Source organism: Cherax quadricarinatus, chromosome 41 (assembly GCF_038502225.1).
Source record: "Cherax quadricarinatus isolate ZL_2023a chromosome 41, ASM3850222v1, whole genome shotgun sequence".
Classification (NCBI taxonomy): Eukaryota; Metazoa; Arthropoda; class Malacostraca; order Decapoda; family Parastacidae; genus Cherax; species Cherax quadricarinatus.
The window spans coordinates 612,390-677,465 of NC_091332.1; the positions used below are offsets into that span (position 1 = coordinate 612,390).

The following is a 65,076-nucleotide window of genomic DNA, read 5'->3' on the forward strand; positions in this document are numbered from 1 at the left end:
ATACATGCAGATTTTAGAAATTAATATGCTAATATACAAACCCAATATGTTTAAGTTTCATACTTGTCTAATATGGGCAAAACAGTAAATAATGTTTAAATTCTAATAAATAAAAAATACGAGTTAGGAATAGTATATGCAAGTTTTGGAGAAACAAGTTCATTCATACCTTAATGTTTTTAGTAGCCTCAAAGCCATCTAGCTGATTCAAAAGCTCCAACATTGTTCGTTGTACTTCAGAATCTCCACCACTACCCGACTCAATACGAGAAGATCCAATAGAGTCTATTTCATCCATAAATATAATGGATGGGGCATGCTCACGGGCCATCACAAACAATTCTCTAACCATTCTTGAGCCTTCACCAATAAACTTTTGAACCAGCTCTGAGCCTGAGACACGGATGAATGTACAGTCTGTGTGATGGGCTACTGCACGAGCTAGCAAAGTTTTACCTGAAAGGTTTGATTCAGCATTACTGATAATAGTACTGAAACTTGCAGAAAAGCTAAGTTTTACAGGTGTGTAGATAAGGCTACTTATTAATAAGCTCTCCAGGCACTATATGACCCCTATGGGATTAGCACTCCCCATGAATGCAGTACTAATAATAATTCTCCATGGGGTAATGGAGAAAAATCCCTTCTCCCTAAGCCACAAGTGTCATAAGAGGTAACTAAAATGCCAAGAGCAAGACCCCTTCTGTATAAATTACTAAATGTAGATAGAAGAAAAACTTTATTAGTGTTTCTTTTTTTCGGGTCACCCTGCCTTGCTGAGACAGCTGGATTTGAGTCCTGGAGGTGGGAAGTACAATGCCTGCACTTGAAAGGAGGGGTCTGGGATATTGACTGTTTGGAGCAACATCTAAACTGTTGTATCTGGGCACTTCTGCAAAGACTGATTATGTGTGAATGATGATGAAAGTGTTTCTTTTCTGGGGTCACCCTGCCTTGGTGGCAGATGGCCAACATGTTGAAAATAATAATAATCAAGCCTTCTTAGTTGGCATAGAATAACTTACACAGATAATTAAAATAAACCATTTAATTTCTCTTATATAGGCTATGCAAATTTAAAATAAGGTAGATATTCTACAACTTAACAGCCACCATTTTTTGCTCAGAATTTCCAAGATCATTCCAAGTTTAAAAAATATTTTTCAAATTTATTTGGGAGAATTCTAAAAAAAGAGCTATCTCTGCTTTCCTCAAAATTAATAATACCATACTATGAATGAAATGATGTACAGTGATACTGTGTATTTTTTTTATCATGTGTGTGTGAATGAACCCATTATTCTTGTAAACCAATTATTACTACTGTAGCTTTCTTAGGTGACAAAACTTTGCAACCACAATTCCTGGATCCATTATGTGCCACCACAACAAGTAAGAAGGAGGTGAAAGTGTATAAACTAAGGGAGGAGGAAGTTCGGGCGAGATATAAGCGACTATTGGCAGAAAGGTGGGCTAGTGCAAAGATGAGTAGTGGGGGGGTTGAAGAGGGTTGGAATAGTTTTAAAAATGCAGTATTAGAATGTGGGGCAGAAGTTTGTGGTTATAGGAGGGTGGGGGCAGGAGGAAAGAGGAGTGATTGGTGGAATAATGAAGTAAAGGGTGTGATAAAAGAGAAAAAGGAAGCTTATGAGAGGTTTTTACAAAGCAGAAGTGTTATAAGAAGAGCAGAGTATATGGAGAGTAAAAGAAAGGTGAAGAGAGTGGTGAGAGAGTGCAAAAAGAGAGCAGATGATAGAGTGGGAGAGGCAATGTCAAGAAATTTTAATGAAAATAAGAAAAAATTTTAGAGTGAGTTAAACAAGTTAAGAAAGCCTAGGGAAAGTATGGATTTTTCAGTTAAAAACAGAGTAGGGGAGTTAGTAGATGGGGAGATGGAGGTACAGTGGACCCCCGGTTAACGATATTTTTTCATTCCAGAAGTATGTTCAGGTGCCAGTACTGACCGAATTTGTTCCCATAAGGAATATTGAGAAGTAGATTAGTCCATTTCAGACCCCCAAACATACACGTACAAACGCACTTACATAAATACACTTACATAATTGATCGCATTGGGAGGTGATCGTTATGCGGGGGTCCACTGTATTAGGTAGATGGCGAGAATATTTTGAGGAACTTTTAAATGTTAAGGAAGAAAGAGAGGCAGCAATTTCATGCACTGGTCAGGGAGGTATACCATCTTTTAGGAGTGAAGAAGAGCAGAATGTAAGTGTGGGGGAGGTATGTGAGGCATTACGTAAAATGAAAGGGGGTAAAGCAGCTGGAACTGATGGGATCATGACAGAAATGTTAAAAGCAGGGGGGGATATAGTGTTGGAGTGGTTGGTACTTTTGTTTAATAAATGTATGAAAGAGGGGAAGGTACCTAGGGATTGGCAGAGAGCATGTATAGTCCCTTTATATAAAGGGAAAGGGAACAAAAGAGACTGTAAAAATTATAGAGGAATAAGTTTACCGAGTATACCAGGAAAAGTGTACGGTAGGGTTATAATTGAAAGACTTAGAAGTAAGACAGAATGTAGGATTGCGGATGAGCAAGGAGGTTTCAGAGTGGGTAGGGGATGTGTAGATCAAGTGTTTACATTGAAGCATATATGTGAACAGTATTTAGATAAAGGTAGGGAAGTTTTTATTGCATTTATGGATTTAGAAAAGGCATATGATAGAGTGGATAGAGGAGCAATGTGGCAGATGTTGCAAGTATATGGAATAGGTGGTAAGTTACTAAATGCTGTAAAGAGTTTTTATGAGGATAGTGAGGCTCAGGTTAGGGTGTGTAGAAGAGAGGGAGACTACGTCCCGGTAAAAGTAGGTCTTAGACAGGGATGTGTAATGTCACCATGGTTGTTTAATATATTTATAGATGGGGTTGTAAAGGAAGTAAATGCTAGGGTGTTCGGGAGAGGGGTGGGATTAAATTTTGGGGAATCAAATTCAAAATGGGAATTGACACAGTTACTTTTTGCTGATGATACTGTGCTTATGGGAGATTCTAAAGAAAAATTGCCAAGGTTAGTGGATGAGTTTGGGAATGTGTGTAAAGGTAGAAAGTTGAAAGTGAACATAGAAAAGAGTAAGGTGATGAGGGTATCAAATGATTTAGATAAAGAAAAATTGGATATCAAATTGGGGAGGAGGAGTATGGAAGAAGTGAATGTTTTCAGATACTTGGGAGTTGACGTGTCGGCGGATGGATTTATGAAGGATGAGGTTAATCATAGAATTGATGAGGGAAAAAAAGGCGAGTGGTGCGTTGAGGTATATGTGGAGTCAAAAAACGTTATCTATGGAGGCAAAGAAGGGAATGTATGAAAGTATAGTAGTACCAACACTCTTATATGGGTGTGAAGCTTGGGTGGTAAATGCAGCAGCGAGGAGACGGTTGGAGGCAGTGGAGATGTCCTGTTTAAGGGCAATGTGTGGTGTAAATATTATGCAGAAAATTCGGAGTGTGGAAATTAGGAAAAGGTGTGGAGTTAATAAAAGTATTAGTCAGAGGGCAGAAGAGGGGTTGTTGAGGTGGTTTGGTCATTTAGAGAGAATGGATCAAAGTAGAATGACAAGGAAAGCATATAAATCTATAGGGGAAGGAAGGCGGGGTAGGGGTCGTCCTCGAAAGGGTTGGAGAGAGGGGGTAAAGGAGGTTTTGTGGGCAAGGGGCTTGGACTTCCAGCAAGTGTGCATGAGCGTGTTAGATAGGAGTGAATGGAGACGAATGGTACTTGGGACCTGACGATCTGTTGGTGTGAGCAGGGTAATATTTAGTGAAGGGATTCAGGGAAACCGGTTATTTTCATATAGTCGGACTCGAGTCCTGGAAATGGGAAGTACAATGCCTGCACTTTAAAGGGGGGGTTTGGGATATTGGTAGTTTGGAGGGATATGTTGTGTATCTTTATATGTGTATGCTTCTAAACTGTTGTATTCTGAGCACCTCTGCAAAAACAGTGATAATGTGTGAGTGTGGTGAATGTGTTGAATGATGATGAAAGTATTTTCTTTTCGGGATTTTCTTTCTTTTTTGGGTCACCCTGCCTCGGTGGGAGACGGCCGACTTGTTGAAAAAAAAAAAAAAAAACTATACTTTCCACCTCCTGGATTCAAGTCCAGCTAACCGGTTTCTCCTGAATCTCCTCACAAAACGTTACTTTGTTCACCCTCCAACAGCTCGTCAAGTCCCAAAAACCATTTGCTTCAACTCACTCCTATCTAACACCCTTTCACACACACCTGCTGGATGTCCAAGCCCTTCACACACAAAACCTCTTTTACCCAACCTTTCCTAAGGCAACCCCTACCTTGCCTTCCCTCCACTACAGATTTATACAACCTCAAAGACATCTTATTTTGCTCAGTCCTTTCTGAATGTCCAAACCACCTCAACAACCCCTCTTCAGCCCTCTCGATAATACTTTTAGTAACTCCTCACCTCCTAATCTCCAAGCTATGAATTCTCTGCATAATATTTACACCACATACTGCCCTCAGACAATTTCCACTGACTACAGCATCCTTCTCCTCACAACAACATTCACAACCCATGCTTCACACCTATATAAGTTTTAGTACCACAAAACTCACACACATTCCTCTTTTTGCCTCTATGGATAACATTCTTTGTCTGCACAGATACCTCAATGCACCACCCACCTTTTTTTCCTTCATCATTTTTATGGTTAACTTTGTCTTTCATATACATACCCATCTGCTAACAAGCCCACTCCCAAATGTCTGAACACATTCACTTCCTCCATACTCCCGCCTCCCAATATGATATCCAATCTGTCATTACCTAACTCGTTTGTTACCCTCATCACCTTGCTCTTTCTTGTTTACTTTTAATTTCATTTCTTTACATACCTTCCTACAGTGTCATTAGCAAAAAGCAACTGCGACAACTCCCATTTTGCATTCAATTCCACATATTTTAATCCCCCACCTCTCTCTAACACCCTAGCATTTACCGTATTTTGCAGCATCGAAGATGCTATTTTTTAAAAAATGAGTAAAAAATTTACCCAGCATCTTGGAGGCCAAAAGTAACATTGCTCATAGGCCTCAACCTAAGCCTAAAAAAAGTGTTTTGATGCTAGACAGCAATCTAAGCTCCTGTATATGACCCAATAATGAATCATGTAAAATATTTTGTATACCTGGAGTTTACCTGGAGAGAGTTCCGGGGTCAACGCCCTGCGCCGGTCTGTGACCAGGCCTCCTGGTGGATCAGAGCCTGATCAACCAGGCTGTTTCTGCTGGCTGCACGCAAACCAACATACGAGCCACAGCCCGGCTGGTCAGGAACCGACTTTAGGTGCTTGTCCAGTGCCAGCTTGAAGACTGCCAGGGTCTGGCAGTCTAAGACAGGCTAAGGTAAATCAGGCAATGGAGTCGGATGGTCTATGGATACTATGAGTAGCCTAATTCACCTGTTTACCATCAAGCCACCCAGTAATAATATTTTACTCACCTCAAATGATCCTGATATTAATTAACCCTTTCGGGTTCTGTGCCTATAGTACTATGGCTTTGAGCTCATGGTCTGTGTCACAGTACTAAAAGATAAGCTTAGCTCACTCAGAAAAGCTGTGAGCAGTAAATTTTGACCTAGATATGAGAGGATGGGTCTGTTTGGAGAGTGTGCACCATATAAAAATCCTGCCCCACACAGTCCACGAGAGAAAATACAAAACTATGACCATGTGTATGGTTTAAAATAGTGAATTTGCAGTGTGAATGGTTTTGAGGTTTTTATTCTCAGTTTCTTGGTATTATTTGATAGAACAGAAGATCTATTACAAAAATAGATATGATTGTGATTGCTTTCAGGACTGGAAGTAGCTTGAAATTAAGCTCAAAATAACAGAAATATTAGATTTTTATTAATATTCCAGACGACACTAATCATGTCACTCATCATTTATGAAGAATAACTATAGTTTTACATACAGAAGAAACAAATAAATATAGTAAGCCCCTAATGATAGATAAATGAACATTGCATCACTTTTAACGTTAGTGAAGACTCTTGTTGGCGTATGAGGCAACGAGGAGGAGAGGAGGAGGGAGAGGTTATTGTTTGGAGAAAGATCCCATACAGGAATTCAGGTATCAAGGCCTATCCAGGGTTACTTCCATGCCTTGTCTTTTGCAGCACTGGATAAAACTAGAGTCACTGGACCCCCCTATCTTTAAAAAAATCTGTCTAGAGGTCTGCTTCTAGCATCTTTAAGATATACCTAAGATAGGACAAGGCACTGTCATTGAACATATTGCAGGCCACGGTTTGCTAGCATTGAGTGATGTTTCTCCATGAACTTTGCAACTCGACCACTTTGCACCGTCCATCAATCATTGGAAGAGGCTGCATTCTCCTCTCTTTCTTCCTCTCATCGAAGCAATCTCTTCCAGCTGCAGTGTATTTTGCTGTGTTCAGTTGAAGGTCTTGCAGGCTCTTCAGTGGTGAGCTCTTCCTGTGGTCATCCGCAACTCTTCCACATCCTGGCCACTCACATTGAATTCAACCCCATGGACTTCCCCAAAGACTAATAGATTCCACAACAGGCATAGGGTTATCAGGTCAACCTCAAACAACTGAAAATCACGAATGCATGGGATGCTTTAATATTAGGCACTCGATTCTAGGAAATGATTGGCTGAGTACCATGTGTGGGTGGGCGAGTTTAGTGCGGACTATTTCCAACTGTCTGGCTTGGCGAATGTAAGCGGGGACAAAATTTTGAAGAAAATGTTTTCAAAAACCGAATCATTACAAAAACTAGGGCCTAAACCAAGGTTCCATAACAGTCAACTATTGTGGGCCCATTCTAGGGGAAGAACCTATAATGGATCCCAATGGAAATAAAGCCATATTGCTCTTTGATATACCTTTAATGGGTTTCAGAATTTCCTACTCCTGCAGCCTGGCCTGGGACATACAAGCTTCAGATTCAGATTATATATGGGGCTTCAGTCCACGTATATAATTTGAATCTACAATAGTTTTATTAGTAAACTATGTAAATTTAACCTAGGATACCCCAATAAAGTTTTGTTATCCTAGGTTAAATTGAAAAAGATTAAATTTATTTTCATTGGGTCCCTCGTATTATAGTTACATAGTTTTATTTTTATAAAGGTATAAATAGTTGATGTCTTAGAATCCTGCATGATATAACAAGTCAATCAATACACAAGACTAAACACCCAATCAAAAAATCAGTGTAGATATATTGCAATACAAAATCACTATGCTCTGTTCTGCTTGCTTCATTCATTGGCACTATTTTGGCTCCGTTCTTAGAATTGTTGTATACCAAGACTTGCTTTGACATTAACATTAACCCATTTCCAGCCCTGTATTGCTGTGCAACAATGTTCTAAGCCTATCGATCTACTGTAGGCATTGCAAAAAGTGTTCACCTCCTCAGTAGTGAATAACAAAAAAAAGGCCTATTACATGACTGGGCAGTACACAAATAACCACGCATAAAGAGGAAACTACGGCAGCGTTTGATCCGATTTGGACCACAGTGTGTAAGTAAGTAAGTAAATGCGTAAGTAAGTAAATAAGTTTATTCAGTATACACAAATACAGTTACATAGAATTATCATACATAGCAACATATGTGTAGAACCTGGGGATAACCCAAAAAGTCAGACAGAGTGACTTATTTCCATTGGGGTCCTTTTACCTTATTATTATAATTATAAAGGTTATAATATTTCTATTATTCTACAATGAAGATAACATCTTATTATCATACTAAAAGACTATCTGCTATCAGGTCATTAAGACTATCTACAATCTGAGGGTCATTACAAGAATAAGTAAAATTTACACGTATATTTAGCTAAAATAGAAATCATTCCCCTCCTTTCTGTAGCTACATTCATCAGACACCTTTGGCACTCTTCTTGAACTGGTTCACGCTATGACTGGCTTTGACGTATGCGGGTAGTCTGTTCCATTCCTTTATTGCTGTACAATAAAAGGTGTTTGAAGCCTGGCCACTGACTGTAGGTACTCTAAAGTTGTGCTCTCTCCCCTAGTACTATGATTGCTGGTTTCTAACCTTGACAAAATTGACAGCAAGATATTCTGGACATTGTTTGTGTTAATTTATAAACATTTGGCTTCAGTTCTTTGCTCTGTCTAGCATTCCAGCATATCCAACTGCTGCCAATTCTTCTGGCCTACATGTTCTCTTGGTCCCAGCCCCAGAGGATGAATCTTCACGATTTTTGTTCTGGGTGATTTGGTCTATCTTTCCAGTTTTTGTCAAGGCAGTACCAAGAAGAACAAGCGTAATCCATATGGCATTGTATAAGGGCTAGACACTTAGAGGTCCTCTGAGCCTCAGTAGGTAGAAACTGTGTATCTATACAGGAACTTCAGTTTGGCATTACGCTTTCTTTACTACACTGTTCAAGTCAGACCCGAAACGTCATCATAAGCTTCTCTCTTTTATCCTTGTGGAGTTATTTGTGTATTCCTCAGTAGTGTGCTTTGGTTTTTAACTTTCACAAAGGTACAACGACCAAGACATACTGGACACTGCTATTAGAAATTTGTATACTGGTTGAGTTTCAGTTCCTTAGTCTGTACAGACCACTAAAATTAAGTGTTCACAGTGTCCACATTTAAGGTTAAAGAATCTTTATCCAAAAACATGAAATATGATGAAGCGTAGAAGATGCATGAGTGCAAAGTTGATGGTCTAGGCACAATTTATGCATTGCTTGAATTTTGCTAATTTTGAGTCTTATTTTAAGCCAATTCCAATGCTCTGACCATTTAAATTCCTACCTTTATTTCAATTGTATGTCTTTAAAGTTTCCACTCATCTGGGATCAAATTTAGTGTATGTCAATGTGGGCTGAGGCTGCTACCAACAGCACAAGCATATGCTCTCATAACATGCATATTACATAGAACACATAGACTACATATAGACTACATATGCTTCTATATTGATAATTCTATGTGACTTTGCTCTTCTGTATACTGAATAAACTTACTTACAGCTTCAGCTTTCTATGCTACTGTATTCTCTGTACTATGTAATGGTTCTCAGGTGCAATAAGTGGAACTAAATTTATCTGATACAAGTACACATAAGTACAATTATCATATGAGTGTAGAATTACCTAAGATAACTTAAAAAATGTATACTTTCAATAAACTTACTTACCTAGCTGGATAACCAAATGTCAGTGACATTTCCACATGATGATAATGCCTGAATGGCTTCCTCAGGTTATTAACGTCAAGATTATGGCTTCAAATAAAGTCTTCATATTTTTAATGTATTATATGTATAATTTAATCAGAGGAAAGCACTAAACCTACTGGGGTCATAAGCGCCTGGTATTCTAGTTCCCTCCAAGGAAGGAGAGGTTAAGTCCATTATGGATCCGACCCTCCACTGCATCAAGCCCTTGCTTGGGGTGACAATATTCACAGAGAGGGTGCCAAACTTATTCATCTTTAATAAAAGACTATAATAAATAGGACTTGCGCTCTGACCAGTTCCATATGTTATACTCACAAACTCAAGCCTTCTAAATATCACTGCCCCATTCTGAGCATACAGAGTATACATTTGTTATAATAAGAACAATATCTGCACAAAAATACAATAAATATTAGTAGAGTGAACAATTGTTTTACCTTCTCAACAGTGCCAGTATGACCTGTGTACTTCTGGAATATCGACTTTGAATTATCTACATACAAAACTCAAATAATAAACATTTTCATTTTGTATTTCTAACATATGCAGCTACTTTCTCTAGTATAAATCTGAATAAATGAATTCTTGAAGTTAAAATATGCAAGACCAGATAATCATGTCGATGGTTGGTACATCATTTTTTTAATTAAGAACTCTCAAGAGGTATAAGAAGCTGTAATATAATAAGTAAGTTTATCGAAGTACAAATAAATGCAGTTAAATTGATTTATCATACATAGCAGCATATGTGTAGAAGAACCTGGACCTAAAAAGAGTCAGACATAAGTGACTTATTTTACTTAGAGTCATTTATGCCTTCTTAATGTACTATGAAGGAGATAATGTCACTTATTATTTATACAATAAAGGAGATATACTAGGAATAAGGTAAAATGGATTATTTACATTTTAGACCAGTGCTAGCTAAAAAAAAATCATTCTCCTCCTTTCTGTCATGACATTCATCAGGTACCTGCAGGCTCTGTTCTTGGACTGGTCCATGCTGTGACTGAAGCTTTGGCCTTGTGCAGGCAATCTGTTCTGTCCTTTATTGCAACTGAAGTGACACAATTTCTTGAACTTGGTTGACATCAATAACACTGTATAGAAGCTCCTTGTAATGCAGAGCATTTCTGGGAAATTAGGTTTTGTCCCAGGATGCGACCCACACCAGTCGGCTAACACCCAGGTACATTTACTGAAGGTGCACAGGGCAGCCGTTGCCTTAGGAAATGCATCCTAATGTTTCCAGCCGTACCGGAGATCGACCCAGACCTTGGTATGGGCTGAGTGCTAGCAGTCAGGCTACAGGGCATAGGTTCAATTATCATACATAGAGTAAATTATAGGATAACCCTAGATAACCACCTTTCTCATGTGCTGGCGCTGCTGCTACTTCCTTGATCTTCCAGTCCCTGTGATGCAGCTAGCCACATGAAATCATTAGTGACTTATAAGAATGATGTAGGAGGATGGATTTTCCGTTGTTGGATTACCTGCTACCTGTCAATAGAAAGTCTGTGGGACAAATGGTATAAAATACAAACATATTGAAATATAAACACATATGCAGTATAATGTGATCCTTTATTGACAACGTTTCACCCACTGATGTGTTTTTCAAATCACGGATCTACCTGGGGTTGGAAAATGCAGGAGTATTTATAGTGATGTTCAGAATGTTGAAGTCAGGTGGAGAATGCTGCATCTGATGATCTAATGGAGTGGGGTTATAGTCTTGGGTAGCTAGGCATATAGGTATTGGACAAGTTGCCAATAAAGTTGGTAGATTACCGACAATAATATGTAAAAAGTAAAAGGACACAAGTGCAACTAATGTGACATTGTGTAGTAACATTTCGCTCCAGGAGCTTTATCAAGCCATTACGAATGGCTTGATGAGAAAGCTCCCCTGAAAAATAAACTGTGCTAATAAATGTTCATAATGTACACTATCATTCCTTTACTACGATGAACAAGTGTGACAGACCTTCTGCAGTGTTCCCATATTAGAAGTAAAAGGACACAAGTGCAACTAATGTTGACATTTATTGTGTCCTTTTACTTTACATAATGTCGATAATTCCATAACTTTATTACAGTGTTCTATGTTCTTATGTGGGATAAGCGATGAAGAAGTTTCTTGGCAATGGATTTCAGCTATGTTATAGAAGCCATTGTTCTGGATTTGAAATTGTTGAAAGTTATAGAGAGATAAGCGATGATTCAGGATTCTTCTGTATTGAGTGTGTTGTCTTCTGTGGCTATAAGTCTTGAGTTTCTGTAGTTAATTAGATAGTTTGTGTGAAATGCGATGTTGTACACAGGCATTCCTTGTATCATCAGTCCTGCTTGCATGTTAGTGTTCTATGAAATACGTGTTTGCAGGTCTCTTGATGTTCCTTACATATAATTTGTTGCAGTCATTACAAGGGATTATATGCCCCTGCAGAGGATAGAGGCTTGTCCTGTCTACTACTGGTGATGTAAATTGAGACACTTATACAGCAGTAGGAATCTTTATTGAAGAAACGTTTCGCCACACGGTAGAAGCTTCATCCAGTCAATACAAAGTAGGAAATGGGTAAGGAGTAGAAGTGTAGAATCAATCAGTCCCTCAACCTGGATTCAGTGTGTTCAGTCCATCACTCTTGTAATGGGAGTGCAACGCCAAGACCAGAGGTGGCTTATATACTGCAGTGAGATGAGTTGAAACAGGAGGAGGCAGGATCTTAAGTAGGACCTGCCACTAATGTAAGTAGGTCATCGTCCAAGGTTGGGCAAGCGTTGAAGTCTTTTGTACAGATTCCATGATGTTGCAGTGTCTGACAGATGCCAGATGAATGGTTTTGAAAACCGACAAGTTGAAAAGAGAGGTGAGACACTTATGCAACACATAGGAATCTTTATTGAGAGAAACGTTTCGCCACACAGTAGCTTCATCAATCCAATACAAAGTAGAAATGGGTAAGGAGGAGAGTAGAAGTATGGGGTAATCAGTCCCTCCAGCCTGGATTCGATGTGTTCAGTCCATCTGCTACTTGTAGTAAGTGCAGCATAGGGCCAGAGGTGGCTTATGCTGTGAGATGAGTTGAAGCAGGAGAGGCAGGATCTGCGTGGGACCCTGCCACTATTAACAAGTAGGTCATCGTCCCAAGGTTTGGGCAAGCGTTGGAGAATCTTTGTACCAAGATTCCATGATGTTGCAGTGTCTGACAGATGTGATGAATGGTTTTGAAAACCGACAAGTTGAAGGAGTGGAACACTTATGCAACACATAGGAATCTTTATTGAAGAAACGTTTCGCCACACGGTAGCTTCATCGGTCAATACAAAGTAGAAATGGGTAAGGAGAGTAGAAGTATGAGGTAATCGGTCCCTCAACACAGATTCGATGTGTTCAGTCCATCAACTCTTGTAATGAAAGTGAAGCATGAGGCCAGAGGTGGCTTATATACTGCCGTGAGATGAGTTGGAAGCAGGAGGCGGGATCTTAGTGGGATTCTACCACACTAATGTAAATGAGTCATCGTCCAAGGTTTGGGCAAGCGTTGATCTTTGTGCCAAGATTCCATGGTGTTGCAGTGTCTGACCAGATGTGATGATGGTTTGAAAACCAAACAAGTTGAAGAATTGAGACACTTATGCAACACATAGGAATCTTTATTGAAGAAACGTTTCGCCACACAGTGCTTCATGTTAATACAAAGTAGGGAAATGGGTAAGGAGAGTAAGTATGAGGTAATCAGTCCCTCAACCTGGGTTGATGTGTTCGGTCATCCTCTTGTAGTAAGTGCAGCATAGGGCCAGAGGTGGCTTATATACTCTTGGTGAGATGAGTTGAAGCAGGAGGCGGGATCTTGAGTGGGACCTGCCACACTAGTAAGTAGGTCATCGTCCAAGGTTGGGCAAGCGTTGAAGTCTTTTGTACCAAGATTCCATGATGTTGCAGTGTCTGACAGATGCTTGATGAATGGTTTTTTGAAAACCGACAAGTTGAAGGAATTGAACCTTGCCTACAACGCGAGAATCTTTGTGGAAGAAACGTTTCGCCACACGATGCTTCATGATCAATACAAAGTAAAAATGGGTAAGAGTAGAAGTATGGGTAATCAGTCCCTCAGCCTGGATTCGATGTGTTCAGTCCATCACTCTTAGTAATGAAGTGCAGCATGGGGCCAGAGGTGGCTTATATGCTGCGGTGAGATGAGTTGAGCAGGAGGAGGCGGGATCTTAGTAGGACTGCCGCACTAATGTAAATGGGTCATCGTCCAAAGGTTTGGGCAAGCGTTGAAGTCTTTGTACCAAGATTCATGATGTTGCAGTGTGTCCACGACCAGATGTGATGAATGGTTTTGTGAAAACCACGACAAGTTGAAAGAATTGGAACACTTATACAACACATGGGAATCTTTATTGAAGAAACGTTTCGCCACACAGTAGCCTACATCGATCAATACAAAGTAAAAATGGGTAAGGAAGTAGAAAGTATGAGGTAATCAGTCCCTCCAACCTGGATTCGATGTGTTCAGTCCATCACTCTTGTAGTAGGGTGTGCAGGGCCAGAGAGGTGGCTTATATGCTGCAGTGAGATGAGTTCAGGCGGGAGGAGGCGGATCTGAGGCTGGGACCTGCCACTAATGTAAATGGGTCATCGTCAAAGGTTTTGGGCAAGCGTTGGAAATCTTTGTACCAAGATTCCATGATGTTGCAGTGTCTGACAGATGTGATGAATGAACTTTTGGCTCGTTTCGTTTGAATTGAGGTTTTATGCAACACATGAGATCTTTATTGAAGAAAACGTTTCGCCACACGGTGGCTTCATCGGTCAATGCAAAGTAAATGGGCAAAAGGAGGTAGAGAGTATGAGGTAATCAGTCCCTCAGCCTGGATTCGATGTGTTCAGTCCATCACTCTTGTAGTAAGTGCAGCATAGGGCCAGAGAGGTGAGCATATGCAGTGAGATGGTTGAAGCAGGAGGCAGGATCTGGTGCTGCACTTACTGCAAAGTGATGAATTTGTTTACATCAGATCAGGTTGAGACTGAACCTCATACTTCTACTCTCCTTACCTTTCTACTTTGTAGCTGGACTGATGAAGCCACTGTGTGCATTTCTTCAATAAAGATTCCCATGTGTTGCATAAGTGTCTCAATTCTTCAACTTGTCGGTTTTCAAACCATTCATCACATCTGTCTCGAACACTGCCTTACCATGGAATCTTGGTACAAAGACTTCAGCACTTGCCCAAACCTTTGGACGATGACCTACTTACATTAGTGGCAGGTCCACAGATCCCGCCTCCTCCTGCTTCAACTCATCTCACACACAGCTCTCTCAACCACCTCTCTAACCCTGCTCTGCACCTACAAGAGTGATGGACGAACACATCGAGGCTCGAAGGGAAGACAGTTGCTCTCACTTACCATTCTACTTTGATTGATAGTAATGTTGAAACATTTCTTCAATAAATTCCCATGTGTTGCATAGTGTGTCAGTCTTCAACTGGCCTCGATTTTCAAAACCATTCATCACATCTGTCGAACACTACAGCATGTGAGTGCTGTGCAAACGCGCTTTGCCCAAACCCGGACGACTGCCACGACCAGTGGCAGGTCTGCCTCCCTTGCTCACTCCTGCTTCCTTTCATCTGCCACGACAACACTAAACCGCACTGCTCCTGACTATGCTGCACTTACTACAGAGTGAGGCTGAACATCGGGCAGGTGAACTGTTACACTAAGCCTTCTGCATTTCTACTTGATGAACTGATGAAACCGCAGTGGCAGGCTGTTTCAACAATAAAAGATTCCATGTGTTTGCATGTCTCAGTCTTCAGCTGATCGGGCGCAAGCCATTCATCACGTCATCGGTTTTCTAGCATCGTAAGAATATTGGCGCAGGCTTCGGCGCCCAAGCACGGACGATGACTGCACATTAGTGGCAGATCCTCGCTCCTCTGCACCGCAGCTGCAAACGCACTGTATTTGCTCTTGCTACCCACGGAAGTGATGAACTGAGCATCAGGTGAGAACTGATACCTCGCCTTCTGCTGTCGCCCGCATTCTACTTGTATTGAACTGATGAAAGCTTCGCACAGTAATGGCGAAAACGTTTATTTCAATAAGGTACATGTGTTGCATAAGTGTCTCCAGCTGCTCAGCTTGTCGGTTTTCAAGCATTCATCATCTGTCAGACACTGCAACATCATGGAGATCTTTGTTTGAAACTCAACGCGCCCAAGCTGCGGACGATGACTGCTACATTGAGTGGCAGGTCACAGAATCATCATACTAGCTGGCTCATCTGCCACGTATAAACACACTCTCCCCTGACCTGTCTTGCACTTGCAGGAAGTGAACTGAACACATCGGAGAAATCAGGTGAGAGGCTAGTCACATATGCTGCTCTCACTTACCATTCTACATATTGAACTGATGAAAGCCACTGACAATGACAGCTGTTCTTCAATAAAGGCCATGTGTTGCATGAAGTGTCTCAGTCTTCCAACTTATCGACCTCAAACCATTCGCGTCTATCGGTACCGGCGTGCGGATCTTGGTACCAGACCAGCGCCCCCAAACACGGACGATGACCTGCCCGATGGCGAGGTCACCCAGGCCTCGCGCTCCTCTGCTCGGCTTCGTCTCGCCGCGATAAGCCTCTCTGACTGTCTTCACGCCTACGAAGTGATGGACTGGTACATCGAATCCGGGTTGACTGATGCAACCGCTCTGCTGCTCACTTACCCCATTCTGCTGTATTGGACTGATGAAAGCGCTGTAATGACGAACAATTTCTTCAATAGACCGCATGTTCTGCCAATGCAAATTCTTCAACGTCGATTTCAAAACCATTCATCACTACTGATGATGTCCTTGGTGAATTAGTAGTTTGTGGAGGTGATGCTTGGAATGATGTTTTGTAGATGTTGACATGTTTGGCAATGGAGTTAATTAGGAAGGACTATGTATCTCTTCTCGGCAGCGTCTTCTCTGGAGTGTGTTGGGTAAGACACATATGCAACAGTTAGGTATCTTTATTTCGAAACGTTTCGCGCCTACACAGTAAGGCTTCTTCAATCGAGTACAGAAAAAGTTGATAGAAGCGAAGATGCTTGAAGACCCGATGTAATCCAGTCCATCACCCTTAAAGTATTCAAATCTTCTGCTTCTATCAACTTTTGTACTCGACTGAAGAAGCCTGCTGTGGAGGCGAAACGTTTCAAAATAAAGATGCCTAACTGTTGCATATGTGTCTTACCCAACAATCTGTCGGTATTTTATGCCATTTTAATGTTCATTCTGTCAGACCCTGCAACAGGGTATCTTGGTACAGACCATCTGCTTCGACGACCTCTACTAGTGAGAACGGCTGGGTTTGAGAGGGACCTGCCTCCCAAAGCAACCACACGTCTCACTCCTGGCACTATATAAAAGCTCCATCCTGTCACTTCAACTTCATATTGTTTCAGACAACGGAACAATGCTCTTCTCAGACTGAGGACTGACCACCTCAGACTTTAGAGGTGATGGACTGATTACATGTCTTCAGAGTATCTTCTGCTTCTATCAACTTTTCTGTACTCGACTGAAGAGAGCCTACTGTGTAGGCAGAAACGTTTCGTGAGTACTAGCTGTTGCATATGTGTCTTACCCAACAATCTGTCGGTATTTTTATACCATTTTTAATGTTCATTCTGTCAGACACTTAACACAAGAGGTATCTTGGTACGAACCATCTCTTCACGACGACCTCTACTAGTGAGAACTGGCTGAGTTTGAGGGACCTGCCCTCCCAAAGCAACCTACGTCTACCTCCTGGCACTATAAAGCTCCATCCTGTCACTTCAACTTCCTTATTGTTTCCAGACAACGGAACAATGCTCTTCTCCAGACTGAGGCCCAGCCACCTCAAAACTTTAAGGGTGATGGACTGATTACATCGTCTTCAAGTATCTTCTGCTTCTATCAACTTTTCTGTACTCGACTGAAGAAACCTGCTGTGTAGGCAGAAACGTTCAGAAATAAAATGCCTAACTGTTGCATATATGTCTTACCTAACAATCTGTCAGTATTTTATACCATTTTAATGTTCATTCTGTCAGACACTGCAACACAAGGGTATCTTGGTACAGACCATCTACTTCGACAGCCTCTACTGGTAAGAGCAGCTGGGTTTGAGAAGGACCTGCCCTCCCAAATCAACCTACGTCTCACCTCTGTAACTCTCTGGCCGATTCTGTCACTTCAACTTCATATTGTTTCAGACAACGGAACAATGCTCTTCTCAGACTGAGGACTGGCCACCTCAAAACTTTAAGGGTGATGGACTGATTACATCGTCTTCAAGTATCTTCTACTTCTATCAACTTTTGTATACTCATTGAAGAGAGCCTACTGTGTAGGCGAAACGTTTCAGAAATAAAGATACCTAACTGTTGCATATGTGTCTTGCAACAATCTGTCGGTATTTTATACCATTTTAATGTTCATTCTGTCAGACACTGCAACACAAGGATATCTTGGTGCAGACCATCTACTTCGACGGCCTCTACTGAGTAGGAACGGCTGGAGTTTGAGAGGGACCTGCCCTCCCAAGCGGCCTACGTCTCCTCACGGCGCCTATATAAAGCTCCATCCTGTCCACTTCAACTTGGTCGGATCACTGTCGCTCCGATCTGATCCGATCATACAGTTGCTCTACCACACCCGCAAAAGCCTCTTTTCGACCCTGTCAGTGGCAAATTATATTCTACAAACGTGATATCAACACTGCAATGCTGTCGAATCGTGTGAAAATCAAGCCTGTGAATGGTGCAATAAATGACTCCTCGAAGTTGGCTTTGGCTACCGTCGTTAGGACCTGCCTGCAGGTCAAATTTACGGCAATCCTCTCTGAAAGACTCCTTCATTGTCGTCTGCACAGATGACTTTACGGAAGCACTAAAACTAATGGACGACTCTTCAATCAGGACCCTACCGACACAACAATTCACTCTATCCCCCGTCTCATTCTTGAAGTCAGAAGAACGTTCGGTCTTTGGCGAAAAGACTTGACAATATCGTCACCTCTCTCTACTGAAGCACTGAGGTATCTATTGAGGAACAAAACACACGTGGGCACTCGGTAGACAGCATCTCAAAGATCCCCAACGCCACATCAATGCTAAAGATTACATTCTAAGACATCTCCATGGCTGCCCAAGCTCTCTGACGGTCTGGCCATCTCATATTACCACATTCCACCCAAATTCATATAGAACAAGAACGTTTCTGCCATCTCCCACTGCTGGACCTGCTACTCCTATAATCACACCACCAAGGACTGCCCCATCAAGAATAGAAGTTTTGTTCAAAATGTGGGAATGATGGACACGATTTCAGATCCTGCCATTACTACTAGCACCAACATGTCTTAACTGCAGGGTAATCATCATACCCTTGCAGCAAGTCTCCCACTCAGGAAAGAAATCATAATGGAAGAAAACTAAGTTCTGAGAAAAACCTCAATTCACCGACATATGCTGCAATAGCAAACCCACAAACCGGCGCCATCAAGACTCTACGCTAATCTACAGGCACCATCGCCCAGCAACTCCACACTCTCTCCTCCCCCCGACAGTGCTCCTTCCAAGGTGCTGTACTGCATGGTGTATGCACACCGCCTGACACAGCAAACCCCCCGGCACTTTCAACACCACCTATTAACGAACTATTCCGTCTGAACAACATGCCTGCCTTCAGTTTCCGGAATCCACACCTTCAGAAGACATCCTCAGATCCTTCAACGTCCACACAGAACTTTACTGCACCTACAGACCTGTCTCACTGCCCAAGCAACACTCACTGCAACTATAACCACTTCCACCGCGGCAACGTTGATCAGTTCTCAACCACCTCCACCTCTCCCAGCATACTGTTCTGTATTACCTCCACAGCTGCTCTGTCAGACTTCAGTCACCTGCTACCTGTTGGGTCTCTGACAGATCCACTCCAGAAGAGGAAGATAACGGCTTGACTCAAGCTAAACCCTCATGGGAAAACCTTACCTTTTACACTTCTCCTTCAAATGCAGCACCATGACCTGTACTGAACTCTACCAAGCCTCAGTGCTGGAACAGTCAAGTATGCATGAATCACCACTTCACTTCACACTCCACCCCAAGTTCTTGAGTTCATCAAGCCTCCATTCACCTTCAGCAACAGACTCATTACCACCTATCTAGAAGCAGCTTCAAAAAGTTTGAAAATGGCTCCATTGCCCCCCAACCTGCCTCTCCGTTACTCCTACTCCCATATATGTTCTACCCTCTGATGTGACCTACAGCCTGCTGCCAACTGCTCAGTCAAGACTTCAACTACAACAAGTTCAATGCAACAGTCCCTGCTATTCCTGTTCTCAAGTCTGTCCCACGATCGCCTCAGCTGCTGGTTAAGCCCTGGCTCTATTTCTCTTACTAAGAACACTCCTCTCCAGAGCTATTCTTCATCTGTCCCGTCTTCCCCGCTCATCCCATTGGGATCTTACCTAAACTTGTTTGCTTTGCTACTTCAACTTCATATTGTTTCAGACAACGGAACAATGCTCTTCTCCAGACTGAGGGACTGACCACCTCAAAACTTTAAGGGTGATGGACTGATTACATCGTCTTCAAGTATCTTCTGCTTCTATCAACTTTTCTGTACTCGACTGAAGAAGCCTACTGTGTAGAACATAAGAACGAAGGAACACTGCAGAAGGCCTACTGGCCCATGCGAGGCAGGTCCAAGTCTCCTACCGGCTTAAGCCAATGCACCCAACCTAGTCAGGTCAGGTCACATTGACTTAAGGGAGGAACACGGCAACCGACCTGGTAGCACAAGCTATCAGGTCTAACTCACACCCACCCACATCCACTCATGTATTTATCCAACCTATTTTTAAAGCTACACAACGTTCTGGCCTCTATAACGGTACTTGGGAGTTTGTTCCACTCATCCACAACTCTATTACCAAACCAGTACTTTCCTATATCCTTCCTGAATCTGAATTTTTCCAACTTAAAACCATTGCTGCGAGTCCTGTCTAGGCTAGATATTTTCAGCACACTATTTACATCCCCTTTATTTATTCCTGTCTTCCATTTATACACCTCAATCATATCCCCCCTAATTCTACGTCTTTCTAGAGAGTGCAGTTTCAGGGCCCTTAGTCTATCCTCATAGGGAAGGTTTCTGATACATGGGATCAACTTTGTCATCCTCCTTTGTACATTTTCCAGAGAATTTATATCCATTCTGTAATACGGTGACCAAAACTGTGCAGCATAATCTAAATGAGGCCTAACCAAGGATGTATAGAGTTGAAGAACAACCTGAGGACTCCTATTATTTATGCTTCTTGATATGAAGCCAAGGATTCTATTAGCTTTATTGCGAACACTTATGCACTGTTGTCTTGGTTTCAGATTACTGCTAACCAGAACTCCTAAATCTTTTTCGCAATCCGTAATATTAAGATCTACATTATTTAGTTTATATGTGGCATGGTTATTGTCCTGTCCAACATTTAGAACTTTGCATTTGTCTATATTAAACTGCATCTGCCACTTCTCCGACCACTGCATCAGTCTATTCAAATCTTCCTGGAGTGCTCGAATGTCCTCGTCAGAATGAATTCGACGGCCTATTTTGGTGTCATCGGCAAACTTGCCGATGTCGCTCTTTATGCCCTCATCTATGTCGTTTATGTAGATTGTGAACAGCAGGGGGCCCAACACTGACCCCTGTGGAACACCGCTCGTGACACTTCCCCACTCTGATTTCTCCCCATTTATGCAAACTCTCTGCTGCCTATTTGTCAACCATGCCTCTATCCAGGAAAAAATTTCTCCTCCTATTCCATGTGCTTTAATTTTCCTCAATAGTCTCTGATGTGGGACCCTGTCAAAAGCCTTACTGAAGTCCATATACACAATATCATATTCATTACCATGATCTACCTCCTCAAATACCTTAGTGAAAAAAGTTAATAAATTCGTAAGGCAGGAACGCCCCTTTGTAAAACCATGCTGAGATTCGTTGATTAATTTATGTTTTTCAAGGTGGCTACGAACTGCCTCGGCAATTATTGATTCCATAAATTTTCCCACTATGGAGGTTAGGCTTATTGGTCTATAGTTCGATGCTAAGGACCTGTCACCTGTTTTGAAAATAGGTATCACATTTGCCATTTTCCACTTATCTGGCACCATGCCAGTTTGTAGTGATATGTTGAAAAGATTAGCCAAAGGGGTGCTAAGCTCCTCTTTACATTCCTTTAGAACCCTTGCATACAGTTCATCAGGGCCTGGGGATTTGTTAGGTTTTAATTTATCTATTTGCCTAAGGACCATGTCACTTGTGACCCTAATAGTGCACAGTTTATTATCGTCCTGTTCTACATAATTTATCATTACTGGAATATCGCTGGTATCCTCCTGTGTAAAAACTGAGAGGAAGTATGTGTTAAAAATTCTACACATTTCCTTATCACTGTCAGTGAGCTGACCCGAGGAACTTTTGAGTGGGCCTATCTTGTCCCTGATCTTACTTCTGTATACCTGAAAGAATCCTTTTGGGTTAGTCTTCGATTCTCTTGCAACTTTAACCTCATAATCTCTTTTTGCTTTTCTAATTCCCTTTTTTATTTCTCTCTTTAACTGAATATATCGATTTCTCAATTGCCCCTCTCCTCTTTTGATTTGCCTATATATGCCTCTCTTTTGACCAATCAGATATTTTAATCTATTGTTCATCCATTTAGGATCATTTTTGTTTGATCTGATTTCCCTATTTGGAACATAATTTGACTGAGCAGCTAGAACTATGCCCTGGAAAGCATCATATCGGCAACCATCACCACCTACCTGACCCTTAGTCAGGTCATTCCAGTTCAGCCCACCTAAGTAATTTTTCAGTAGGCGAAACGTTTCGAAATAAAGATACCTAACTGTTGCATATGTGTCTTACCCAACAATCTGTCGGTATTTTATACCATTTTAATGTTCATTCTCTGGGTGTGTTGATGTTTAATGCCCGCCGTCTGCAGTCTCTGATGAAGTGACGAAGATAGTGGAGTTTAGAAAATACTTGTTCAATTATAGTGCATTCTTCCTCAAGGAACTCGTTGCTGCTTTACGTGTTTCTCTTTCGAAAATAACCTCTTTCAGCAGACTTTTGGACTACCCATGGGTTCGCCACTCAGTGCGGTCCTGGCGAACCTATACATGGAACATCTAGAAGCCGAACGTTTCTCCACCATTATTCCTTCGTCTGTCACCTGGCTCCGTTATGTTGACGACATTCTCCTCATAACTCCTAAACGCTTCAACGTTCAAGCTCTCCAAGACAAGCTCAACCAGGTCGAGCCTTCAATCCAGTTCACACTTGAAGAAGAAGTCGACAACACTCTTCCTTTCCTTGATGTTCTGCTCTGCAAAGCTGACCACGAACTTCGTTTTAAAGTCTATCGAAAACCCACCAACCAAAACGATCTTCTCCACTTCTACTCTCACCACGACACCAAAACCAAACGTGGTGTAATTATAGGCTTCTTCCTGCGTGCACTCAGAATCTGCAGCAACGAGTTCCTTGAGGAAGAATGCACTATAATTGAACAAGTATTTTCTAAACTCCACTATCCTCGTCACTTCATCAGAGACTGCAGACGGCGGGCATTAAACATCTTCAACACACCCAGAGAAGACACTGCCGAGAAGAGATACATAGTCCTTCCCACCAACTCCATTGCCAAACATGTTTCCAACATCTTTGCCAAAACATCATTCCAAGTATCTACCTCCACAACCACGACCATCAAGGCCATCACCAGTAGTAGAAAGGACAAGCCTCCATCCTCTGCAGGGGTATACATAATCCCTTGTAATGACTGCAACAAATTATATGTGGGCGAAACATCAAGAGACCTGCAAACACGTATTTCAGAACACCAATATGCAAGCAGGACTGACGATACAAGGAATGCCTGTGTACAACATCGCAATTCACACAACCATCTAATTAACTACAGAAACTCAAGACTTATAGCCACAGAAGACAACACTCAATACAGAAGAATCCTGGAATCATCGCTTATCTCTATAACCAACAATTTCAACCAGAACAATGGCTTCTATAACATAGCTGAACCACTCGCCAAGAAACTTCTTCATCGCTATCCCACATAAGAACATAGAACACTGCAGAAGGTCTACTCACAACTTGTCCAATACCCATGCCTAGCTACCCAAGACTCTATAACCCCACCCGGTAGATCATCAGATGCAGCATTCTCCACCTGACCTCAACATTCTGAACATGTTGAAGATTGAGACACTTATGCAGCATATGGGAATCTTTATTCAGGAAACGTTTCGCCACACAGTGGCTTCATCAGTCCAATACAAAGAGGAAGGCGTAAGGAGAGGAGGAGAATGAGGTAATCAGTCCCTCAACCTGGAGTCGATGTGTTGGACTGATGAAGCCACTGTGTGGCGAAACGTTTCCTGAATAAAGATTCCCATATGCTGCATAAGTGTCTCAATCTTCAACATGTCGGTTTTTCAAACCATTCATCACAACTGTCAGACACTGCAGCATCATGGGATCTTGTTACAAAGAATTCTTCAACACTTGTTCAACCTTTGGACGAAGACCTACTTCGACTAGTGGATGGTACCACTATGACCCCGCCTCCACCTGCTTCACGTCACCTCACTACAGTATATAAGCCACGTCTACGGCCCTATGCTGTACATTCTACAAGATTGATGGACTGAACACATCGACTCCAGGTTGAGGGACTGATTACCTCATTCTCCTCCTCTCCTTACGCCTTCCTCTTTGTATTGGACTGATGAAGCCACTGTGTGGCGAAACGTTTCCTGAATAAAGATTCCCATATGCTGCATAAGTGTCTCAATCTTCAACATGTCGGTTTTTCAAACCATTCATCACATTCTGAACATGACTATAAATACTCCCGTACCTTCCAACCCCAGGTAGATCCGTGTGTGACTTGAAAAAGCCCACTGTGTGGGTGAAACGTTGTCAATAAAGGATCACATTATACTGCATATGTGTTTATATTTCCAGAAAGTCTGTGTTGTTCCCGGGACATAGAAGTACAGTAACTCAAGATTTTGAATTAGGAACCCCACAGTATTCTCATTAATGCCTAACTAAATCCTATGCCTAGCTAGCCTAATCATTACATGATTAGTTTTCCTGATGATATAATGATTTATACCACCGCCTTCTCCAATACTGATTCCTGTCGGGACAGAGTTAATTATCTCGGCTGAGAAAACGAAGATAATAATAATAATAATAATAATAATAATAATAATAATAATAATAATAATAATAATAATAATAATAATAATAATATCTTTATTTCCTACAAGTACATGTACAAGGTATACAGACCTTAGCTGACATCAATGACATATTGCTATATAGAAAGCCGCTTGTTATGCAAAGCATTTCGGGGAAAAATAGGTCAGTTTTGTCCCAGGATGCGACCCACACCAGTCCACTAACTCCCAGGTACCCATTTTACTGATGGGTGAACATAGATAACCGGTGTAAAGAAACACGCCCAATGTTTCTACCCTCGCTGGGAATCGAACCGAGACCCTTGCTGTGTGATACAAGAGTTTTAGCCACCAGGCCACGGGACACCGTTGATACATAACAGGTGCCCTTCCCGACAGAGGCGTAGTCCGCAGGATCCAATTGTATGATGGGTCTCGGCTAGAATATGTAGCTAGACACAGGTACATCTAGGTCCCACTACTTGTAATAAGACTGACAATAAAAAAGAGAGGCTGATAGCCCTTACAACTGTTGCAAGTTTTCATTCCAGTTACGGAGCTAATGTTAAAATTGTGAAAATGATCACTGGTTGACTACAATGCACTCCTACTTGCTCTTGGGTCTGACTAGAACTTTCAAGGGCTTGGAAAACTGCAGAACGAAACAATGAGGATCATTCTAGGATTTCCCCGTACCGCTAAAATTCTAAAGTATATCTGGGACGTTCAATATTAATATAATATATAATATCTTCATTTACTAAAAGTACATGTACAAGGTATACAGTCCTACCTGGAGTTTACCTGGAGAGAGTTCCGGGGGTCAGCGCCTCCGCGGCCCGGTCTGTGACCAGGCCTCATCGTGCATCAGGGCCTGATCAACCAGGCTGTTACTGCTGGCTGCAACATACGAACCACAGCCCGGCTGGTCAGGTACCGACATTAGATGTTTGTCCAGTGCCTGATTGAAGACAGCCAGGGGTCTATTGTACTCACCTAATTGTGGTTGCAGGGGTCGATACTCAGCTCCTGGCCCCGCCTCTTCACTGAGTGCTACTAGGTCCTCTCTCTCCCTGCTCCATGAGCTTTTATCATACCTCATCTTAAAGCTATGTATGGTTCCTGCCTCCATTACCTCACTTGCTAGGCTATTCCACTTCCTGACTATGACTGAAGAAATACTTCCTAACATCCCTTTGACTCATCTGGGTCTTCAACTTTCAATTGTGGCCCCTTGTTTCTGTGTCCCCTCTCTGGAACATCCTGTCTCTGTCCACCTTGTCTATTCCACGCAGTATTTTGTATGTTGTTATCATATCTTCCCTAACCCTCCTGTCCCTCAGTGTCGTCAGGCCGATTTCCCTCAACCTTTCTTCGTAGCTCTGGAACTAACCTTGTCGCAAACCTTTGCACTTTCTCTAATTTCTTGACGTGCTTGATCAAGTGTGGGTTCCAAACAGGTGCTGCATACTCCAACATGGGCCTGACGTACACCGTGTACAGTGTCTTGAACGATTCCTTACTAAGGTATCGGAACGCTGTTCTCAGTTTTGCCAGGCGCCCATATGCTGCAGCAGTTAACTGGTTGTGTGCTTCCGGAGACATGCTCGGTGTTATACTCACCCCAAGAGCTTTCTCCTTGAGCGAGGTTTGCAGTCTTTGGCCACCTAGCCTATTATCTGGAGTTTACTTGGAGAGAGAGTTCCGGGGGTCAACGCCCCCGCGGCCCGGTCTGTGACCAGGCCTCCTGGTGGATCAGAGCCTGATCAACCAGGCTGTTACTGCTGGCTGCACGCAAACCAACGTACGAGCCACAGCCCGGCTGGTCAGGAACCGACTTTAGGTGCTTGTCCAGTGCCAGCTTGAAGACTGCCAGGGGTCTGTTGGTAATCCTATACTCCGTCTGCGGTCTTCTTTGCTCTTCCCCGCTCTTCATGACTCTGCATTTGGCGGGTTTAAATTCGAGCAACTAGCTGCTGGACCATGTATCCAGCCTGTCCAGGACCTCATCTGATTTAATTCTCCTCATTAACTTCACATCATCTACGAACAGGGACACTTCTGAGTCTAACCCTTCCATCATGGCATTCACATATACCAGAAATAACACTGGTCCTAGGACCGACCCCTGTGGGACCCCACTCGCCACAGGTGCCCACTGTGATACCTCATCACGTACCATGACTCGTTGCCTCCCTGTCAGGTATTCTCTGATCCATTGCAGCACCCTTCCTGTTATATGCGCCTGATCCTCTAACTTCTGCACCAATCTCTTGCGAGGAACTGTGTCGAAGGCCTTATGTATGCTGGGAGGCAGTTGAACAGTCTTGGGGCCCCTGACACTTATTGTGTTGTCTCTTAACGTGCTAGTGACACCCCTGCTTTTCATTGGGGGGATGTTGCATCGTCTGCCGAGTCTTTTGCTTTCGTAGGGAGTGATTTTCGTGTGCAAGTCCGGTACTAGTCCCTCTAGGATTTTCTTGGTGTATATAATCATGTATCTCTCCCGCCTGCGTTCCAGGGAGTACAGGTTCAGGAACTTCAAGCACTCCCAGTAATTGAGGTGTTTTATCTCAGTTACGCGTGCCGTGAAGGTTCTCTCTACATTTTCTAGGTCAGCAATTTCACCTGCCTTGAAAGGTGCTGTTAGTGCGCAGCAATATTCCAGCATGGTTAGAACAAGAGACCTGAAGAGTATCATCATGGGCTTGGCATCCCTAGCTTTGATGGTTCTCATTATCCATCCTGTCATTTTTCTAGTAGATGCGATTGATACAGTGTTATGGTCCTTGAAGGTGAGATCCTCCGACATGATCACTCCCAGGTCTTTGACGTTAGTTTTTCGCTCTATTGTGTGGTTGGAATTTGTTTTATACTCTGATGAAGTTTCAATTTCCTCACGTTTACCATATCGGAGTAATTGAAATTTCTCATCGTTGAACTTCATATTGTTTTCTGCACCCCATTGAAAGATTTGGTTGATGTCCGCCTGGAGCCTTGCAGTGTCTGCAATGGAAGACACTGTCATGCAGATTCGGGTGTCATCTGCAAAGGAAGACACGGTGCTGTGGCTTATATCCCTGTCTATGTCTGATATGAGGATGAGGAACAAGATGGGAGCGAGTACTGTGCCTTGCGGAACAGAGCTTTTCACTGTAACCGCCTCAGACTTTACATAAGAACATAAGAAAGAAGGAACACTGCAGCAGGCCCACTGGCCCATGCGAGGCAGGTCCAGGCCTCCTACCGGCTTAAGTCAATGCCCCAACCTAGTTAGGTCAGGTCACATTCACTTAAGGAAGGAACACGGCAACCGACCTAGTAGCACAAGCTAATCAGGTCCAACTCACTCCCATCCACACCCACTCATGTATTTATCTAACCTATTTTTAAAACTACACAACGTTTTAGCCTCTATAACTGTACTCGGGAGTTTGTTCCACTCCTGGAGTTTACCTGGAGAGGGTTTCGAGGGTCAACGCCTCTGCGGCCCGGTCTGAGACCAGGCCTCATGGTGGATCAGGGTCTGATCAACCAGGCTGTTACTGCTGGCCGCACTCAAGCTGACGTACGAACCACAGCCTGGTTGGTCAGGTACTGACTTTAGGTGCCTGTCCAGTGCCTTCTTCAAGACACCCACAACTCTGTTACCAAACCAGTGCTTTCCTATATCCTTCCTGAATCTGAATTTTTCTAACTTAAAACCATTGCTGCGAGTCCTGTCTAGGCTAGATATTTTCAGCACGCTATTTACATCCCCTTTATTTATTCCTGTCATATCCCCCTAATTCTACGCCTTTCTAGAGAGTGCAGATTCAGGGCCCTCAGTCTTTCCTCATAGGGAAGATTTCTGATACATGGGATCATCTTTGTCATCCTCCTTTGTACGTTTTCCAGAGCGTTTATATCCATTCTGTAATACGGTGACCAGAACTGAGCAGCATAATCTAAATGAAGCCTAACCAAGGATATAAAGAGTTGAAGAACCACTTAATTATTATTATTATAATCAAGGGGGAAGCGCTAAACCCGGAGGATTATACAGCTAGAACCACTTAAGGACTTCTATTATTTATGCTTCTTGATATGAAGCCAAGGATTCTATTAGCTTTATTGCGAACACTTATGCACTGTTGTCTTGTTTCAGATTACTGCTAACCAGAACTCCTAAATCTTTTTCGCAATTTGTTGACTGCTACTCTTTGTGTTCTGTTTGTCAGGAAATTATAGATCTATCTACCAACTTTTCCTGTAATTCTTTCAGCACGCATTTTGTGCACTATTACACCATGGTCACACTTGTCGAAGGCTTTTGCAAAGTTTGTGTATATTACATTTGCATTCTTTTTGTCTTCTAGTGAATGTAGGACCTTGTCGTAGTGATCCAGTAGTTGGGACAGACGGGAGCGGCCTGCTCTAAACCCATGTTGCCCTGGGTTGTGTAATTAATGGGTATCTAGATGGGGGTGATCTTGCTTCTTAGGACCCTTTCAAAGATTTTTATGATATGGGATGTTAGAGCTATCGGTCTGTAGTTCTTTGCTATTGCTTTACTGCCCTCTCTGTGGAGTGGGGCTATGTCTGTTGTTTTAGCTGATATCAATGACATACTATTGCTATATGGAAAGCCGCTTGTTATGCAGAGCATTTCGGGCAGATTAGGTCAGTTTTGTCCCAGGATGCGACCCACACCAGTCGACTAACACCCAGGTACCCATTTTACTGATGGGTGAACACATGACTCACAAAATCGTAATGACACGATTGCAAACAAACCATACCACGGGCGGGATTTGAACCCGCGGTCAGTCTCAAAACTCCAGACCGTCGCGTTAGCCACTAGACCAGGTAGCCACAATAAGATTCGTCCAACTAGGTATATTTCTACACCATAGGAAGGTTAGCATAGGCACCACTGTGACCACAAACTGCATTTGTGGTCACAGTTGGACGAATCTTATTGTGGCTAGCTGGTCCAGTGGCTAACGCGACGGTCTGGAGTTTTGAGACTCTGACCGCGGGTTCAAATCCCGCCCGTGGTATGGGTGAACACAGACAGACGGTGTAAAGAAACACGTCCGATGTTTCTACCCTCGCTGTGCGAAAAGCTTTAGCTAGCTCAATATCACCAGCTGATGTAGACATAATTACTGTCAATGTAAACTTTGCCAGATGGACTAGTGTCACACCCTGCATCATTATTGCTGGAACACAAATGTTCAAAAAATGTCAAAAGTATTGTATCTACTGTGGTATATTAACATTATTATTATTATAATCAAAAAGAAGCGCTAAGCCACAAGGGCTATACAGCGGCATATTAACAACCATTCTGGGAAGATATCCTGACTTTGTCTATTGCAAATAACTCGTAACCACTTAAATTTGTTTAAATTCAACCATATCTTGCTAAAATATAAATACACAAGTATATTTAGGTACAAGTACACATAAGTACAATTATCATACATAGTTTAACATATGTAAATTACCTAGGATAACCCCCCAAAAAGTCTAAGTGATTTATATGGCTGAATTCATGTTACTTGGATGAAGTCATTACTATTGCAACATGTAAATAATTCATTAACACTGTGACTTGCTTAGCTTTTAAATCTTTGTGGCCCAGTCGCTGCAGCTATTACTTGCCTTTAATATTTTAGCTACGTCCATCACTATTGGTATTGGAGGGGGAGAGGGAATATTAGATACTAATGTTTTATCACTGATTACATCATTTACCTTTAACTTGCTTAGTTAATCTTAAGTTAATTTTAAGCCAGCCCGTAATGCTATGCATACAAGTGGCTTTGGCATGCTGCTCTTACCTGTATTTTGTGTACCTCTGTATGTATGTTCAAATTATTAAATAAATAAATAAAATAAATAAATAAATAGATAATCGCTCCAGGGACTGGGCCATAACATTTGTGGTTGCTCAATAAATTAAAGTGGTAATGATCTATTTATTGAATTCAGAACAATAGTAATAAATTCCCACAGCCACGAATTCAGTCAGTAAACTTTACATTGTAGTTATATGCGGTTATGAGTTATTTAAGTTACTTACAACAAGCAAAATCAGGGTATTTTTCCAAAAAGTCAGATTATATACCACTGTGAATAAAACACTTTTAACATTTCTTGAATATCTGTGAGTGAGTTGTCTCGTGTGTACACAAAATAAATATTGGTATTTAGCTTATCTATGGGTAAAATTGATTGAGAACTAGACTTGAGGGAATGTTGTGTGTCAGTGGAGGATGAGACTGTGAGGGGAAGATACACCACTCAGCTCCTCCTCTTCCTTTACATTCCACTCTCGCTTCAGTTTCTTTACATCATCCCAAGATGCCGTCGAGGTCTGAAGACATTCTACAAGGATTTAAAATGTATCCTTTATTCTCTGTTGGTTTAAGATGTTTAATATATGGTCTGTCAGTTTGTTGGTTGCCAGGGAGACGCGGTAAACAATGTTATGTAGGGGTAATCTTATCTTAACATTGTTAGAATGAGCTAGTCATATCTAACATAGGTAGACAGTGATAGTCTTATCTTAACATTGTTACACAGGATCAATTAGTAGTGCCATCAGCTCCTATCTGAAGGATCATGGATCGTTCTCTGCACAAGTGGACACGCTGGGCATGTTCCTGTACACCTGTTGTCCCTCTTCACCTAGTAAGTTTATTTAGATACAGGTACACATAGGTACAGTTATCATTCATAGTAACGTGTAAATTACCTAGGTGTTAGTCAACTGTTGTGGAATGCATCCTAGGGGAGAGCACCAAAGGACTCTTAATTAATTATAATAATTCACTTCGTCTGAGTTTTTTGGGTTAAGCAAGTTTATTCAGGTACAGGTATACATAATTGTACTTATGTGTACCTGAGCCTAAATAAACTTATTGATTGGTTTTCTTTGGTTATCCAAGGCCACTAACCCTCTGTGTTAAATCTTCTGTTTTAACCCCTCCTCTCTTTAATGTTAATGTAAATAACACAGTTCATCTCATTATATATCTCCTTTTCACACAGTTGAGTTAAACAAATTTTATTTTCTTGCAAGATTACGTTGAGATTGGAAAATTACAGTAATGAGTTGCAGTGCAAAGAGAGCCACTATCATTCCTAGGCATTATGGGCAGACTTAATTTAATGGTTTACAGATTACTTAATACTAATACTACTTAATACTAGCCGTTTTAACTTTTAAGATTTAAATAATAAAATATTACAAGGCCCTTAATGGAAATAAGTTGCTTGGACTTTTTTTTGGGTTATCCTAGGTAATCTACACATATGCTGCTATGTATGGTAATTTATGCAACTGTATTTATGTATACCTGTACCTGAATAAACTTACTTACCCTCTTAAGGGAGATGCCTTGATGCCAGTGAGGGGAGTTTTTGATCCAAGGAATTGGACTTGCTCTACTTTTTTGAATGGATTCTAATTGACTCCCATTACCCATGCTCTGTATGACTGCTATGGGTTAAGTAAGGAAGTTTATTCAGGTACAGGTACACATAAATACAGTTACATAAATTATCATACATAACATATGTGTAGATTACCTAGGATAAACCAAGAAAGTCAAACTAAGTGGCTTATTTCCATTGGAGTCCTTGTAATACTACCTTATTATTAAAACATTAAGAGGAGATATACTAGGAATAAGGTAAACTGAGTTATTTACATTTACATCAAAGAGAGGATAGATCACAGTAATAGGCACATGTATGTTAGTTATACCAGAAATCATTCTCCTCCCTTTCTGTCTCTACATTCTTTTGGTACGTTTGGCTCTCTTCTTGAACTGTTTCATTCTGTGACAGGCTCTGACATGTGCAAGCAGTTTTTTGCACTACTTTATTGTTGTACAATAAAATATGTTTGAAGCTTGGCCACTGACTGGGTGCTACGAAGTTGTGCTCTCTTCCCCTAGTACTATGATTACTTTCGTTCCCAGACTTAACAAGCAGGGCAGCAAGATATTCTGTACACGTTTGTGAGCAATTTTATAAACGTGGTTTAGCTTCAATTTAGTGCCTAACATGATTATTACAAGTCTTAATACATTATTATATTAAACTGTTTTCTTAATAAAATGTTGGGTAGGAACAGTGCTATCCTCGCACATTTTTTATAGGCAATATTAACACATTGTTATGCCTGTTTCAGCTACTGGATTATTATGACAAGGCCCTCGATGCTATAGAGGATACACAAAATGCAGATGTATTATATACAGACTTTGCAAAAGCCTTTGACAGGTGCGACCATGGTGTAATAGAACACAAAATTTGTGATAAAGGAATAACAAGAAAAATTGGTAGTGGATGAATCTACAACTTCCTAACAAATAGAAGACAGAGCAATAGTAAACAGTAAAGTCTGAGGCAGCTACAGTGAAAAGCTCTGTTCCACAAGGCACAGTACTCACCCATCCTATTCCTCATCCTCATATCTGACATAGACAGAAGTAAGCCATAGCTCTGTGTCTTCCTTTGCGGATGACACCTGAATTGTCATGACAGCGTTCTCCATTGAAGACACCGCAAGACTCCATGCGAACATCAATCATTCTTCAAATGGGCCACTCAAAACAATATGAAATTCAATGAAGAGAAATTTCAACTACTCAGATACGGAAAACTTGAAGAAATTAAAACTGTATCAGGGTATACAACAAATTCTAACCATACAGTAGAGTGAAAAAGTAATATGAAGGACCTGGGAGTAATAATGTCAGAGGATCTCGCCTTCAAAGACCACAGCAATGTATCTACCACATCTATAAAAACGGTAAGATGGATAATGAGAACCTTCAGAACTAGGGACACCAAGCCCGTGATGATTCTCTTCAAATCACTTGTTCTCTCTATTTATTTATTTATTTTATGTCTTTGCAAACAGTACATTGAGATTTTATATTTAGGCTGGATTACTGCTATATACTAACTGCCCCCTTCAAGGCAGGCAAAATTGCTGACCTGGAGAGTATACAAAGACCTTTCATGGCACACACAAGTTCAATAAAGCAAATACATTACTGGGAACAGTTGAAGTTGAAGTCCCTTGATTTGTATTCCCTGGAATGCAGGTGAGAGAGATACATGATAATATACACTTGGAAAATCCTAGAGGGATTGGTACCAAACTTGCACACAAAAATCACTCCCTATGAAAGCAAAGGACTCAGCAGGCGATGCAACATTCCCTCATTGTAAAGCAGGAGTACCACAAATACACTGAGAGACAACACAGTAAGTGTCTGTATTGATAAGACCTGCTATATAATGTTTAGGAATAAAGCTAAGAACCTGGGAGTGATCATGTCAGAGGATCTCACCTTTAATCCTTTGGGGGTTTCCGCCGTACTAGTATGGCTTACGACCCAGGGTTTTTGACGTACTAGTACGCCTAAATTCTAGCGCCCTCAAATCTAGTGGGAGAAAGCTGGTAGGCCTACATATGAAAGAATGAGTCTATGTAGTCAGTGTGCGCAGTACAAAAAAATCCTGCAGCACACAGTGCATAATGAGAGAAAAAAAAACTTTGTGTTATTGGAATAAAACAGCGACTTTGCACTGTATTCTTGTATGGTATTTATTGCTGTATTCTAGTTTTCTTGGTCTCATTTTATAGAATGGACGACATATTACAGAAATTGAGATGATTTTGTCTGGTTTTACAATGAAAAGTACCTTGAAATTGAGGTCAAAGTAGCAGAAATGTTCGATTTTTACCAAAGTTCAAAAGTAAACAAATCATGCCAAGCATCCAATACATGTCAACTGGTGAGTCTAATATTCTTTTACAAGTGCGCTGATATTATTTATACTATTTCTACACTAATGCAGTAGTCTGCATAACAGTAAATCTTCTATTTTTTGTAAGAATAAAAATTCAAAGTGGAAAGCCAAAGAAATATAAGAGGGGCCTGGGGATGTGACTAACGAACAGAGAACTTGTTATTTTAGTGCCAGGAATGTCTTTCTTGTTTATTCTGGACCCTATTCGGAAATTGGCATCTTTTGAAATTTGTGTGAAATTGGCAAAATTGCTAAATTCTGACCACTTTATTGGATAGTTGAAATCGGTAAATGGGTGGTTTCTTGTACTCATTCGATACAAAAAATAGAGTTCTAGCGAAATAGTTATGATTTTTGTCTACTAGTACATTGGAATTGGCCAAAAATAGAGCTGCAAGTGGGCAAAATCACCGATGCGTAAACATCGTCGAGACCGCTAACTCTTCGAGAGCATAATTCCGTAAGTTTTCCATCAAATTTCATACTTTTGATGTCATTATGATGGGGAAAAGATTCTCTACCTTTCATAAGAATTTTTTTTTTTTTTTTAAATTTGGCCGACCCTGAAAACAAGTCTCGGAGAGGGCCTGTCGACCTTCAAAGGGTTAAAGACCATAACATTGTATCAATGGCATCTGCTAGAAAAATGACAGGATGGATAATGAGAACCTTCAAAACTAGGGATGCCAAGCCCATGATGACACTCTTCAGGTCACTTGTTCTATCTAGACTGGAATATTGCTACACTCTCAGCACCTTTCAAGGCAGGTGAAATTGCTGACCTAGAAAGTGTACAAAGAATCTTCACGGCACGCATAACTGCGATAAAACACCTCAATTACTGGGAACACTTGAAGTTCCTCAACCTGTACTCCCTGGAAAGCAGGCACGAGAGATACATGATTATATACACTTGGAAAATCGTAAAGGGATTAGTATGAAACTTGCACACGAAAATCACTCCCTATGAAAGCAAAAGACTCGGCAGGTGATGCAACAACCCCCCAATGAAAAGCAGGGGTGCCACTAGCATGATAAGAGAGAACACAGTAGGTGTCAGGGGCCCAAGACTTCAACTGCCTCTCAGCATACATAAGGGGGATTGCCAATAGACCCCTGGCTGATTTCAAGAAGGCACTGGACAGGCACCTAAAGTCAGTACCTGACCAGCCGGGCTGTGGTTTGTACGTCAGTTTGCATGCAGCTAGCAGTAACAGCCTGGTTGATCAGACCCTGATCCACCACAAGGCCTGGTCTCAGACCGGGCTGCAGGGGCATTGACCCCCGGTACCCTCCAGGTATACTCCAGGTATACAGACAGTTATCGCAATACAGAACAATATGTATAATACAGTATAGATATGTGTGGTATATTCCTGTGATGTCTCAGAGGAATTTAATTCCATAAGGGGTCTTTTCATCTCATTTAGTTGTATATACATATAGCATTTTAGGTTGGTAGACAGCATATCAAACTTTTTTGTTTTAATTACATTACCTAATAGAATACTCCATTCTATTGAATGCACAGCAACTCAGCAAATGACCATATGACCTGACTTTGAAATACTCATTTGTTCTTAATTGTTATTTGTTTACTCATTGCTTAGTTAATATTAAAGGTAATTTTAAGCCTGCCCATAATGCTCTGCATACAACGGGCTTTTGGCATGTTACACTTAACCACTGTATTTCTTTGTACATCTATGTATCATGTCCAAATTAATAATAAATAAATAAAAAATAAAAGTCCCCTCAGAGCCACAGTGGTGCCTATGCTAACCTTCCTATGGGGTATAAATATACCTAGTTGGATGAATCTTATTGTAGCCAGCTGACTCAGTGGCTAACTTGTCAGTCTGAGGTTTTATGATTGATCTCGGGTTCTATCCCCGCCCGTGGTATGGTTTGTTTGCAATCGTGTCATTAAGATTTTGTGAGTCATAAACACTTAGTTGTGAAAGTACAAAATGGAATTTTGAACATTTTTTTGCATGATGAAAACTGTTGGTCTTTCCTTTCACTCTCAAAAACATGTAAGTTGTTATATAGTTCTTTTACAGTTTTCATAATTATCAAATCAGCTGCTGCTGCCTTTTTTTTTTCACTTTTACATGTGGGATATCAAATATGGATGTTTCCTGCATAGTGAAAGTGCATCTTTTACATCTCTCCAAAATGGTTTGTCCTGGAGTATTTGTCATGTAATTAGCTCATTGGTACTGGCCTTATGATGATGGTATCTAAGATCACACATAAAGGTAGGGTAACTAGTATTAGACTCCTGATTTAACGTTGCTAGCTAGACTTAGTGGTCAGAGCGATGTAATTTGATATTATCTCACACTGCTAAATTTTATGTGAAATTATATTTTCTTTATGTACTGAATTATAAAAGACATTTTTAAATTTAAAGTTTATCTTATTTGTGTGTAAATGATCATAATTTTGCTTTTTTATTAATTTTTATTATAATAATAATGTTTATTTCTTTATTCCACACAAATAATGTAGATAAGTGAATTAATACAGTGATAGGCACAAAAGAAAGCTTATTTCTGCTGAAGAGGCTAAAAACCTGTACAGTGAACCATTGATATAGCAAGCTAATAGAGTGGATTGTCAGTCCATTAAATTACAATGCATACTCTTAAAAAAAACTCCACTGTATATCTAATACAGTGGACCCCCGCATAACGATCACCTCCGAATGCGACCAATTATGTAAGTGTATTTATGTAAGTGCGTTTGTACGTGTATGTTTGGGGGTCTGAAATGGACTAATCTACTTCACAGTATTCCTTATGGGAACAAATTCGGTCAGTACTGGCACCTGAACATACTTCTGGAGTGAAAAAATATCGTTAACCGGGGGTCCACTGTAAAGTATTGAACACAACAGATATACTCCAATAATCATTGAAAATAAAGAAGTTAAAAGTAGAATTCATGCAATGGATTTTGTACATTATTGTAAAAGACTGTTAAATCGAGGATTTACTGTGTGTCATTACTTGTTGATTATTAATTTCTTGTATGCTGGATTATATTCAGCATACCTTTGTTTAAATTGTGATGATGGCCTTAACTCTCAATAGCAATTGGATGAATCTTCGAGATGCTGACAGCGGCAAAGTTCTCTGGCAGGGTACAGAAGACTTGTAAGTTTGATTTTTTCTTCTGTTGGGGGGGAAGGGCTTACTTGGAATATACTGCACCTCATTTATGTGCATACTCACCTCAAATAGTCTCTTGCAAGATTTGTACATAAATTTTATGCTTAATGACTTCCTTAACCTCCAAGTGTCAAGAGTGTTGTTGCTTGCCATAACAAGGAGTGTGCCAGATTATCAGTATGAGTTTCAATGGAATTGGATAATTTTGGTGGTATGTATTGGTATTGGCCTAAAATTGAATATCAGTGGGTATTGACTAATTCTGACAGTGTCAGTATCAGCAAGCATTTTGGCAACATCCCATCCCATCCCAGAATGCATCAGGATATAGGTGATGCACCCTCTCCATCACACTGACAACCATACTCTCCCATGGAACCCTGTCTAACTTCAGGTTTTGCAATAGTCCCATCTCCCCTTCATAATTTCATTTGGTGTGTACATTTGCCCTGTATGGCATATGTGATATTATATTAATTTTGACTGCTAGCTTTACCCTGTTGTAGGCTTGGACACCTTGCTCTCTCATTGGATGACATGTTCTTTGGTACTCCCTTCAGTTATGCCTGCTTTGATTCCATTGCCAATCAGCAGCTGCCAATTCTGTCTTTTGGTTTAGGTGATAAGATTCCAGGTGAATTCCCCATGTCCCACAGTAGAATACCATTTTGAGAGATGTATTTATACATTAAGGGCTCTCCCTGTTGTGTTTCGGCTGACATCTTGGCCCTGGAGCAGCACCAGTTTGGAGCCCACACCTGGTCAAGCATGTCAAGAAATCGGAGAAAGTGCAAAGGTTTGCAACAAGGCTGGTTCCAGAGCTAAGGGAAATGTCCTACGAAGAAAGGTTAAGGGAAATTAGTCTGATGACACTGGAGGACAGGAGGGCCAGGGGTGACATGATAATGACAAACAAAATACTGCATGGAATAGATAAGGTGGACAGAGATAGGATGTTCCAGAGATGGGACACAGAAACGAGGGGTCACAATTGGAAGTTGAAGACTTGGATGATCCAAAGGGATGTTAGGAAGTATTTCCTCAGCCACAGAGTTGTTAGGAAGTGGAATAGTCTGGCAAGTGATGTAGTGGAGGCAGGAACCATACATAGTTTTAAGACAATGTACGATAAAGCTCATGGAGCAGGGAGAGGGAGAACCCAGTACTGGTCAGTGAAGAGACGGGGCCAGAAGCCGAGTCTCAGCCCCTGCAACCACAATTAGGTGAGTACTAGTGAGCAGGGATGATTGGGGAACATAATAACATATGTATTTTTGAGAGAATGCCCACTGTTTTGGAATTTTTTTTTTAGAAATATCCTGGATGTGTGTATTGAATTTGTTTGCTGGGTGTATTCCCAAGAATTGACCCTCATCTTGCCTATCGATTGGTGTATTGTTTATCTTTATATTCAAATAAAAAATTTTTGCTTTGTTCCCAGACATTATATAGAAGATCTTGTCAGTATTGAGTGAGAGGTCATAGTTATGTATATGTACTAAACATGAATGATAAGCTATATTATATACTGTTATTGTAGTAACTCAGTGTTACATATATTTAATGGTAGAGTGGAAGAGTTAATATTATTCTAATCAGATACAGTGCACTGAATTCAGTATGAATACATTTTTTTTACTTATTACAATACTGTATATGAATACTAAATAATTCTGTTTAAGTTAGCTGTTAATTGTACCACTGTTTGCAGCACCAACCCAGATGTTGAACATGAGGCTCGCGTTCCCAGGAAAATTCTCAAGTGTCGAGCAGTTTCTAGGGAAATTTCCTTCTCTTCAGTCCACTCTATGGAGAAGTTTAGGTTAGAGCAGAGAGTTTATTTCAAGGTAAATATAAATACGTAAAATACTGACAGCTTGCTTTTGTATGACTCATTTTTTCTGCCATTATGACAAACTTCAATCCTTAAGAATAATAAGTCACAAAACAGTTCAAAACAGTTCACCAAAAGCTGCACTTAGGAGTGGAAGGTTAAGGTGACATTTCGGTCAGTTCTGGATGGACTGAAATGTCACTAATGTTCTTCACCTAAGTGTGGGTATTTGGTGAAAAACTTAAGTCCTTTAATTTACTTTAGTATACAGCAGCATTCTCAGTTCAAATTTTCTGGAAGCTATTTTTTATTTCACCAGATGCATTTGTATTTTGTGCATTAATTTTATGCATGTGTGGAGGGCATATTTTTTTGATAAAGATTGGTCAGGAATTTTGGAACGAATTAAAATATAGTTAAAACTGACTTGTATATTCAGTGCTGTAAAATCCTTGATTTAACAATTGCCTTTACCAGCTAGTAATGGCAGTTGTGGTGGATAGAGATGAGATTGTTTTAACATGATTGTAACAATGGTGGACGATGGACCTTATCCATTTTTTCTGAATCAGTTGACCCTGTGGACTTTGTATTTTATTTACGAAGTCTACTAAATTAAGGGTTTACTGTGTTAAAATTTTGCATACCGGATTTGAGTCCTGGAAATGGGAAGTACAGTGCCAGCACTGTAAAGGAGGGGTTTGAGATATTGGCAGTTTGGAGGGACTTCTAAACTGTCGTATCTGAGCGCCTCTGCAAAGACAGTGATTATGTATGAGTGAGGTGAAAGTGTTGAATGATGATGAAAGTATTTTTCTTTTTGGGGATTTCCTTTCTTTTTGGGTCACCCTGCCTCGGTGGGAGACGACCAACGTGTTGAAAAAAAAAGGGCTCATATTTGTTTGGTAGAAATTGGTCAGGAACTGTAGATTTAATAATTTCATTGATCTGTTGGACAGTGGAGCAGCTGTCCTGCACATGATCAAGATTGATGTACAGCTGTTTGGGCACAAGCTTACTTGCACCACATCCCTCTCTCACACTTACCCAGGTATTTGTTATATTCACCAAAGCTTTCTTCCTCCACACCACTGGCCCAGGCATGCACACACACTACAGCCTTCCCACACCACATTCCCAGACATCTAATACCCTCACCATTGCAGTGAGAAGATGAAGAGTATATGTAAAGTATTGTGTGAGATATGCTGGGAGAAGGGGAGAAAGTGAATGGGAGAGAGGAAGGTTACTGAATGGGAGAATGACTTGTGAAATATTGTAATAGACCTTTGTAGTATACAGCATATCCAGTACTAACAATGTCTTTCAATTTCAGGATCGCATGCTTGAAGAATGGTTTTTTGAATTTGGTACAGTAATTCCTAACTCCACAAACACTTGGCAAAGCTTGATTGAGGCTGCTCCGGAATCTCAAATGATGCCAGCCCAAGTATTAAGGTATGAGCCATTAGTACGTATGTTTAATTATCTAATTTGTGGGGATGATTTCAACACGAGTCCACCTCTTTAACTCCAGATGGACTAATGTGACTTGCCTCAGTTGTATTTACATTATGACATCCATTTCACTTCATTGTATAGATAATTTCAGTTCATTAATGTAGTTAAATTGAAGAAACATTTCTTGACATCTCTCTCATTCTGTAGGGCATTCATTCCCATGTTCTGGACCCTCCTTCAGTAAACATTGCCTTTATTAACCTTGTCAGTATCTTTTGTGATTACCTATACCTATCTGTAGTTGCATAAGTAGAGCTAGGTTCATGGTATTCCATATTCATTATTTAGTCTTCCATTGCAATCTTCTAGGATAGTCTCACCTTTGCTGCATTTCTTCAACTTCTAAACTGATTTGCTTCATCAACTGTAACCCTCGATCATTCAGTTGATGTTTTTCAAACGTTTCATTTTGATATCCTGATTCCTGTATTAAGATGTAATAGTGGCATAAGGAAGATCAGCTAATTTGCTTGAAGGGTGCAATAATTATTGAGTTACGGGAACTCGCAGCCTAACTCTGGAGATATCTTTGGATGAACCTGACCCCCCCCCCCCCCCCCCCCCTTTTTTTTTTTTTTTTTTTTTAACAAGTCGGTCGTCTCCCACTGAGGCAGGGTGACCCAAAAAGAAAGAAAATCCCCAAAAAGAAAATACTTTCATCATCATTCAACACTTTCACCTCACTCACACATAATCACTGTTTTTGCAGAGGTGCTCAGAACACAACAGTTTAGAAGCATATACATATAAAGATACACAACATATCCCTCCAAACCGCTAATATCCCGAACCCCTCCTTTAGAGTGCAGGCATTGTACTTCCCATTTCCAGGACTCAAGTCCGGCTATATAAAAATAACTGGTTTCCCTGAATCCCTTCACTAAATATTACCCTGCTCATTTGTTGACCCCATATTTACATTAATTCTAAAAAAAAATTTGACTGAATAGGCTATTCAGAAACAAGGACAGTTATAAGGCATTTCCAGTAATTTTAGTCTAATGACCAAGGATTTCAGGTTTTGTATAATTTAGTATGTACAATATTGTATTATAATGCCAAACATTTTTTATACACCAGCAATTTTTTTTTTTTCAGTGGGAATGTTGTAATAGAGACAAAATTCTTTGATGATGACCTGTTGGTGTCTACCTCAAAGGTTCGTCTTTTTTACATCTGATGCAGTGACAGCTTCATCTCGAATTGACATTAGACTGTCCAGGAGTTTGGCATCTTGTTAAAAATATTCATATCTGGTATATTCGTCTGTTCATCTTGTATAATTCTCTTTTCTGGCATATCTTCAACTCTCTTCAGATTTGAATGTTGTTTTTATCTTCAGAAAGTTTTGCCTTTTTTTAATTAATGAGAAGTATGAACATTTTATCAGTCGAATGTATTAATTATATCCAACTTAAGGTTGTATGTATTAGTATAACAATTCAAAACCTTTATTTTAGCAATATGTAATGCTATATTTGGTTGTTGTCTCTTACTCTGGCATAATACCCAGCACTACAAACACTGAAGAAATACAGTAACACACAAGTAAAGTAAGAGACTTGGAAATTTTTACCCTTACTATTCACCAAAGGCATTATGCTCATCTTAGTATAGTAACTACTGTATAAATATTAATTGGTTGCATATTGACAACAAACCCATTCTTAAATTTTTTAGATGACTGCCATTGACAAGAACTTTAACTGTTATGCAATGTAAGATAGTACATATTTTGTAGAGGCCATCTACAAGGCTGAGAAAAGCTATGACAACTATTGTTTGAGGTGGTTTGTAGCCAGTGTTCTTTTTGGGATGAAAGTTTCCATTTCTTGACTGTTAATATAACAGTTGAAGGTTAATGATGAGTTAATTTATCATAGTTGAATTGTTACATGCTTTGCAAATTGTTTATTATGCATCTACATGTATTCTTTACTGATTATTTATGTAGTGCACCACCGTTAATATTACATCATTGTAACCAGCAGCCTTTTAAAATAAGTAAATTTTTATAGTGAAAAAAAATTTTGAGAAAAAGTTTGGTAGTACAGTACTTATGAAAAGTTGAAGGAGTTGTTCTCTTCTAAATTAGTATGTTCAAACATACATGTATACATTATGATAAGATATATATCACCTAGGTGTCTATACTGCTGGAAGTACCAGGAACAAGTAACACTACTGGGTAGATACCTTAAGTAAATCACCAAATAGTGTGAGTTATCCAGTTGATAAATCTATCTGTTAATCTAGTCACCCATACTATGCTGGTTAGTTATATATAATATTTTACACATTATCACTTAAGTTTAATACAGCTGTATACAGTAATACAGTATTTTCTAATGTTATACCATTGTCATCATCACCTAATCTTTCAACACTTACATCACTTTCATCAATTTGTCAAGCATTTTCATTGCTGATGGTGTTTCATCGTTGTTTCTTTATTACTGTTATGGCAGTCTTGAATATCATTTTCAACAATTTTAGAAAGAATTTCAATTTTTTTTATAGCCTCATCATAATTTTTCTGGAACTCTTCAAAATCTGCATTACTTGACTCAGCTTTCCAGGCTTTGTTAAGCAGACCAAATTTTATGCCAGACATGGGCTGTTGCTACATGATTTTATTCCAAAATATACCAAAAGTATTTTTATGGCACAAACTTACTTAAAACATTCATGTAGTTTTTTTTTTTTCAACTTGCTGGCCATCTTCCACCGAGGCAGGGTGACGCCCATCCCTGTTCCCCTCCCCCCCCCCCAAAAAAAAAAAAACTTTCACCATCATTCACATTATCACTGTCTTTGCAGAGGCGTGCAGATACAACAGTTTAGATGTCACTCTAAACAGCAAATATCCCAAACCCCTTCTTTAAAGTGCAGGCATTGTACTTTCCACCTCTAGGACTCAAGTCCGGCTAACTGGTTTCCCTGAATCCCTTCACAAAATATTACCCTTCTCGCGCTCAAACAGCTCATTAAGTCCCAAAAGTCATTTGCCTCCACTCCTATCCAACATGCTCAAACACTCCTGCTAGATGTCCATGCTCCTTGCACACACAGCCTCCTTTACCCCCGTCCATTCAACCTTTCCTAGGGCAACTCCTACTCTACCTTCCCTCTACTACAGATTTATACACCCTCCAAGTAATCCTGTTTTGCTCCACCCTCTCTAAATGTCCAAACCCCCTCAACAACTCTTCTTCATCCCTCTTGGATAATGCTTTTAGTAACTCTGCACCTTCTCCTAGTCTCCCAGCTACAATTTCTCTGCATAATATTTACACCACGTATTGCTATTGCCCTCGGACGTGACATCTCCACTGCCTGCAGCTTCCTCCTTGCTGTAACATTTGTAACCCATGCTTCACACCCATATAAGAGTGTTGGTACCACTATACTCTTATACATTACCCTCTCTACCTCCATAGATAACATTCTTTGCCTCTACAAATACCTCAGTGCACCACCCATCTTTTTTCTTCATCAATCCTGTGGTTCACTTTATCTTTCATTACCCATCTGCTGACAAGTCCACTCCCAATAATTTCTAAATTTTTATATCATTTGCCGAATAAATTAGAAAATTTCCAAAAGTAAATTGTTGCAGTGCCCTGGTATGCAGGTACCCCTTTCCCAATGGTTTAATACAGGGGCAGAGCTAGAGTAAAGCTGAAGCCCCCCAAATTTCATCAGATCCCCAAGGTCTCACCCAATTAATAATAATAATGCTGCCGCAGTGGCGTCAGCGGCCAAGTTCCCTAGCCTCCTCTTCCAACCAGATTGCACACACTAAGCCCCTCTTAAATATAACATCTAGAGCTGCCCTTGACCTTGTACACCGAATACCATGTCATTTCATTTAAATCTTTCCAGCCATGATAGTAATTCCTTGCTCTGTGATTTTTCTATATGTAAATTCACTTTTATGAAGTAACCTAGTTTTCCCGGTAGTTCCTTTTTTTTTTTTTTCATCAAACTGGCTGTATCCCACCAAGGCAGGGTGGCCCAAAAAGGAAAACAAAAGTTTCTCTTTTTAAATTTAGTAATTTATACAGGAGAAGGGGTTACTAGCCCCTTGCTCCCGGCATTTTAGTCGCCTCTTACAACACACACGGCTTACGGAGGAAGAATTCTGTTCCACTTCCTCATGGAGATAAGAGGAAATAAACAAGAAAAAGAATTAGAAAGAAAATAGAAGAAAACTCAGAAGGGTGTGTATATATATGCTTGTACATGTATGTGTAGTGTGACCTAAGTGTAAGTAGAAGTAGCAAGACGTACCTGAAATCTTGCATGCTTATGAGACAGAAAAAAGATACCAGCAATCCTACCAGCGTGTAAAACAATTACAGGTTTCCGTTTTACACTCACTTGGCAGGACGGTAGTACATCCCTGGGCGGCTGCTGTTTACCAACCTACTACCTACAGTTGACTGGACTTATCCATCATAATTCCCCTAGTGCAGTACTGTATGACACATTTTCACTACATCAGGAGAAGTTATTGGAGTGGAACATGACCAGGTTTTTAACTAGCAAGTTTCCTCAAAGTTTGACTTTTTTGTTTTTTATAGAGAAATAGACAATAAATAAATCACCAATGTCAGTTGTAGAATTGTTGTTTTGAGATGACATTTCTGTAATGGTCCTGGAAATGTTTTGCTAACAAACCTGGAGTTTACCTGGACTAACCAATCCAGGTAAACTCCAGGTAGGCATATTTAAAAAAAAAAAAAAAAACTGCTTGGATTAGCAGTCTGACCCAAATGTGTGATAATGCAAGAGGTGTGAGCTCTGGGTTTCTAATTTGGGTGGCTGAGAGACATGCCCAGCAGCATTGTTCTATACTACCCTCATTTTTTAATAAATATACTAGGTTTTTCAAAATAGAAAAGGATGGAAAGCCCTTTGGAGATTCCTTTCAATATACTGAACAGTACAATAATGAGGATTTCAGATCAGTAACACTGGACAATAAATTTCTTTTAGTTTGCTACTGAGGTAAATACAGTATAAAGGTTCTTTATTAACTCGAGTATGTTGATTTTTACTTGGAGAAATTTATTATTTTTTTGGCATTGTATATTAAGAGTTAAGCACAATGTACAGTTTAGTGCTTTAGTTGATGATGATAAGCACAACGTACAATTGCACAGTTGATGTTCTATGTATGTAATTGTTCAGTTCTTGCCAGCAATACTCAGAATACATAGCCAACATAAAAAGTGACCTTTTTTTTTAAGGCACTGTGAAAATATCTAGCACATTGCACAATTGACGATTGTGTATACCATTCAGTATCACCAGCTCATCACCAGTACCCAATATATATATATATATATATATATATGAAAAATTTATTTCCAATTTTTCTGTAACTAAAAATATGTACATGTCACGTTATTTCAGATTTTGAATCTTAATACTGCACTGCTTTCAAATCAGCATATTGCATTCAAGTTACTGTAGTCTAAAACACAGATTTTTACCTCTGTAGCAAATTTGTGGCTGTGCAGTGTAATTTTTAATGTAACGATGGTGCACTATATCTTAATTCTCTGTAGCTTAATTCTTTAAAAGAAATTTTATTTAATGAATATGTTATAGGTGTGGGTATAGTGAATACAAAACTGTCCTTCAAAAATATATATGCATATGTATTATAGTAACTAGTGAGCATAATACAGGTACAGTATTTGTTAAAATTTATCCAAGCTAAAATGTGATATATGCCATATACATAACTTTGTAAGTGTATGCATTTATTTTAAATAATAAAATGTTCTTTAGTTCAGAATAGCACTATTAATAACTAATGCATAAGCTAGACTATTCATACACATATTGACCTTCAGCTATCAAAAGGCAAGTGGACAACTATATTATATCATCATGATCATGTTGGCCATTATCATCTTAACTGGTATAAGGACAGCATGCAGAACAAGCTTTAACTGGGATGGGACTATGTTTTGGAAAAGTTTACTCACACGTAGAGGTTCATAAAGGTTGATAAAGCTCAACCCTGAGTGAAAATCCCTAGAAAAGCCTGTTATGCATATTGTCTTCATACTCATACCTGTTGTCATTACACCTCTTCATCGAAATTATTGTGGTCAACATCATTATGTACATTTTGTCTTCAGAGCAGGATAATTTGTACCAGTACTCCATAATTCCTAAATGTTTGCCTCTTAACCCTTTCACTGTCGGTGTCGAATTAGGACAGCTTACAAGCCAGTGTTGGTGCCATATTAATACGCCAAAATTCTAGTGGCTTTAGATCTCATGGGAGAAAGCTGGTAAACCTACATGTGAGAGAATGGGTCTGCATGGTCAGTGTGCACAGTATAAAAAAAATCCTGCAGCATGCAGTACCTAATGAGAAAAAAAAAAAAAGACCGTGTTTTTGGTTTAAAACGCTGACTTTGAGGTGTATTTTCATATGGTATTTATGGTTGTATTCTTGTTTTCTTGGTCTCATTTGATAGAATGGAAGATATATTACAGAAATAGAGATAATTTTGATTAGTTTCACGATGAAAAGTACCTTAAAATTGAGCTCAAAGCGGGAATGTTTGATTTTTGCTGATGTTCATGAGTAAACAAATGACATCACCTTCCAATACGTGTCCAATTGGCCAGTCTAATACGTAGTCACGACTGGGATGACACTGTTTATACAGTTATTATAATAATGCAGTAGTCTGCGTAACAGTAAATCTTCTGTTTCATGTGTGAATATAAATTCAAAATGGAAAGCAAGGGTAATATAAGAGGGGCCTGAAGATGTGGCCAACAAAGAGAGAAAATGTTAATTTAGTGCCAGGAATGTCCACATTGTTTATTCTGGACTCTATTTTGAAATTGGCATCTTTTGAAATTTGTGTGAAATTGGCCAAATTGCCAATTTCTGACCTCTTTATTGGGTAATTGAAATTGGTAAATGGGTGCTTTCTTGTACTCAATCGTTAGAACAAATGGAGTTCTAGTGAAATAGCTATAAGTTTGGTCGACTAGAACAATGAAATTGACTGAAAATAGGGCTCCAAGTGGGCAAAATCACTGATGCGCATATATCGCTGAGACTAACTTCGTGAGAATGTAATTCCATCAGATTTCATACTTTTGGTGTCATTACCATCGAGAAAAGATTCTCTGTCATTTCATAAGAATTTTTTTTTTTTTTTTTAATTTTTCGACACTGAGAGCAAGTTTGTGAGCAGGGGCCTCGACAGTGAAAGGGTTAACTGCATCACATGTTCTTAAGCTTTAGAAATCAGATTAAACCGTTGAAATAAATGCTAAAAATATTTTCTGCTTGCTTGTCTAGAGAAATAAGTGCATGTTCAGTACAGTATTCGTTATATTAGTACACTATTTAAAATTAATACACAGTGTAAGGGTACAAGGGAAAATGTATACTCAATAACTGAGGAAACAAATGAATTACTTTATAATGGTTGATGAAGTTATGTTCACATTACTTTTCAAAAACAGATAAGAAAAGGCAAAAACAAAAAGTGGTGATGCATATTGAATGATGAAGTTAAAAAAAAATTCAGTATCCTTAGCATGAGTTTTATTTAAGTAGACTGTATGCACTTTTTTGGTAACTACATAAAAACTCTTTAGCCTGCCTCATTTTTTGCAAAATAAAAAACAAATACCCTCCTTTTGAATGATAACTTAAAACTGATGATAATTTGAGACCTAGAAAATTAAATTGTATAATAAGCATTGACAGTGTCCTAACAAAGTTATCACTAATATACAAAACTATATATTCTAGTCATATGCATTTTGGAATTTATTTGTGAACAATTATAATTCAGGACATGTATCATGCTGTCAGTAAGATTGTCAGTTACTGTTTTCTACTAAAAGAAATGAGGCATTGTTACTTATGAGGTGGGACTTGACATTCTAATATAATTATAGTTAAAAATGCCTTAAAGTAAGAGTATTTATATACTGTATGTAATTAATAAATATTATATTTTATTACAATGTATTTATGGGTAGGCAGTATCCCTGTAGGGGTCATACGGTGCCCAAGTAATGGGAGGCAATCAGGTTTGATCCAAAGAAGTAGAGATTCAGTCCACTTTCCTGGATCAAGATCTCTTCACTATTACCAAGGCACCTCCTTGCAAGATTGAACCTTTTTAAAAATATAAACAAAAACAATTTTTTTTTTGCTTGTCTAGCATTTAAAAGGCATTGTTTACCAAAGTTCATATGTTGAGTTTGTCCTTAATATCAGCAAGGCCTTAATTTATGATGCAGTAACTGCTATATTGTAAGTGCATCAGCTAGCTCTGCATGCTCATAAGTGTTTGTTCCTTTCGACAATTTTAATTTTTAGATTAACAATATGAATAAAATACAAAGAAAAATGCTATAAAAGACTAACACTGCTGCATTATGAGATAGGCAGAGCTTTCATTCAAGGAAATTTACCTGGATAAATACCATTTCAGTAAGCGTGCGTGCAAGTTGCAGATTCTCATCTGCTGTCATTAACCTTTTCACTATCTCCCACATATAATGTATACTTTTTTGAGATAGGTAGCATTTACTTATACTATATGCATCTTGTTTATAGCACCCTCAGATATGCTGAGAGTGGTAAATTTTGGCCTAGGCATGAGAGAATGGATCTGTGTAGTTTACAAAAAAAAAAATCCTGCTCCAAGCAGTGCATGCTCGGAGCGGCTATGATTTTGTGCTTTGGTTAAAATAGTGACTGAGACATTTTCTAGGGTTGTTTTCATGGTTCTATTGGCTATTTTTTGCTGTCAATTTTTGTCTGTATCAGACTGGCAGTGCCCTGAAATAGGTCTCAAAACAGCAGAAATATTCAGTTTGTGATGATTTTCCTGAGGTGCTGGGGGAATCAGGATGATAGGAGGGGCTTGGGAATATGATTATTGAACAAAGGAAAGGTTGCTTCAGTGGCTGGAATGCCTACAGTTTTTATTTTGGACTGTTTTTAAATTAGAATTTGTTGAATTTTGAGTAAATTTTCCCAAATTACTGACCTTTTGATAGTCAGTTTCTTGCATTCAACCAATAGGAGTGAAGGCACACTAGCAAAATATCCACCAATTAGGTCCATTTGAGTAGTGGAATTGGCCTAAAATAGGCCTCAAAGTGGACAAAATTGCAGTTGTGTACAGTGCTCCTCAGTGTTCAACTTTGTATCTGCATAATTCTATAAGTTATACATTAATCCTGTGAGAATTGTCAGGCTCCATCATCAGTCAGCCACATTCTGTTGGACTGCCCACTTTATCAACGAGCACGCAGAATTTACCTCCATCGTCGTCTTCGCTCTGCTGCTCTTTCTTTACCTTCCCTTCTCGCTGATGGACCCACCTTTCATCCGGACTCTCTCATTGACTTTTTGACAACAACTGACTTACTTCACAAACTCTGATGCCTTCAGCCCTTTCTACCTCAATCTCTTGCTACCCTCTACCCCTACACTATCCCCTGCCCCGCTGTTTTCTGTAACCTACTGATCATCCCTTTCCCCTTCTGCTGCCCAGTACCCTTGCTTCCTTCCCTATCCTGCAGCGCTGTATAGTCCTTGTGGCTTAGCGCTTCTTTTTGATTATAATAATAATAATATACATTAATCATTGCCTTTTTTGGTGTCATTACCTTGAGATAAAGATTCTTTACTGTTGTAGATTTTTTTTTAAATTGCAGGAGAGTGAAAGGGTTAATAATGAGTATTTGATAGTTATGCCATTTTTGCATTCCTATTCGTCCATTTACCTGAAGACAAAAATATACGTATATTTAAAGTCATGTACTTTGCCATTGTTATGAACCTTGAATGTTCTTTTGCATGTTATTTAATATCAATAACAGGGTAATATATGCATTTTTCTTTGATGTCACATAAACAACTTTTCATATTTTGATTTTTTTTTTTTTTTTTTGACATATAAGCTGTATTTAAGTTACAAAACATAAAATCTGGTTAATACTCTTAGATACAGATTATCTTAGTAACACAAGTGGGTTAGCCAATGAAAGGTCGCTCTAATTAATTATTGAGTTGCATTCTTGTCTTGCACCAAGTTTTTATTCTTCAAGCTTTTATTTGCGAAGCACAAGTGGCTTAGAAATTTCTCCTTAGACTCTGGTTTATTATTTATCCAGGTTATATTATTATTCACTTCAAGACACATGTATGTGTGTGTTTGTGTCAATATATGTTTCAATAGTTAAAGTGCAGCTTTAATGTGTTTAAGTATGTACATATCTATCATTCACATAATGGCTGTTATATTATATGCAGCCATAGGTTTGAGAACAAGTTGATATTTTGAACTGGAGGGCAAATATGCCTTGTGTAATAAAGGCTAAGAGTGATGCATAAATGAAATTTGCATGTTTATTATGAAATTTTTCATAATGTAGGTAAACAGGCAGAGAGATGTGTGTTGATACTATGGGTAAAGCATTGCTTTATACTGTATCAAAATACTGTGATCAAGCAACTTTTAGAAGCATTTCTAATAAGATGATTAGTATTCAACATAGTTTTAGATTAACATTCAGTTATACCGATATGATCACAGCCCGAGAGAATATTTCAGTAATAATATAGTACCATCTTTCAACAAGTGGCCAACGACATATTTAGTGGCTTAGCCGAGGTGCCTATGCTTGATTGAATGAAACTTCACTTAGGAATAATCATCATATTCATCACCTGAGCTAAGCTTGATATCACGAAATCTTAAAGTGCAGTAGTACAGCACATCTTGAATTGTGTTTTCTAGAAGTGAAATTAGGATGTAATTATTTTTGTCAGTACAGTGGACTCCCGCATACTGTTGGCATCACATAACGTTAAATCCGCATACCGATACATTTTATCGCTAAGATTTTGCCTCGTATACCGCTAAAAAACCCGCTCAACACCATTCGTCCGAGACGCGTCTAATGTGCAGCCTGAGCCAGCCTCACATGTTCCGCCGGTGGCATTGTTTACAAGCCAGCCTCCGCGGTAACATCCAAGCATACAATCGTAACATTTCGTATTATTACAGCGTTTTTGGTGATTTTATCTGCAAAATAAGTGACCATGGGCCCCAAGAAAGCTTCTAGTGCCAACCCTGTGGTAAAAAGGGTGAGAAATATTATCGAAATACTGTGGTACCATGGTCAACTGCTGATGCTGCTGCTGCTGTAGCACTGTCAGCTGCTGCTGCTGCTGTACCACCGTCAGCTGCTGCTGCTTCTGTAGTACCGTCTGCTGCTGCTGCTGCTGTAGTACCGTCTGCTGCTGCTGTAGTATCGTCTGCTGCTGTTGTAGCACTGTCAGCTGCTGCTGCTGCTGCACTGTCAGCTGCTGCTGCTGTAGCACTGTCAGCTGCTGCTGCTGCTGTAGCACCGTCAGCTGCTGCTGCTGCTGTACCACCATCAGCTGCTGCTGCTGCTGTACCACCGTCAGCTGCTGCTGTAGTACCGTCTGCTGCTGCTGCTGCAGTACCGTCTGCTGTAGCATCATCTGCTGCTGCTGTAGCATCGTCTGCTGCTGCTGTAGCACTGTCAGCTGCTGCTGCTGCTGCTGTAGCACCATCAGCTGCTGCTACTGCTATACCACCGTCAGCTGCTGCTGCTGCTGTAGTACCGTCTGCTGCTGCTGTAGCATCGTCTGCTGCTGCTGTAGCACTGTCAGCTGCTGCTGCTGCTGCTGCTGTACCACCGTCAGCTGCTGCTGCTGCTGCTGTAGTACCGTCTGCTGCTGCTGTAGTACCGTCTGCTGCTGCTGTAGCATCGTCTGCTGCTGCTGTAGCACTGTCAGCTGCTGCTGTATCACTGTCAGCTGCTGCTGCTGTAGCACCGTTGTTGGTGTGGCTTATTGAGAATACCAAGAAACAGGCCCGGTGGCCTGGTGGCTAAAGCTCCCGCTTCACACACGGAGGGCCCGGGTTCAATTCCCGGCGGGTGGAAACATTTCGACACGTTTCCTTACACCTGTTGTCCTGTTCACCTAGCAGCAAATAGGTACCTGGGTGTTAGTCGACTGGTGTGGGTCGCATCCTGGGGGACAAGATTAAGGACCCCAATGGAAATAAGTTAAGACAGTCCTCGATGACGCACTGACTTTCTTGAGTTATCCTGGGTGGCTAACCCTCTGGGGTTAAAAATCCGAACGAAATCTTAATTAACCCCAGAGGGTTAGCCACCCAGGATAACCCAAAAAATTCAGTGTCATCGAAGACTGTCTAACTTATTTCCATTGGGGTCCTTAATCTTGTCTCCCAGGATGCAACTCACACCAGTCGACTAACACCCAGGTGAGCAGGGAAAAACGCCTGGAACTAGTGCTCATATTGGTGGATTTAAAGCCAGCAAAGGTTGGTTTGAGAGATTTAGAATCGTAGTGGCATACACAGTGTGATAAGGCCTGTTCTGGAAGAAAATGCCAAACAGGACCTACAGTACTCAGGAAGAAAAGGCACTCCCAGGACACAGTGTCTCATCAGTCATTGCTGCATCTTCAATAAAGGTGTCATTTATTCTTCATTTAGTAGAGTAGTACATGCACAATATATATTGTGCATGTACTACTCTACTATTGTGCATGTATCCTTCTCTTTGTGTGTAGGAAAATATATATTTCACGTGGTAAAATTTTTTTTTCATACTTTTGGGTGTCTTGCATGGATTAATTTGATTTCCATTATTTCTTATGGGGAAAATTCATTCGCATAACGATAATTTCGCATAACAATGAGCTCTCAGGAACGGATTAATATCGTTATGCGGGGGTCCACTGTATATACAGTACTTAAAGGTTAAAATAATAGTGTTTTCCTGCATATTGATATTACACCAGATTAAGAGTATCTTTGAGACCCTATTAAAATGGCACTATTTCCTATTTAATAAGGTGATATGCACAACTGAAATGTGATATAACACAACATCAGAATATATTATCACAGTTGCATTGTTAGCTTTACTTTCTTCATTCTGTTAATTAGTGTGATTTGTCATTCGTTATCTCAGTTTAAAACAAAAATGCAAAATAAAAAAAAAATGTGCAGTGAACTTTTGTGAATTATGTAAATATATGAAGAATACATTTGTTAGATTTTATTTTTGTATATTGCTGAATTATATTTAATTCTGTCCTACATACATGTGATATTCTGAGAAAGTCAATATTGGATATTCTATTGCCTTGGAAAGTTTTTTGCATTCAAACAGCAAAAATTTCAGCAACTTGCTTCTGATGGGATTTCATGATAATTCAGCATCATTTTTAAGAAAAATTCTCATAACAGTGAGATATAATTGCATTGTTGAAAATCTTTATTTCAAACAATATAGATGCTACTGGTAAGCAATTTAAAATTAGAATAACTATTTTCTTGAGTATATTACTTAAGAGTTAACCCTCAGATTGCAGATGCCACTTATCTGATGTTTCCTTTGTGGGTTAGTCTTAAACTGTTATAGCCACAGTATTAACTTAATCTTCTAGCATATTACACTTCTCTTTCAAATTACTGCAAGGACCGGGTGTTAATAAGACAAGTCAGTCTGCCAGGAGACTTGGTGGGTGCTTCAAAACAAACAAAAAAAATCCCATGTCAGAGGGTATCACATGTATGATCTTGTGCTATTCTGTTATTAAAAGATTGAACATTTTCTGAAAATTTTTTACCCCTTGAACCTCCAAACTAATTTTTTTTTGTCTAGGAACAAAAATTTATATATTGAAATTAAAGAGTACTGTATTTGGGAACTCTTTCTCAAATATTTCTTGTGTCAGTTGAGTTAATGAATGTTCACAATACATTTTATGGAAATTTGTATCAGGCATCACCCTGCACCATTTTTGAAAATGGAACATACAGGAGGTCTCCAGCTTACAAATGGCTCAAGCCACATACATCTCCATTTACAAACAAGGCACTGAGGAATTACATAATTAATTTTTAAAACCACTGATATATAGTACAAATGCGTGAAACATAGCCACCCTTTGTACCATTGTTTCCTATAAAAATAGCTCATTTGTAAATTGAAAAACTAGGGACACATCTTTTAAGTTGAAACACTAGGAAAAAATCTCATATGTTAGTAGAAAAACCAGAAGCACATATTTTTTTGTAAGTTGAGGACCACCTGTACAGTGATTAGAATGTTGATGCAAGGTATCTTGCTTGGAGAATAATAGCAGGCAGATATATTTTTTTTTCTGATACATGCTATTAATGTTTAATTCAGTTTCTTTATATGATCTGTAAGTGTCACATTATTAGATTACATTTTAGAAAGTAAAACCATTCAGTTGAATTTTTACAAGCAGATCAGTGTTCATGAATTCCGTCCATGGTATTTTAACTCAGATGCAGAATGGCAGTCTGATTTGTAGGAGGTTCATTATTCATCCTGAAATTTCAGTGAATTAAGTTTCATGAAGGGAAATGAAAGTTGCAATGAATTGAATATGTATAGGAAAGGTACAAAAATGTAATTAATGTGCATTCATTTTTAATTTAATATAATGTTTTATCTTAAATTTGCTATATTTTTACAGATTGTATCAACTGCTATAACTATTTACTAATATTCATGGTCTACCTAATCAGTAAATTCTTAAGAAACTGAATTTCATTGTTGGGGATTAATATATAAGGAAATTAAATGAAATTATGCTTCATCTGTACAAATGCTAGTTGTTAATGGCATCATCATGTCTTAAATGTTACCAAGTTAAAAAAAAAGACCTTTTCTTAGTACTATGGTAATCATTCTGAAGGTCAGTTAATAAATGTATTTGCAGTATGCATCCTTGACACTAATTCTGATAGTGTGTGATTTGGAGATTGAAATACTCTTATAAGATATTCAGGTTCAGTGTTTTCTAAATGTTCTCAAAGCTCCATTGTTCATATCCTGTTATATCTAAATATACTTAGAAATTAGATTTTTTTTTTTACAGTTGCTGGAGAAAGTATAAAAGTACTGGAGGAGACTAAAATATGTTTTTTAACTTCAGGACAGTTGCACATTTCAAAGTGGTTCTCAGGCACTGTTAATGGACCAATTTCTCTCCTGGTGAATTTTCTTTATACAAATATAGTTGTGCATCCTTTATTAACAAATAAATAATAAAAGAGACAATACATACAGTTTTTTTCCCTAATTTATATTGATAACTATGATGTACACAAATATTTTATGTCCGTGATGTTTGATGTATTTTCAATAATTTTTTGGATTAGATTGTATTGGTAACTGGACACAAGACTTGTGAATGGACATGCTAAGTGTCCCCATTTCCCCCTTTAAGTGCTGAGAAGCTCTCATGATTTTTTTACATGAAACTAGCCTGTTGCACCACTTCTTTTTTTTTTTTTTTTACTTTGCAGATGTCTCCCATGCACACTCCTTTTTTTTTTTTCTACCATTTGACACTGTATGACCCATTTGAGTTTAGTGCTGTCTTGTGAAGATAATGCCCAGTGCCTCTCAAAGGACTGACAGGTTAAACTGGCAGTCAGACATCTTTTTTTAGTTGTCTTATAAAATGTGTAGACTTCATTTTTCACATCAACTCACTGACATCCTCATTGGCTGTCCTCTCCAAGGGTTCCACTTAAAATGCAGATTTCTCATGCTTCCTGATGGCAGTTGCTTTTATGTACTCAGGGACTGCAGTCTTCATTGTTGTCATTATTGTAGTTGGTGGGTTGTCTTTACCTGGGATAAAGAAGACCAATAGGGACAAAACTAAGCGCCACTCCATGCATTTGCCATGCCTAAAAACTTTTATAATCTTTGTTTCTGCAAGCCTGACAGATACTGTATGATCTTTAGTGCCTTCTTATGAATGAAATAAATAAATCTCACTTGAAAGTAAAGCCTTTCCCTGGAGCTATGGTTTGTGGTGAGTCAAAATGTTTGGCTGGGGTCAAGCAGGAACTGGAAGATAGGAGACCCCATTGGTCCTGGGACTAACTTGTCACTCGTGTATACCTCTCTATTAGCCTTAGAGCCATTTGCATATTTAGTGCCTATTCTTGTTGAACTCTTATGGTGGGTGGGGGTATAAAGAGATGAAGTTTTGCATTCCTGTTTTGGAACATTGTGTAAGATTCATTTGCAGCATCCTTGACTGTGTCCAGCTTCTCATTCCTCTCAATAGTAGTCTTTTTTGACATTAATAATTGAAGGTTTTTTAATTGATGCTAGTTTCTCTCAGGTGTGTGGATTATGGTATACCTGGAGAGAGTTTCGGGGTCAGTGTCTCCACGGTCTGGTCATGACCAGGTCTCACGGTGGATCAGGACCTGATCAACCAGGCTGTTACTGCTAGCTACACACAAACTATGTTGGTGAGGGGCTCTTGATTTAGGGAATTGGATCTGTGCTCCAGTTCCCCGAATTAAGCCTGAATGCCTTCCACATCCCTCCCAGGCGCTGTATAATCCTACGGGTTTAGCGCTTCCCCTTGATTATAATAATAATACACACAAACTGATGTATGAACTTCAGCCTGGCTGGTCAGGTACTGATTTTAGGTGCTTGTCCAGCGCCTTCTTGAAAATAGCCAGGGGTCTATTGGTAATCCTCCTTATATATGCTGGGCAGCAGTTGAACAGTCTTGGGTCCCTGACACTTATTATGTTGTCTCTTAGCAGACTCGTGGCACTCCTGCTTTTCATTGGGGGGATGTTGTATCTCCTGCCCAGTCTTTCACTTTTATAGGGATTGATTTTCATGTGCAAATTTGGTACTAGTCCCTATAGGATTTTTCAAGTGTATATTATCATGCATCTTTCTTGCCTGCATTGCAGGAAATACAAATCAAGGGACTTAACTGTTCTCAGTAATTTAGGTGCTTTATCACACTTATACGTGCTGTGAAAGTTCTGTACATTCTTCAGGTCTGCAATTTCACTTACCTTGAAAGGGGCTGTTAGTGTACAGCAATATTCCAGCCTAGAGAGAAAAAGTGATTTGAAGAGAATCATCATGGGCTTGGCATCCCTTGTCATTATTGCCTTATCCACTTTTTAAAGGGGTGGACCAATAAGCCAGCGGAAAGCCTCGGTCAGATGACTAAAGCTCCAAAGGGGGGTCATCATCTGACTAAGACCTGTGTCAGGAAACATTTGTCCTGTTTACTGACGAACCTTACCTAACCTAACCTAATCACAGGGAAGTGCTAAAGCCATACGAGTCATACAGCATGTGGGAGGCATTTAAATCCAATGCAAGGAAATGGAGGATTGGCCAGGTTTCTTGGATTAAGGTACCTCAAGGGAGTTAATTTAATATCTTTATTACACACCCCATACTCATCCTGTGGGCAGAAGTCAAAAGATTGCAGAGGTACATAACAGGTTCAGGGACTGGGCCACAGAGTTTTGATATCCAAGTAAGTTTCAGTATTATTATAATCAAAAAGAAGCACTAAACCTACAGGGGTCATACAGTATGCAACAGTACAGCACAGCACAGCAACAAGTTTCATTACCACTGTAGTATCTTGTTCAGCTATCAAAACTTTGTGGTCCAGTACCTGGACCCATTAAGTACCTCTGTAATCTTTTGACTACTGCCCACAGGATGTGTATGGGGTGCATAATAAAGATATTAAACTAACTCCCGTGAAGGAGGCCTTGTCTGCACGAGCAAAGATTTTCCTTGCTAGATAATTGTGTTTGGATTATTAACCCAGAGGGTTAACCGAGTAGTCATGTCATAATGGCTTATCTCCACTGGGGTCTTTTAAACCTCTCCTTCAGAATACGACCTACACCCGATGTCTACCAGATAGGTCCTCCGCAAGGGAGGTTCCTTGATGTTAGTGAGGGGTTATTGATCTCAGAAATTAGACATGTGTTCTAATTCCTTGTATATGAATGCCTTCAAGTCTCTCAGGTGTTGTATAACCTGTGTGTGTTTAGTGCTCCCCCTTGAATGTAATAAATATCACCTAGGTATTATAACTCCACAAGATTTTGAAGAGGCAATTAATGACATGCCCATGCACTCTTCCCTAGGCCCAGACTCGTGGAACTCAGTGTTTATCAAGAACCGCAAGAAGTCCCTATCGCGTGCCTTCAGAATTTTATGGAGAGGGAGCATGGACACAGGTCATCCCACACACTAAAAACAGACATAGCCCCACTCCACAAAGGTGGCAGTAAAGCAACTGCAAAGAACTACAGACCGAGAGCACTAACATCCCATATCATAAAAATCCTTGAGAGGGTTCTAAGAAGCAAGATAGCCAACCACCTAGATACCCATCAGTTACACAACCCAGGGCAACAAGGGTTTAGAGCAGGTCGCTCCTGGCTGTCCCAGCTACTGGACCACTATGGCAAGGTCCTGGATGCTATAGAGGATAAACAAAATACAGATGTAGTATACACAGACTTTGTAAAAGCCTTTGACAAGTGTGACCATGGTGTAATAGCACACAAAATGCGGTATAAAGGAATAACGGGAAAAGTTGGTAGATGGATCTACAACTTCCTGACAGGCAGAACACAAAGAGTAATAGTAAACAGAGTAAAGTCCCAGGCAGCCATAGTAAAAAGCTCTGTTCCACATGGCACAGTACTTGCTCCCATTCTATTCCTCATCCTCATTTCTGACATAGACAGAGATGTAAGCCATAGCTCTGTGTCTTCCTTTGTGGATGATACCCGGATCACCATGGCAGTGACCTCCATCGAAGACACTGCCAGACTCCAAGTGGACATCAACCAGATCTTCGAATGGGCCACTCAAAACAATATGAAGTTCAACGAGGAGAAATTTCAACTACTCAGATATGGAAAACTTGAAGAAATTAAAAATGTGTCAGGGTATACAACAAATTCTAACCATACAATAGAGCGGAAAAGTAATGTGAAGGACCTGGGAGTGATAATGTCAGAGGATCTCGCCTTCAAAGACCACAATAATGTATCTACCTCATCCACTAGAAAAATAAGATGGATCATGAGAACTTTCAAAACTAGGGACGCCAAGCCCATGATGATTCTCTTCATATTGCTTGTGCTCTCTAGTCTGGAATACTGCTGTACACTAATGGCCCCCTTCAAGGCTGGCAACATTGCAGACCTGGAGAGTGTACAAAGAACTTTCGTGGCACACTTAAGTGCGATAAGGCACCTAAACTACTGGGAACGGTTGAAGGCCCTTGATCTGTATTCTCGCAAATGCAGGTGAGAGTGATGCATGATAATATACACTTGGAAGGTCCTGGAGGGATTGGTACCAAACCTGCACACGAAAATCACTCCATATGAAAGAAAACGACTCGGCAGGAGATGCAACATTCCCTCGATGAAAAGCAGAGGTGACACGAGTACACTGAGAGACAACACAGTAAGTGTCCGGTGCCCAAGACTTCAATTGCCTCCCAGCATACATAAGGGGGATTACCAATAGACCCCTGGCTGTCTTCAAGAAGGAACTGGACAGGCACCTAAAGTCAGTACCTGACCAACCGGGCTGTGGTTCGTACGTCAGCTTGCGTGTGGCCAGCAGCAACAGCCTGGGTGATCAGACCCTGATTCACCATGAGGCCTGGTCTCAGAAACTCTCCAGGTAACTCCAGGTAAATTCCAGGTAGGTACGTACCTACTAACTGTTAGATGAATAGTAGCAGTAGGTAGAAGGAAATATATCCGTTTACACTTAAACACTGAGGCCACTACTAATTGAGCCATGTGGCCATAGCTTCCAAGGTTTAACTGCCCTGTGCCTTGGTGCTGGTGAAGAGCTTTTTATTCAAGGAATTGGATCTACTTTCCATTTCCTTTGTAGGTAATAAGTTTGCCCTTAACATTACTGTACTTTCTTTGAGTCAATCAATTCATATTAAAAGAGGTTAAAAAGAGGCATAAATGAGACTATGAAATTAAAGTTGCCAAGGAATTCAAGATAAATCTGAAAGGTTTCTTCCAAGTAAGGATAATCCAAAAAAGCTAATCAGTAGTAGGTCAATTCCTTAGGAATCCTCGGGTCCTTTGCATGATGTTACCTACAACTGTCGACTAACTCCTTGGTATCCTTTTCCTGTAAAATAATCAGTGGTAGTAGGTGTTAGGACACATGCTTATACATTATAGATTGCACTGTATGACCCTTGTAGGTTTAGCATGTTGATTATAATACTAATAATTATTATTATACATTATAGAGCAAAGCTCAGAGAAAAGCTTGGTCCTGGAGTTTACCTGGAGAGAGTTTCGGGGGTCAACGCCCCCGCGGCCCGGTCTGTGACCAGGCCTCCTGGTGGATCAGCGCCTGATCAACCAGGCTGTTGCTGCTGGCTGCACGCAAACCAACGTACGAGCCACAGCCCGGCTGATCAGGAACTGACTTTAGGTGCTTGTCCAGTGCCAGCTTGAAGACTGCCAGGGGTCTGTTGGTAATCCCCCTTATGTGTGCTGGGAGGCAGTTGAACAGTCTTGGGCCCCTGACACTTATTGTATGGTCTCTTAACGTGCTAGTGACACCCCTGCTTTTCATTGGGGGGATGGTGCATCGTCTGCCAAGTCTTTTGCTTTCGTAGTGAGTGATTTTCGTGTGCAAGTTCGGTACTAGTCCCTCTAGGATTTTCCAGGTGTATATAATCATGTATCTCTCCCTCCTGCGTTCCAGGGAATACAGGTTTAGAAACCTCAAGCGCTCCCAGTAATTGAGGTGTTTTATCTCCGTTATGCGCGCCGTGAAAGTTCTCTGTACATTTTCTAGGTCGGCAATTTCACCTGCCTTGAAAGGTGCTGTTAGAGTGCAGCAATATTCCAGCCTAGATAGAACAAGTGACCTGAAGAGTGTCATCATGGGCTTGGCCTCCCTAGTTTTGAAGGTTCTCATTATCCATCCTGTCATTTTTCTAGCAGATGCGATTGATACAATGTTATGGTCCTTGAAGGTGAGATCCTCCGACATAATCACTCCCAGGTCCACTTTAATTCTGGACAGCTTGCTAATAAGAAACCCCTCAAGGGAGGTTCTTTGACGCTGGTGAGGGGCTCTTGATCTAGTGAATTGGATCTGTGCTCCGGTTCCCTGAATTGAGCCTGAATACATTCCATCCCCTCCACATGTGCTGTATAATCCTACGGGTTTAGCGCTCCCCCATGATTATAATAACAATGAGAAAGAACTCATTTAAAATTAAGTCCTTTCTAAAATTTTCTCTTATACTAGGTTTAAAGATATATTTTTTCACTTACGTTAATGTAAAAAATCAATTTTGTGTCAAAAGAACCTTAGAAAACTTACCTAACCTTATTACCCGGAGTTTACCTGGAGAGAATTCTGGGGGTCAACGCCCCCGCAGCTTGGTCTGTGACCAGGCTTCATGGTGGATCAGGGTCTGATCAACCAGGCCGTTACTGCTGGCTGCACGCTATCCAACGTACGAACCACAGCCCGGCTGGTCAGGTACCAACTTTAGGTGCTTGTCCAGTGCCTGCTTGAAGACAGCCAGGGGTCTATTGGTAATCCCCCTTATGTATGCTGGGAGGCGGTTGAACAGTCTCGGGCCCCTGACACTTATTGTGTTGTCTCTTAACGTGCTAGTGACACCCCTGCTTTTCATTGGGGGGGATGTTGCATCGTCTGCCTAGTCTTTTGCTTTCGTAGCGAGTGATTTTCGCGTGCAAGTTTGGTACTAGTCCCTCTAGGATTTTCCAGGTGTATATAATCATGTATCTCTCCCGCCTGCGTTCCAGGGAATACAGGTTTAGGAACCTCAAGCGCTCCCAGTAATTGAGGTGTTTTATCTCCGTTATGCGCGCCGTGAAAGTTCTCTGTACATTTTCTAGGTCAGCAATTTCACCTGCCTTGAAAGGTGCTGTTAGTGTGCAGCAATATTCCAGCCTAGATAGAACAAGTGACCTGAAGAGTGTCATCATGGGTTTGGCATCCCTAACAAGCGCAATTTAATTTAGCCTAATCCAACTAAATATATTTTAGATAAGTTTACAATAGCTTAATAATAAACAAACACAATGAAATATATTTTTTCGTTAGGTTCAGAATGATTTCTTGCGAAATTATTGCATACACAAATTTTCGCTTGCCATATTCAGCAAGAAGAGCGTTGCTATTTAAGCCAAAATCGCGTTTTACCTATTTGGCACGAGACGTCTTTCAGCTTCATTATAATTATAATCATGGGGAGCGTTAAACTCGTAGGCTTATACAGCGCATGTGGGGGATGGAAGGTATTCAGGCTCATTTCAGGGAACCAGAGCACAGATCCAATTCCCTAGATCAAGAGCCTCTCACCAGCGTCAAGGAATCTCCTTCGAGGGGTTTCAACTTCAATATTCCATTCTGACAGAGGACGCGAGTAACTCACTGACCAACATTTCTCTTTGATCATCAAAATGATCTCGAGAGGGCTTTCAAATCCAGGGGAACATCATGGAATGGAAATGGAAATAAGTCACTCTGTCTGACTTTTTTGGGTTATCCCAGGTTCTCTACACATATGCTGCTATGTATGATAATTCTATGTAACTGTATTTGTGTATACCTGAATAAACTTACTTACTTATGCTAAGATCCTGCAGCCTCTTTTCAATATGGTCAATATCGTAACTCAACATGCAGTTATACAGCTACCGTGAGTCTCTTCATGTTTCACTGGTCTCGTTTTCATTGTCTATCATGTCCTAGAGAATTTGAAGTATCTGCTCAAGGTACTTGTTGGCGAGCTTCACTACCCACTACATACCTCAGTAATCTTTTAACTACCACCCACAGGATGGGTTTGGGGTACATAAACATATTAAACTAAGCAGTGGTACTGTCAGGTATGTAGCCATTGTGGAAAATACTGTATACATTTTCCGGAAATACGGTAATTTATAGGTAAATAGATGGCCTATACTGTATTTAATAATATTTGTCATAGAAAACGGAAAGCCTGCGTCTGGGCAGGAGACTCGCCATCTTGGTTTTGAAATTTGTACAAACGTTGGTGTAATGGGAAGAATTTTTCGTGCTCTAGAGGTTAAAATTGTGTTGACACCTCTCAAATAGGAGGCGAAATTGGTGGATGTGCATTCCTGCATAACTTGAGATATCAGACGACTGGACAAGACAGCTCCAGGAACCTCAGATAAGCTCTCTAGATTTGTGTGTAATTCTGGCCAGCATTATTTTCATAGATTTAGTTAGAGTGAGGTTTTCTGAGTATGATACACATTAATCTCCAGTCAAATTGGTGAGTGATATTAAGATATATTTTCCTTCTGTTATGTAATTGTGTATATATATAACCATTTATTATTTTTAATATACAGTCCACAAATTTATATATTTACCAGCATTCCTGGTGTATGTATATTTCATTTAATTAATAGGTCCAGAGCAACTTGTGGTTATGACAGTGGTAGGTATCGAAGGGGGACATTTTTTGCGACCTAGGTGTCCCAAATTCCTACTTGTCTATGTAACATTGATAAATAATAATTATCTTTGTTATCATTTACTGTTATGTACATAATTAGTTACATTCAGATAAATGCAATTTTCCACAGTCATGTAGGTCCCGGCACTTCATTTCTACTTAATAATTTATATACGCGTTTAACAATTTAGCCATTAAACTGCTTTTCACCCATGATAATCAAAGACGGATCATACATCTGAAGAAATTTCTTTTTTCACTGCCCGAGGATGGCTTATCTGACTTTAATAGAAACTGCTCATTGGCGTGCCATACCTGCAATACCTTGGGTATGCCACAGATCTTGGGTCAAGGTCAAAACTGGCCAGGGAAGACAAGCAGCTTGAAGCTGCTGTGGCTGTCGTGGAGACAAAGTTTATTCAGGTTCTATACAAGTTTAGATGGTTACAATTGCTTAACAGAGTAGGTTCTGTTGAAATGAACGTAAAATAACCCACTCAAGTCCAAGTCTGAACCAGGGGAGGCAACACCATGCTTCCGTGTTTAATTGTTTGTCTGAAATGCACAGCATAATTAGTGGCTTTCTTTTGTGTCTAGCAATATTTTATTACATGTCAGTTACGTTTTTGTCTCATAAAAAGTAACAATTGTTAGAAATAAAAAAAAATTTGTATGGTA

General features: G+C 40.0%; 2 protein-coding genes across 4 annotated transcripts in view; one reads left to right on the forward strand and one right to left on the reverse strand.

The window, feature by feature from the left end:
* Positions 1 to 476, reverse strand: part of LOC128695840 (26S proteasome regulatory subunit 8) — a 12,453-nt gene extending 11,977 nt beyond the window's left edge. The window contains exon 1 of the mRNA XM_070092868.1: positions 170 to 476. Coding sequence (XP_069948969.1) covers positions 170 to 352 — 183 coding nt within the window. The 5' untranslated portion in view covers positions 353 to 476. The remainder of the gene's footprint in view (positions 1 to 169) is intronic.
* Positions 477 to 30,794: 30,318 nt separating this feature from the next.
* Positions 30,795 to 56,123, forward strand: PrBP (Prenyl-binding protein). 3 transcript variants are annotated; one of them, XM_053786729.2, is made up of 6 exons: positions 30,795 to 30,982; positions 37,511 to 37,573; positions 39,300 to 39,435; positions 40,759 to 40,880; positions 42,042 to 42,102; positions 45,334 to 56,123. In XM_053786729.2, exons 1-6 carry the CDS (start codon positions 30,942 to 30,944, stop codon positions 45,535 to 45,537), a joined length of 627 nt encoding a protein of 208 aa, XP_053642704.1. In that variant the 5' UTR covers positions 30,795 to 30,941; the 3' UTR covers positions 45,538 to 56,123. The 3 variants fall into 3 exon arrangements, with proteins under 3 accessions (XP_053642704.1, XP_053642706.1, XP_069948970.1); XM_053786731.2 differs by having other exon boundaries at positions 30,816 to 30,982; positions 42,042 to 56,123; XM_070092869.1 differs by lacking the exons at positions 30,795 to 30,982; positions 37,511 to 37,573 and adding an exon at positions 31,048 to 31,271.
* Positions 56,124 to 65,076: the final 8,953 nt, after the last annotated feature.

Excerpts from the sequence above, each read along its gene's own strand:
- PrBP (XM_053786729.2), top strand. The coding sequence starts at position 30,942 with ATGCCGTCGAGGTCTGAAGACATTCTACAAGGATTTAAAAT. Across the intron at positions 39,436-40,758 it reads AGCAGAGAGTTTATTTCAAG|GATCGCATGCTTGAAGAATG; the intron begins GTAAATATAAAT and ends TTTCAATTTCAG. Across the intron at positions 42,103-45,333 it reads TGTTGGTGTCTACCTCAAAG|GACGGTAGTACATCCCTGGG; the intron begins GTTCGTCTTTTT and ends CTCACTTGGCAG.